The sequence below is a fragment of the Oryctolagus cuniculus genome, chromosome 7 (assembly GCF_964237555.1).
Source record: "Oryctolagus cuniculus chromosome 7, mOryCun1.1, whole genome shotgun sequence".
Lineage (NCBI taxonomy): Eukaryota > Metazoa > Chordata > Mammalia > Lagomorpha > Leporidae > Oryctolagus > Oryctolagus cuniculus.
In genome coordinates, this window is record NC_091438.1 from 152,798,899 (window position 1) to 152,866,250 (window position 67,352).

The 67,352-nt window shown below is 62.5% G+C and overlaps 2 protein-coding genes and 1 non-coding gene across 4 annotated transcripts in view; 1 reads left to right on the top strand and 2 right to left on the bottom strand.

Annotated features, from left to right (window-relative positions):
* Positions 1-29,334: 29,334 nt before the first annotated feature.
* On the bottom strand, positions 29,335-29,436 carry LOC127490004 (small nucleolar RNA U13). The gene has a single exon (XR_007917856.2). It is a non-coding gene; the product is annotated as a small nucleolar RNA U13 (small nucleolar RNA).
* Positions 29,437-35,735: 6,299 nt separating this feature from the next.
* RCC2 (regulator of chromosome condensation 2) lies at positions 35,736-55,696 on the top strand. Of its 2 annotated transcripts, XM_051841999.2 has the most exons (14): positions 35,736-35,760; positions 36,991-37,104; positions 37,766-38,055; positions 41,712-41,805; positions 44,468-44,611; positions 46,116-46,247; positions 46,536-46,624; positions 48,166-48,280; positions 50,381-50,547; positions 51,134-51,314; positions 52,431-52,536; positions 52,978-53,050; positions 53,387-53,464; positions 53,923-55,696. In XM_051841999.2, the coding sequence occupies exons 3-14, from the start codon at positions 37,774-37,776 to the stop codon at positions 54,025-54,027; spliced, it is 1,566 nt and encodes a 521-aa protein (XP_051697959.1). In that variant the 5' UTR covers positions 35,736-35,760; positions 36,991-37,104; positions 37,766-37,773; the 3' UTR covers positions 54,028-55,696. The 2 variants fall into 2 exon arrangements, with proteins under 2 accessions (XP_051697959.1, XP_069933142.1); XM_070077041.1 differs by lacking the exons at positions 35,736-35,760; positions 36,991-37,104 and adding an exon at positions 37,393-37,411.
* A 2,568-nt stretch (positions 55,697-58,264) lies between these two features.
* The window catches only part of PADI6 (peptidyl arginine deiminase 6), a 17,540-nt gene continuing 8,452 nt past the window's right edge, over positions 58,265-67,352 (bottom strand). The window contains exons 7-16 of the mRNA XM_008251559.4: positions 66,245-66,423; positions 65,970-66,073; positions 65,214-65,325; positions 63,670-63,777; positions 63,316-63,470; positions 62,657-62,813; positions 62,414-62,537; positions 61,116-61,186; positions 59,502-59,663; positions 58,265-58,691 (exon numbers count right to left, since the gene is read on the bottom strand). Of these exons, the coding sequence (XP_008249781.2) occupies positions 58,458-58,691; positions 59,502-59,663; positions 61,116-61,186; positions 62,414-62,537; positions 62,657-62,813; positions 63,316-63,470; positions 63,670-63,777; positions 65,214-65,325; positions 65,970-66,073; positions 66,245-66,423 (1,406 nt within the window). The 3' untranslated portion in view covers positions 58,265-58,457. The remainder of the gene's footprint in view (positions 58,692-59,501; positions 59,664-61,115; positions 61,187-62,413; positions 62,538-62,656; positions 62,814-63,315; positions 63,471-63,669; positions 63,778-65,213; positions 65,326-65,969; positions 66,074-66,244; positions 66,424-67,352) is intronic.

Genomic DNA, 67,352 nt, shown 5'->3' on the forward strand with positions numbered 1-67,352 from the left:
AGGGCTGTGGAGAGGCTTCTAGAAAGAGCCAGCGCTGTGGCATAGCGGGTGAAGCCATCTGGGGCGTGAACCAGCGGATGGAAGACCTCTCTCTGCCTCTGCCTCTCTGTAACTCTGCCTTTCAAATAAATAAAATTAATTAATTAATTAAAGATTTATTTATTTGTTTATTTGAAAGGCAGAGTTACAGAGCGGCAGAGGGAGAGACACAAAGAGGGATCTTCCATTCACTGGTTCACTCCCAAAAAGGCTGGGACGGCTGGAGCTGGGCCAGGCTGGAGCCAGGAGCCAGGAGCTTCTTCTGGGTTCCCCACGCGTGTGCAGGGGCCCAGGCACAAGCACCAGCACGTGGGCCATCCTCTGCTGCTTTCCCAGGTGCATTAGCAGAGAGCTGGATCGGAAGTGGAGCAGCCGGGTCTCGAACCGGCACCCATATGGGATGCCGGCACTGCAGGCAGCAGCGTTACCCACTATGCCACAGCACCAGCCCCCAGATACATAGATCCTAAAAAAATAAAAATAAACAAAGCTAAAGAAGTTCTCTTGAAGCCCTCAGTCTGGTGCGGGAGGACAGGGAGAGCTCAGGGGACCAGGGCCGCTGTCACCACGGCTGTGCAGCGGCGGCTCCCTCTCCCAAAGTGGTGCAGGCCTTTAGACCCCAAAGTCTTCGTGTGGGTGAGTGGGCCTGGCTGGCGGGCCGCAGGGAGCGGGGGTCCCAGGAGGGCGGGTTATAAAGGTGGAGTGAGGCCCCGGCTGGCCCTCTCTCTGCGTCCTGGCTCCCGAGGGTCCCCACTGCCGTCCACCGCCCTCACCCGAGACCCGACCCCAGGGCCGCCCCATCCTGGACTTGAACTTCCACACCGTCCACTGAAACAAGCCGGCTGCCTCCCACATTTCACGGCAGGGGGAGAACCTGGCCCAGGCCCAGGCGCCTGAGCCCTGTGCTCCCGGCTGGCCCAGGCCACCCCGGAGCTTCCCAGTGGACGCCGTCACCACAGCCCCGCGCCGACTCCCGAGTGCAGCAGACAGGAGTCCCAGTCAGCCGGCTCTGGCCCTTGAGAGCCCCAGGTCAGCCCCCGCGACAAGACCGAGCTTGGAGCCCAGGCTTGGTCACCCACCCGGGGGAGCCAGGCCGGTCCCCCAGTTCCCTGAGCCTCAGCCTCCGATCAGCGAGGGAAATGAGATTCCTCTCGCGGGATTCTCGCGAGGACGAGGACGCCAGGGCGAGGACACAGGCGCAGCAGGTGCTCGGCGCTGCTGCCGCCAGGGCTCCTGGGGGCAGTTCTGCTTCCTCCCTGCCGGAAACCACCGCTACGGGAGGGTGTGAGGGCCTCAGCAGGTGCAAGGCGTGGCCTCTCGGTGCAGTCAAGAAACACAATGAGGCCAGAGCCATGGCGCCGTGGGTTAAGCTGCGGCCTGAGACATCGGCATCCCTTTTGAACACTGGTTCGAGTCCCGGCTGCTCTGCTTCTGATCCAGCTCCCTGCTAATGTACCTGGGAAAGCAGCAGACAATGGCCCGAGCGCTTGGGCCCCTGCTGGGGGCCGCTGTCACGGAGAGAGTGTAGAAGCCTGTAGGGTGCAGGCCCGTGGCACAAGTCTCCCGGCAGGGCTGAGCCCACACGTCACGCTCCTGTCTGCGAGCGCCACCCTCGGAGGACAGGGAAGCTGTGGGGTCACCTGCAAGGCACCAGCCCATCACACTCGCGGCCTCGCCGGTTCCTCCCGGCACCGTGGAAGTGGCCTTGTCACCCCAAGTCACACAGACAGGGACACGCAGGGCCCGAGGTGTCCACACCTGCAAGACCACGTGCCCCAGGGGCTGCCTGGGGGCAGAGGATGGGGCCCGGGGGCGGGGCTTAGGACGAGCCTGTGGCCCTGGCAGGCCTCCACTCCGGGCGGCCACGTACGCGCAGCCCCTGGGGCTGTCCCTCCGAGCACGGCCTTGCCCAGGCGGCCAGCTGCCAGCTTCCAGGAAGTCAGCTCTGAGAGGGACAGCAGGGCGACTGGTGGTGACGCTGTGGGTCCCCTCCAGGCCACGGACTCCGAGCCCCCTCCTGCTCGCGCGCCGAGTCCCGGCCGTGGGTGCTGGGAGTCTGATGCCCGGTGGCCCCGAGCTTGGATCTGCTGAGTGCAGGCGGCCAAGCAGGTGTGCGAGCGGGCGCTGCACCTCTGCTGCTCATCCTCAGGCTTTGAGGGCCCGAGCTGGAAGAGGCAGACGCACGGGCTCCTGCCCGTGGTGGGAAGTGCGGGGCCGTGTTGCAGCTGCAGAACACAACCGGATCTAGAATGAGGTCACTGAAGAAGGTGGAGAGGGCCAGGGCCGGCGCTGTGTTGCTGTGGGCTAAGCCGCCGCCTGCAGTGCCAGCATCCCATATGGGCGCTGGTTCAAGTCCCAGCTACTCCTCTTCTGACCCAGCTCTCTCTTATGGCCTGGGAAAGCAGAAGACGGCCCAAGTCCTTGGGCCCCTGCACCCATGTGGGAGACCCGGAAGAAGCTCCTGGCTCCTGGTTTTGGACTGGCTCCGCTCTGGTCATTGTGATCATTTGGGGAGTGAACCAGTGGATGGAAGACCTCTCTCTCTCTCTCTCTCTCTCTCTCTCTCTCTTACTCTGCCTCTAAAGTAAATAAATAAATCTTTAAAAAAATAATTAACTGCAGCCAGAGTCAATCACACACGCAGACACCAGGTAGGGAATGTGGGGGTGAAGGGAAGTGTCTCCCCGCCCTCTGCCCTGTGAACGCTCCTGGGATTGAGCGAGGGAGAGCGAGCACACAGGAGCCAGGAGCCAGGACCACGGCCTGCCCATCGTGCTTGTCCACCTGCTGCCGGGGACCCCCTAGTTTCTCATGCCCTGCTGCGGTTACGGGGACACAGTGGCTCCTCAGGAGTTTGTCTTCACGGGGCCGGCGTCCGGCGCAGGGGCTAAGGCTCTGGGTAAGATGCCCCTGCATCCCACACTGGCCTGGATTTGAGTCCCAGCTCCTGCACGCACGTCCAGCTTCCTGCTACTGGGCACCCGGGAGAGAGCAGGTGATGGGTCCCTGCCTCCCAAATAGGCGAGCCGGGTTGTGTCTCCGGTTCCTGGCTTTGCCGCAGCCCAGCCCCGGGCGTGCGGGTATTTGGAGGAGTGAACCAGCAAACAGGAGCTCTGTTCTGTCTGTCTGTCTGTCTGTCCGTCACTGGCACTCTGTAAATGTTGCAATGTGGACGAGGTCCCAGGTGCGGCTGCCCCGGCATGTCCTCTCTGAGCGAGGCGGCAGGGTTCCAAGGTGGGAGAGAGGGCGGCTGTGTCCCCTCCTGTGACCTGCTCTTAACACAGGGAAGGCAGATTCAGGGCCGAGGGGCCCTGATGGAGCCTGCTCAGCTCACACCTGCTCCGCCACCCTTGGGGCATTGTTCTCTGAGCCCCAACATAGCCTCCGCCGTCTCCCCCAGGAGCCCCACGAGGAGCCGGCTTCAGGGAGTTTACTTCACGTCCACCCTCCCCCGGCTTCCAGGAAGCAGAGTCAGGACACAAGGTCCAGCTGTGGCTCCAACAGGTCAGCTTTGCCCCCGGCTCGGAACTCCACGGGATGGAGCCCACCCCAAGAGGGAGCGAGGAGACGGTCTTATGGTCCCTGTGGAGTGGATGGAAAACGAGAGAGAGGCTGTCCACATGGCCCCCAGCCTAGCCGCTCCCCACCTGCAGGCCACACCCTCACAGAGAGCAGGTGGGGTGGCCCTGGAGACACCCCGGACTCCCACATCCGCCCACAAGCTGCAGCCAAGTCCAGAGACACCACCAGGTGGCGCTGTGTGGAGCCTCAGGCCCAGAGCCTCCACCAGGTTTCCCAAGGACAAGTGGACTCCCATCGTCCCCACAGCACCCGCACCCAGAATATCCCCCTTGTCTCCCAGGAGCAATAGCTCTGGGGGCGCCTAGGCACTTAAGGTGGAGCAGCTGGGACTCTGGACCTGAAATTAGCTACAATGTAACAGGGAAACCATGCTTGGTCATTACCACCTATTAAATGGGGGGAGGGGGGCGTTGCAGAGTGGTTTCGGCACAGCTTAGGACGCCCGCATCCCACAGAGTGCCTGGTTCCAGGCCCGGCTCCACTCCAGTTTCCTGCTAATGTGCACCTGGGAGGCAGCAGGTGATGGTTCAAGAATCAGCCTCGTCACCCACGCGGGAGACCTGGATGGAGCTCTGGGCTCCAGCTGCAGCCTGGTGTAGCCCCGGCTGCTGCAGGCGTTGGGGGTGGGGGGTGAATCAGCAGACAGAAGCCATCTCTCTGAGTCTTATAAATCAATCAATTTTAAAATAAAAATAATAAAGGAGATGATAGCCCAACGTGGCCCACGTGCTCGGCACCATTCTCCAGGTGTTGTGCACAGTCGCTCATCTCATGCTCCCACCAGCCCTACGTAGTTACAGTCTTGTAACTTTACCCCTGGGCCACCGGCTGGCAAAGACGAGGGAGGCCTCCCCGCTGTGACAGTACCCACGCCCCCCAAGGCTGACCGCACCAGGGCAGAATCCTGGTGCTGAGGCGCCCTCTGCTGGCAGGAGTGAGAAGTCCACAGGAGGAGCTCTGCTTGCCTCCAGCCTAGAACTTCACCTTGGTACTGCGGATGCTGGGACAGAGGAGTTAAACCTAGGCAGGTTGGGGAGGGTGGCGGAGGGAGGGCAGCGGGGCCGAGCCGGTCCAGGCCAAGCCACAGCTTCCCAGGAGCCCGAGCACGCAGAGGTGGCAGGAGATGGAACGCAGGCGCTGACCAAGCCCCCCAGGATTTGCTCACCTTTGAGCCCCTCTGGTCGAAGCCGTCCTGGGGGCGCTGCTGTCTCATTCAGAACCCAGCTCCTGCTGCACCCGCTCGTCTCCAGAACAGGTGAGCTCCCGCAGCACCGGCGGTGGCTTTGAGAGGCTGAGAGGCCACACGGCTTCCTGGGTTCCTAAGAACCAGGGCCCAGTGGTGGTGCTGTGTTGCGTGGTGGGCCGTTCACCTGCTCTCTCATGGAACCCCCACTCGGGCCCTGGCATTCCCATTCCACAGATGAGAAGAGTGAGGCTCAGTGAGTCACATGGCAAGAGTGGAGCCCTGCCAGGTTTCAGGACCAGGCCTGGCCCCCCCGCCTCCCCAGCCTGTGCTTGGCCACTGGCTGGCTGACCTTGACATCTCTTCCCTGTCCTGTTCTTGGTTTTTCCTGTCCTTAAAATCCTGGGAAAGCAAAAAGATCTTTTTTTAAGATTTATTATTCATTTTATGTGAAAGGCAGAGTTACAGAGAGAGAAGGAAAGACAGAGAGGAGTCTTCCACCTGCTGGTTCCCTCCCCAGATGGCGTCAACTGCCAGGGCTGGGCCGGATGGGAGCCAGGAGCCAGGAGCTTCTTCCAGATCTCCCTCGCAGGTGCAGGGGCCCAAGGACCTGGGCCATTATCTGCTGCTTTCCCAGGCCACAGCAGAGAGCTGGATCGGAAGAAGAGCAGCCGGGACTTGAACCTGGCGCCCATATGGGATGCTGGCGCCGCAGATGGAGGATTAACCAAGTGAGCCACGGCGCCGGCCCCCCAACAAAGAGATCTTAAACCCACTTCTGGCTCTGAAAATAAGACAGCCGTGCCGCCGGGCCCACTCAACAACGGTGCCTGGGGCGGGGAAAGGGACAGGTGGCCCGGCTCACGGGAACACGCCAGGGCCTGGTGGCAATGCCACAGGGACAAACAGGCCGGGCCGAGCGGCAGGTGGTGGAAACCAGGGCTCCAAGGGAAGGCATCTGGGCAGGGGGGAGGGAAAGGGAACAGCTCCGAGGCCCAGGTTAGCCCAACGCAGGACGGCACGGAGCCCGGAGCCCGGGGCAGAGCGAGCGAGGGGGCGGGGGAATTGAGACAGACTGGGAAATGCTGCAGGCATCCCACCTGCAGCGTGCGCACAAGGACATTGGGAACCCCGAGAGGGAGAAGACCAACAGCAAAGCAGGCGAGGCTCTCATAGAAAAGCAGGTGCTGTCCCCGGGCAGGGTGTGGCGCCTCTAACCAGGGGCGCAGCGTTCCAGGCTGGGGGCAGGCGGCGGGGAGCCGGCCAGTTCCCATCTCCACTCCCAGAACTATCCGGAACATGCAGGACAGCCTTGAAGGGGTGAGGAGGGAGGGCTCCCCGGGATCCGGCCGGAACCCCGACTGCTGGCCGTCCCTCCGGCTGCTTGTCCTGGCTCACCGTGGTGTGGCTGGGCCCGGCAGCCGCCAGGTGCCTGGTGAGAAATCAGAGCCTGGGGGAGACGGGAGTAGGGAGGGAGACGGGAGTAGGGAGAGGAGTTTGTGGAAACGCATTCCCCCTGGTCTGGGGTTTTGATCCTGAGGCTTGAAGGCGCTGATTGGTGCTGCAGGCCGGGATACTCCATGATGGACACTTGTGATTGACACCTGGGCGGGGCATCCCCTTGGGCTTATCAGGATGAACCGCAAAGTGGGCGGTCCCAGCAGAGAGCCTTGTCCCGGGTCTCACCCCGGGAGGGGGGGTCCTGTGCTTTCTGCAAACTGGGGAGAGTCCCCAGCACCCCATTCCCAGGAGAGGGCTTGCGAGGGACTGCGCGTGCCCCGTGCTGGGAGCCTGCTTGCTTTCACCCAAGATTTCTCTGTGTACTGGAAAGGCAGAGGGAGAGAGGCAGCGCCCGAGAGCGAGCTTCGTCCCCTGGGTCACGACTCTGTCCTAGTCCACAGGCGTCACCTGGCCCTCGGGTCTCACCTGCTGCCACCTGATACCCCTCCCAGGTCCATTCGCAGGAAGCCAGACCAGAAGCAAACGTAGCTGGGACACAACCCAGCCGCTCTGGTCCCGGATGCGGGCTTAACTCCACCCCCGAACCACAGCACCTGCCTCTAGCCCTCTTTCTTGAAAAAACCACTGGATGTGCGCATGTATGTATGTATATGCATATGTGTGTACATGTATGTGTGTTCAAGACTTATTTATTTATTTGAAAGACAGAGTTACAGAGAGAGGTAGAGACAGAGAGAAAGGTCTTCCATCCGCTGGTTCACTCCCCAGATGGCCACAACAGCTGGAGCTGCGCCAATCTGAAGCCAGGAGCCAGGAGCTTCCTCCAGGTCTCCCACACAGGTGCAGGGGCCCAAGGACTTGGACCATCCTCCACTGCTTTCCCAGGCCACAGCAGAGAGCTGGATCAGAAGAGGAGCAGCCGGGACTTGAACAGGCACCACCCTATGGGATGCTGGCTCTTCAGGTGGTGTCTCACCGGCCTGTGTGTGTGTGTGTGTGTCTGTATGCACATGTATGTGTGTGTATGTATGTGTATGTATTGTGCACCTGTGTGAGTGTTGAATGTCCCCAAGTGCTTTGAGAAAACATCAAAGTGTCTAAGAACACTTGAACCAGCCCAGGATGAAGCACCCCACCGCGTGGCCTCCCAGTCTCCTCTGGCCCTGGGCTGCTGTGCTTTCTGGAAGGCAGGCTCCGTCCTGGCTCCCGGTGCAGCCTGCGCCGCGGGGTGGCCGGACTTCCCACTGGCGCCATGCGTCCACAGTGCTCCGCGGCACGAGGCCCTCAGCGCCCCTGCAGCAATCACGCCCGGCGGCCGCGTCCCCAGCGAGCCCAGAGAAGGTGCACTCCCTGCCAGGCCATCGCAGGCCACCTCCCATCCCTGCGGCCCAGAGAAGTTCAGTGACTCGCCCGAGGACACACAGCCACGAGAGCTGGCCGGGACCCAGTCCTACATCCGCCTCCTGGTCCCCTGCCTGGATAAGAGCTTCCCTTTCGACCCACGCATCACTCACGCGCTGTCACTTCTCACCCGCAGCTGTGCCCAGAACCCTGCCCGACCCCAGCACAGTTTGTAACAGGGACAAGGAAGCTGGAGCCTGTGTGGACATGCACGCGGAGCCGTACCATCTGTGGTCTGCTCCGCGCTACAGTCGGCCTGGCAAGCGGGCAGGCTTGGGTGCAGGGTCAGGACCCCAGTGTCCCACACCAGACTACGTGGCCTAGATTCCCAGCTCCAGCTTCCTGCCTAGGGGGCAGCAGTGCCGGCTCAAGGACTTGGGTCCCTGCTACCACGTGGGAGACCTGGGTGTAGTTCCCGGCGCCTGGTCCAGCCCTGGATGCTACAGATATCTGGGGAGTGAACCAGTGAATGGGAGCGTCTCTCACTCCCTGCCTCAAAAATAGAAGTTTCAGCGCCGGCATTGTGTCACAACATTGCTGCCTGCAGTGCCAGCATCCCATATGGGTGCTGGTTCGAGTCCCGGCTGCTCCACTTCCAATCCAGCTCCCCGCTAATGCACTTGGGAAAGCAGTGGAGGATGGCCCAAGTGCTTGGACCTTTGCACCCACATGGGAGACCCAGAGGAAGCTCCTGGCTCCGGGCTTCAGCCTGCCCCAGCTGTGGTGGCCAATTGGGGAGTGAACCAGCAGGTGGAAGATCTCTCTCTCTCTCTCTCTCTCTCTCTAACTATTTGAAGAACACTGAGAAAGAGAGAGAAATCTGTCATCTGCTGGTTCACTCCCGAAGTGCCCACGACAGCCAGGGCTGGGTCAGACAGCAGCCAGGAGCTCTGCAAGGCTCTTCACATGGGTGGCAGGGACCAAGTCCTTGACCAACCTCGGGGCACGCGCTGGCAGGGAGCCGGGACTCCGCCCAGCCGCTCCGATGGGGAACACAGATGTCCCAGAAGGCACCTTCACTGCCGAGCCAAATGCCTGCCCCTACTTGCCACCTTCTGGAAAGATTGATTGATTGTAAGTCAGCATAGGAGGGAGAGAGAGAGAGAGAGAATCTATTTGCTGGTTCACTTCCAAGTGGCTGCAATGGCCATAGAAGAGCCAGGCTGAAGCCAGGAGCCAGGAGCCCCATCCGGGTCTCCCATGCGGGTGCAGGGACCCAAGCACTTGGGCCATCTTGCGCTGCTTTCCCAGGTGCATTAGCAGGGAGCGGGATCAGAAGCGGAGCAGCTGGGACATGAACCAGCACCCGTATGGGATGCCAGAGTCGCAGGTGGCGGCTTTGCCTGCTACACCACAGCTCTGCCCCCCCCACCCCCCGTCATGTCTAAGGGTCCAGTGCAGTGTCTTTCCTTTAGTAGTGTGGAGTCTCACAGCCAGGTTCACACACACACACACACACACACACACTCCTGAATCAACCAGACTCCGGCCCTCTACTGGGCTGGTTTTGAGTGTCACGCCTGCCTGTGTCACTACCCATGTCCCCGCAGAGGGCGGTCACCTGTCCTCACCTGCCCGCAGCTCGGTGGGAAACTCCCTGAGGCCGCAGGCTGCTGGGCTCCGCCCCGGGGCCAGGCGGGGACAGCTGAGCTGTCTGTCCAGTGGCTCCGGTCTGTCCAGGTCTGGATTCCTCGGATGCCAGGGTGAGCAGGACAGGAAGTTTCTGGATCTCCGTGAGGGCGTGGCTTACCCGCCTGTGCAGATCTGTCAGGGCCTAACAGCCGTGTCTTCCCTGCGTGTAAACACTAGGGGGCGGCATGGGGCACAGCAGGTTACCCTGGGGCTTGGGACGCCGCATCCCGAATCTGAGTGCCTGGGACCGGGTCCTGCCAATGCGCCTGGGGGGCAGCAGGTGTACTCAGGTCCCTGCCCCTGCGTGGGGGACACAGGTGGGGCTCCTGGCTCCTGGCTTTGACTTGGCCGAGTTCTGGCTATTGCGGGGTCTGGGGAGGGAACCAGCGGACGGAAGCTCGGTCTCTCTGGCTCTCTCTCTCCTCTCCCTGTCACTCTACTTTTCAATTAATTAAAAATAAATTGGGACCGGCGCTGTGTCGTAGCACGTAAAGCCACCGCCTGCAGTGCTGGCATCCATTGGGTGCCAATTCGCGTCCCGGCTGCTCCACTTCCAGTCCAGCTCTCTGCTATGGCCTGGAAAAGCAGTAGAAGATTGCCCAAGTGCTTGGGTCCCTGCACCCATGTGGGTGACGGGACCTGGAAGAAGCTCCTGGCTCCTGGCTTTGGCTTGACCCAGTCCTGGCCATTGCGGCCATCTGGGGAGTGAACCAGCGGATGGAAGATCTCTCTCTCTGTCTCTCCCTCTCTCTGTCTGTAACTCTACCTCTCAAATAAAGAAAGAAATCTTTTCTAAAAAGAATCAACAAAGGGAGTAAACAGAAGCCAGAGAAAGTTCACCGTGGAAAGGAGCGGGGTGGGCGACCAAAGGGTTAACTCCGCCAGCGCCTGCAGGAGCAGGGAGGGGGGAGAGCTCTCTCCACGGGGAATTTAAAAGCCTGGTAATGAGGGAACAGACAGAAAATGCACACGTGGGAACCAGTCCTGAAGAGCAGTGTGGCCAAACTCCCAAGTACTTGTGAACCGCTGGCACTCAGGCACAGCTGAGGCTCCCCGAGGCAGAGGGTCCCTGTGCCGTTCTCCTTAGAGGCTGGGGGCTGCCAGGGTGGAGGAGGGGTCCCCAAGTGCCCCTGTCCTGGCTGCTGCCGGCATCACAGGGGGCTGGATTCAAAACCCAGATCCCCCTGGGCCCGGACCTATTGAAATCGCCAATGTATCCGTGTCCGTGGACTTGAGAAGTGAGGCTCAGAGGTCAAGGGTCAGGGGTCAGGGGGAGCAGTCCTGAGATGAGGAGGTGCTGGATTCCTCTGGCAGTTGCTGCAGGGGGCAGCTTGGGGAGGGGACCTGCCCTCCCTGTTACTCCACGTCGCCAGCTGTGGGTGGGGGTGATGGTGGTGTCACAGTGCCACAAGGAGTCATCAGGATAAATCCGCTGTACACACAGAGCTGTGCTAGGCCCCGCCAAGCACACAGTACCTTCTACGCAGGGGCTGGCATCGGCATCGTGGCACAGCCGGTTAGGCCGCCCCTGCAACACCTGCATGCCCTGGCAGGGCACTGGTTCGAGTCCCGGCTGTTCCACTTCCCATCCAGCTCCCTGCGAGTGCGCCTGGAAAGCAGAGGAGGATGGCCCAACTACTGGAGCCCCTGCACCCACGAGGGAGACCCAGATGGAGCCCTGGACATGTGCCTTTGGCCCGGCCCAGATCTGGCTGTTGGGGCCGTCTGTGGGGTGAACGGCAGATGGAAGATGGCTTTCTCTCTGCTTGTCCCTCTCTCTCTGTCACTCTGCCTTCCAGATAAGTAAAAATTTCAATAAATAATCATTCTACCTATAACAGTAATATAGCTATTACCATTATCCAGGCCAATTGTATGAGCCAAAGCTAAGCAGTCGCCTCTCAGCCTCCCTCTCCCGGAGGTGACAGGGCCCACCTCCCAGGAGCCAACGAAGCAGCGAAGCAGCGTGTTAAGTACCCAGAACTCGCTAGGTTGGATGAGCTCTCCAAACGCAGGGCCTTGTTTGCCGGCTTCCTCGCAGGGCCTCGGTGGGGCCTGTGTTTAGCGTTTTGATTCCCTGAGGGCAGAGACCACGCGGCTGCATTCCAAGGGCCCAGACCCCAGGCTGGGAGTCAGCAGGTGCACCTCCTGCTCACCGCTCACCGCACCAGGGCAGGATCAGCCCCGATGGAATCTGGTTGGGGTTAGGTTGCAGCAGATTAAGGCCACCCCAGGGAAAACATTACCCAGCTGGTTCTACCGGCCGGTCGGGCGAGGGAGCAGCACCTGACATGGTGGGCGCCCGTGGCAGAGCTGGGTGCGGGGCTGGGTCGTCGGTTGGGTCTTGGGTGAATCTGGGTCCCGGCCACTCCGAGCTCCCCAGAGGCCACGGCAGTTGAACTGGAGCACTAGGCTCTGACGAAGGGCTGCTAGGGTGGAGACAAGCGCTGTACAGAGCGGGGGCCCTGGTGGCACCCGGCACATGGCACACGGCACACGGCAGGGGCTGCCCGGGACCCAGGTCACGGACTTGGCTTCACGAAAGAATTCAGGAGCTGGAGGCTGGGGACGAGTGAGCAGCAAGTGCCCTCCCAAGAAAGCGAAGATGCCCACTCCACTGGGCGCGGGTCCGATAATGGAGGGGGCGGAGCATTCTCATAGGGGGCGGAGCATTCTAATGAAGGAGGGACCCCCCCCCAGTTCTGGAAGCAGTTGGAGAGCTCCCCAGTGGCGGCATTTCCCGGGCTGCTGCACTCCAGTGAGCGTCGGATGAGCTGCGGGCCGGCCTCGGTCAGTCTCGGCCCCTAAACCGGGGTGAGCCAGGTCCGGGCGAGGGGGTGGGGCGGGGCGGGGGTGGTCTGGTACCTTCAGAGCAAGTTTCCTGCTGTCCTGAGATTAGGGGCACTGCCTCCCCCCCCCCCGCCCCAGGTGACTTTTCCTCCCTGGTTCTCCACTTTTCCATCCAGGAACCTCTGTTTTGTTTCCATATTTTCACAGTTAATTACCTACTTCTCATTTAATTCGAAAGGCAGAGAGCCAGAAAAAGAGAGGCTCCAGAGCTCCGCCGAGCTGAAGCCAGGAGCCGCATCCGGGTCTCCCCCGTGCTCGGCAGGGCCCACGTCCTCCAGCCATCGTCTGCAGGCACGCAGCGAGTCATTCGCGGGGAGCTGGAGCCAGAAACAGAGCCGGGACTGAGCCCCAGCACTCGGACGAAAGCCGGGGGTGACCTCAGCAGAGCGGTAACCGTGCCCCAAACGCCCACCCCTCTTTTGTTTACATTTTTCCAGGGGACTTCGAGACACATCGCGAGAAAGGTGGGACCCGGGTCTGTGCACGGCCGGTCGCTGTCAAACTGGACCAAGAGCCGAGAGCCGCAGCTTCAGCCCCTGAGCCACGGGCAGCCCGAGCCGGGGCCCCCGTGGCGGGCGTCTCACGGGGCGCGATCCTACCTGCAGACGTGCAAAAGCTGTCACCAATACCTTGGGCTCTCAAGGGACACAAGTAGGATGCAACCCTGACTCAAAAAACTCCCAGACACTCAGAATAAGTCGGGATCTACTCCAACACTGGGCCCTGCAACTTAACAATCTCTCCTCTCTCCCGGGCAGTGTCGGGCCAGCATAGCGCTGATAGGAATCCCGTCGGAGCTAAGGAAGAACATCGCGATGAACCCGACCGTGAACTCCGGTCGGGGATGTCGTCGTGGGGCTGTGTCGCGGCGCAGCGGGTGAGGCCGCTGCTAGGGACACCCCCATCCCGTACTGGGGTGCCGGGGACTGAGCCCCACGCCCGCTCCAGATGCAGCCTCCTGCCAATGTTCTGCCGCACGTGGAGCCTCTGGCTTCTGGCTTAGGCCTGGCACAACCCCTGGCTATTCTAGCCATTTGGGGAGTGAACCAGTGGTTGGAAGAGTTCTCTCTCTCTCTCCCACTCCCCCCACCCCGTCATTCTGCCTTTCAAAACAATCAATTTAAAAAAAAACTTAAAAAAAAGGCATTTTATCTGAGCGTTAGCACTTGAAGCCCTGCGCCACCTTTAAAAGGTGACCCGCAGTCACGGGGGCAGGTGCTGCGGTGGTGCGGAGTGAGCCACCCTTGGGGACCTCGCAGGCAGGTTTGCGTCCTGGCTGCTCCAGTTCTGATCCAGCTCCCTGCTGGTGCCCCTGGGAAGCAGCAGGTGTGGGCTCAAGTACCTCCGCCACGTGGGAGACCCGGATGGAGCTCCTGGCTCCTGGCTTCGGCCTGGCCCAGCCCTGGCTTTTGTGGCCATTTGGGGAGTGACCCAGCACATGGGAGATCTCTCCTTCTCTGTAACCTTTCTTTCCTTCTTTCTTTTTAAAGATTCATTTATTTATTTGAAAGGCAGAGTTATGGAGAGGCAGAGAGAGAGAGAGAGAGAGAGAGAGAAATCTTCCATCCGCTGGTTTACTCCTCAAATGGCCACAAAAACCAGGGCTGGGCCAGGCCAAAGCCAGGAGCCAGGAGCTTCTTCCAGGTCTCCCACGTGGGTGCAGGGGCCCAAGGACTTGGGCCATCCTCCACTGCTTTCCCAGGCCACAGCAGAGAGCTGGATTGGAAGTGGAGCAGCCGGGTCCCAAGCCGGCGCCCACATGGGATGCCGGCACTGCAGGCAGAGGCTTAGCCCACTATCCTAGAGCGGTGGCCTCCAAAATATTTTTTGGGAGAAACAGACAGCTAGAGCTTCTCTCCTGTGGATCATGCCCCACCCCCCGCCCCGTGCCAACAATATCCAGGACAGGCCCGGGTCTGAAGCCAGGGCCTGGGAACTAGTGTAGGGCTCCCCGGGGTGGGGGGGTGGGGGGTGGGAATCTGCGCTGGCAGGAAGCTGGAGTTGAGAGCTGCAGCTGGGAGCTAACTCAGGTGCTCCAATGTGGAGCACAAGCACCTGGCCTGCTGAGCTCAGCCTCCACCTCCCCATAACAGCGTTGACAAAGAACTAACGGGAGCAATTACCCTGCCAGGTCCCACGTGCGCTAATCCAGAGTGGCAGAGAGATAGAGACGCAGAAGTGTGCACGCAAGTCTCGAGTACGGAAATAGGCGCCGATGGTGTTGTGACGGAGGCGTCAATGCAATGGAATAGGAAAGTTATCGTGGGATCCCGGGTTGGCCCGAGAAAGACAACCAGCGGGCAATGAGTGCTTGCCGGTTGCAAGGGGTTGTCTTGTGGGGAGACAAGTCCTAGGGGATGCAGTTTGAGAGTGGAGACGGAGCAGAGCCACCCGAGGAGAGCCAGTGGTGTGAGCTTGGTGCAGGAGGGGCGAGTGGGCTGAAGTCTGAAGGCAGGGACGAGCCACGCCCCAGCCCAGGGGTGGTCAGGCGGGGCGGGGTGGGGGTCCCCTCTTGCTCAGCCTTTGTGTTCTGATCAGGCCCTCACCTGATGGAGGCGGCCCAGCAGGTGCGGGTTAAGGACAGGTGCAGCCCAGCAGGTGCGGGAAGAGGACCGCTTCTCCTCTCTTCTTGGCTTTCCAGCTGCAGCCCCGCAAATCAGACTCACAGAAGACGGCTGGATAAGCAAGAAGCAAACCCGGGTCTCTCTTTTAAAAATGTACTAGAGAGCGAGAGAGACAGAGAGAGAGCAAGCCGGGAACAGGGACCTCAGTCTGGGTCTCCTACCTGGGTGGGGGGAACTCAGCCACTGGAGCCATCGCTGCTGCCGCCCGCCCGGAGTCCCCGTGAGCAGGAGGCTGGAGTCGGGAGCCAGAGCCCGGAACCAAGTCCAAACACTTCTAAGTGGGAGGTGGAGTCCTGGCTGGCATCCTGACCTCTGGCCACCCCCACCCCACCCCCCACCCCTGCTTTATTTCTAAAAGACAGAGACACTCTCATCTGGTTTAGTTCCAAATCTCTGCACCAGCTGGGGTGGGGCCTGGGAGCTGGGAAACTTAGTTGAGGTCTTCTAAGCAGGTGGCAGGAACCACTCAAGCCCTAGCTGGATGCTGCTGTCAGGAGGCGGAGCTGGGACTTGAACCCCGAGCCTGTGATGCAGGACACTGACGTCTTAGCTGCCGAAACAACCGCCTGCTCCCAGGGGATTACATAGCTCCCACAGGCCCAGGCTGGTGGGAGGGGCTCACAGGAGCCGTGGGCCCCCCAGCATCTCACAGAACAAGAGACCTGCAGGAAGTGGAGGAGGCGGGGCTCAGGCTTTTATGAGTGGCGGACTGTGGGAAGGCAAACTTATCAGGAAACCCACGGAGGACAAGGGCTGCCTTAGCAGGTTCTTTTTTTTTTTTTTTAATGTATTTATTTGAAAGGCAGAAATACAGAGAAGCAGAGAAAGAGAGGTCTTCTGTCCACTGGTTCACTCCCCAGATGGCTGCAATGGCCGGAGCTGCGCCAATCGGGAGCCAGGAGCCAGGAGCTTCTTCCAGGTCTCCCACGCGGGTGCAGGGGCCTAAGCACCTGGGCCATCCTCCATTGCTTTCCCAGGCCACAGCAGAGAGCTGGATCGGGAGTGGAGCAGCCGGGACTAGAACCGGCACCCATATGGGATGCTGGCACTGCAGACGGAAGCTTAGCCCATTAGGCCACAGCACCGGCCCCAGCAGGTTCTTTATGTAGGTTCTCTGCAGCCCTCGCTTGTCCAGTAGGGGTCTGGAGGCACTGATAGAAAATATTTCTGTTTGCTGGAGAAATCCCTTTTTCTCCGCGGCCTTCGGCTCAGGACAGTCCTTAGGATAGGACAGCTCACTCCGGGGTGGCCTGCTCTGAACGCCTCCACGGTGTAGTCTAGCAACCCTCAGACTCGCCCAGAAAATACCAGACCACAGGGCACCCAGCGGCCGCCACAGGTGTAGCTCCGTGCACCAGAGGATGCCGGGACAACCACGTGGAGATGAAATGAACCCTGACTCCTTTCTCACAGTTTACAGAAGGAAAAAAAAAAGGACTGGAAATGCACCATTGATCCAAGGATGAAAGAACAAAAGCTGGGGCAGGGCTGTGGCGCAGCAGGTTAACGCCCTGGCCTGCAGTGCCAGCATCCCATATGGGCGCTGGTTCTAGTCCCGGCTGCTCTTCTTCCGATCCCGCTCTCTGTTATGGCCTGGGAAAGCAGTGGAAGATGGCCCAAGTGCTTGGGCCCCTGCACCCACGTGGGAGGCCTGGAAGAAGCTCCTGGCTCCTGGCTTTTGATCAGCTCTGACTACTACAGACATTTGGGGAGTGAACCAGCGGATGGAAGACTTTTCTCTCTCTTCCTCTTTCTCTCTGTAACTCTGCCTTTCAAATAAATAAAAATAAAATAAAAGGAATTTTTGTAGCTCTACAACAAGAAGAAAATAAAAAAAAACCGCTTAGATCCTTCACTAACACATACAGATGCGCAATATTGACAATCAGCAAGGAAAGACAAATTGAATCACAATGATTGAAATAAAATCACAATCCCTGGAACTCAGTCCAGGTCTCCCAGGTGGGTGGCAGGAACCCGGCGGCTGGAGCCACCCCTGGAGCCACCCCGCCGCCTCCCGAGGGCTGCATGGACAGGAAGTGGGAGCCGGGAGTCGGTGCTCGGGTATGGGAGGCAGGCATCTTAACCAGTGTCTCAGCTGCTGCCCCTGCCAATTTCTTATAAAATTCAACATGTATTTGCTGCAGAACTCAGCCATCTCACTCCTAGATATGAGCAGCATTGAGGGCATGTGGCTATGCGTGCGTTTGAGATGGATTTATATGGCAGGTGATGGCATGGTGGTTCCAAACTGGGCGCTTATGGTTTTCCAAATGTCCATCACGAGAGGAACAGACAAACTAGTAAATCCAGACCTAGCAGAAAACACCTCAGATCAGAATGCGCTACTCTCAATACAGGAGCTAGGAGACTGAAAGACACCGCTCCAAAATGCCCGGAGGCGTAAGTGGTCCAGCTCCCTGCTAACGTGCCTGGGAGGGCAGTGGAGGATGGCCCACGGATGTGGGCCCCTGCACCTGTTACCGGAGAAACTGCAGGGTTCTTGTCTTCGCACAAGAAAGAATTCAGGCGTGAGACAGAGAGTAGTGGGAGGTAAAATAGCAAGGTTTATTAGGGAAGGGACAAACGTAAGAACGGATGGGCAAGCCAGCGCCGCGGCTCACTAGGCTAATCCTCCGCCTTGTGGTGCCCGCACACCGGGTTCTAGTCCCGGTCGGGGCGCTGGATTCTGTCCCGGTTGCCCCTCTTCCAGGCCAGCTCTCTGCTGTGGCCAGGGAGTGCAGTGGAGGATGGCCCAAGTGTTTGGGCCCTGCACCCCATGGGAGACCAGGAGAAGCACCTGGCTCCTGCCATTGGATCAGCGCAGTGCGCCGGCCGCGGCGGCCATTGGAGGGTGAACCAATGGCAAAAGGAAGACCTTTCTCTCTGTCTCTCTCTCTTCTCACTGTCCACTCTGCCTGTCAGAAACTAAAAAAACAAAACAAAACAAAACAAAACGGATGGGCACCTCTCCAGACAGAACCTGAGAGACTGGGGTGGGGGTGGAGGTTACATGGTTGAGTGGAGTACGCCTGGCTCAGCAGAGAGGCAGAGAGAGGGCTGAGCACGCAGTCCGGTTGAGGCGGGGGGGGGGGGGGGGGGGGGTGTGTGTGTTAAGGAGATGGGTCTTGCTCCCCCACCTCTGTTCCCCTTGGAACAAAGGGCTTTTTGGATGTAAATAGAAAAACTTCTCTCTTGAAGGTCTGAAACAAAGGACTTTATGGATGCAAATATTATCAGACAGGAGGAAGGGAGCAGGGTGTTTGAGATGCAGATACTGGGCTGCACCTGGGAGATTGTGGAAGACTGTCAGGCAGAAGGGGCGGGGACCCCCCACCTGGCAGGTTATCAGGTAGAAGGGGGCAGGGCAGGGCAGGATGTGAATACCAGGCTGCCCCTGAAACACCATCTGGATGACTTTGAGATGCAGCATGTGCTGGACATAGATGTCTTCTCTTGGCCTCTATGTCACACACACAAAAGCTCATAACTGACTTCCTACCTAACACACCCACGTGGGAGACCCCCATGGAGTTCCCGACGGCGGGCTTCAGCCTGGCCCAGTCCTGGCCATTGCAGCCATCGGATGGGTGGAAGCACTCTTTCTCTCCCTGTCTCTGTAACTCTGCCTTTCAAATAAATGAAATAAATCTAAGGAAGCACATTGGGGTGCCTGGGTTCACACCCCAGCTCCACGTCCAATCCAGTCCAATCCAGCTTCCTGCCACCGTGCAGCCTGGGAGGCTCCTGGCCTCGGCCTGGCCCCGCCCAGCCTGCTGACTGCATTTGCAGAGTGAACCAGCCCAGAGAAGATCGCCCTCACTGTCTCTCTCTCTTTCCCTGCCTTTCAAATAATAATAATAATAAGTGATTAAAAACTGCAAACAAGAAGAAATGGGGCAGGCCTTCAGCACCGTGGTTAAGATCTCCGTATCCCATGTGAACGTTTCTGGGTTCGACACCCGGCTCCAGCTCCCTGCCCGGCAGCCCCTGGGAGGCAGCTGCAATGGCTTGGGTGACAGCTCCAGCTGCTGGATGGAGTCCCCAGCTCCTGTCTTCGACCTTGGCCTTGGCCATTGAGAGCATTTGGAAAGTTAACCCCGGGGCGGCAGCTCGCTCGATCACTCTCTCCCCCTCCCTCTGTCTTCCAAATAAAAAAAATACTTTCTAAAAAAGGAAAGCCCTGAGTGTGTGTGTGCGCGTGCACGCGCGCACCCTAGCAGTACTTGTGAGCCGGCACTGTCCGGGGTGATCACTGCTCTGCCCTGCCAGTGTCCCCGGCCCACTTTCCCGCGGGGTGGGTGAGCTGGGCGTGAAATTCACACACGGAGAAAGGTAGGAGAGGCTGTGGGGCCAGCGCGTGACACAGAGGCTCTCATCCCATGCCTGATGTCTCATCTCAGTTAAGGTCTCGGGGTTGGGAATGCATTTTCCCATCTTACAGGGAGGGGGGCGAGGCACACAGGAGTTCCACAGCTCAGGGGCTGGCCTAACGCTGCCGTGGGTTAAGCCGCTGCCTGCGATGCCAGGACTCTGGTTCGTGTCCTGGCGGTTCCACTTTAGATCCAGCTCCCTGCCGGTGCGCCTGGGAAAGCAGGGGAAGGTGTTCCAAGTGCTAGGGCCCCACGCAGCCTTGTGGGAGACCTGGGTGAAGTTTCTGGCTCTTGGTTTTGGTCTGGCCCAGCACTGGCTGTTGCGGCCATTTTGGAGTGAACCAGTGGACGGAAGATCTCCCTCTCTCTCTCTGTAACAGCCTTTCAAATAAAGTTTAAAAGAAAGAATACGAAGGGGCCGGTGCTGTGGCGTAGTAGGTTAAGCATCCGCCTGCACCATATGGGCGCTGGTGAGTTCCAGCTGCTCCACTCTCTGTTAATGCGTCTGGGAAAGCAGCGGAAGTCAGCCCAAGTCCTTGGGCCCCTGCACCCACCTAGGAGACCCACAAGGCTCCTGGGTTTGGATTGGCCCAGCTCCAGCCGTTGTAACCATCTGGGGAGTGAACCAGCAGATGGAAGACCACTCTCTCTCTCTCTGTTATATCTTAATGTTAGCCATCGCAAAGCACACTGGACACCGGGGTAAGGGAAAGGGTTTATTGGGGAACACCCTACAGACCGGAGTGAAGGGGCGGCGAAGGAAAAAAGGGGAAAGAGAGTATAAGAGAAACAGAGAGCAGAGGAGCTAGCAAGGAGAGAAGAGAGAGCAAAGAGAAGAGAGGAGAGCAGGCCAAGAGACCAGAGGAGGAGGCTAGAGAGAGGAACCGAAAGAGAGCAGGAGAGAGAAGGGCCAAGAGAGAAGAGCCAAGAGACCAGAGGGGGAGGCTGGAGAGAGGAACCGAGAGAGAGCAGGAGAGAAGGACCAGAGAGGGCACGTGTTCAGGAACAGGCCCTTTTAAAACTTTGCCTGAGGGCGGGCAGGGAAGCAGGAGCAGCCAATCCCATTAGGATGGGGGTGGAGCCTGGCTCAGGTAGCTGGGCCATTCGGCCACCTGGCTACAACTGCGCCAGTTCCCTAACACTCTCTAACTCTGCCTCTCAAGTAAATAAATCTTTAGAAAAAAGAGAGGAGAAGGGGTAGGGGAAGTGGGGCGGGGGAGGGGAAGAGAAGGCTTTCGGAAGCTCAGAGTGGCTGGGGAATGGGGAACTGGGCAGTGAGCCGCCGCGGACACCCCTGAGTTTGCGATCTTCTGGGGGAAACGGAGTCCCCAGGGCCGGGGAGTCGAGGAGGCGCAGGAGGAGGTGGTTCCGGAGAGCAGGTGCGCCACAGACGGCTTTCTCACCAGCCACGCCCACAGCTGCTTCACTACTGCCTGGGAGAGGCGGGGGGGGGGTGGGGAGGGGGTCTGGGAGGAAGTGTCCACCGAGGCAGCGGAAGGGATCCTGGGACGCGCAGCCCTCCCCGGTCCTGTCTCTACCCTGAGCAACGCCCCCGCCCGGCCGATCCCACCACCCCCGTTCCTCCCAGCTTCACGGGAAGGCGGCAGGGTGTGTCCCCGCCCATCGCTGCGCCTGAGGCAGGTGTCGGCACAGCTCCGCCCCCCCCCCCCCCCCCCGCATGCAAGCCCCAGTGCAAGGAGGGCAGTGAATTCCCCAGCCGCCGTTCCTAAGCTCCTCTGAATCCACCTGCCTGTCCCTTCCCGACCCGGAGGATCCTTGTGTCGGGTCCTGGACAAGCCCAGGTTGTAACCAGGATGGCCCCGGTGGGCTCCAGCGGAGCTGTGGGCGGCACACGGGAGAACACGCCGGCTTCTCCTCTCCTTGACCTTGCTTTTGTAGGTCTGGTTTCCCAGGCCCGCCCAGGCACTGAGCCGGCACACCTCACACCCCCTCTCCGCCCAGCCCCCTGGCTCTGAGCTCTCCCCAGGGTCAGAGCACCCCAGCCGGGGCCTTTCCTCCTCTGCACAGTGGGGGTTTTCAAGAGCGCCCATGCGAGACCAGCGCTGTGGCCTAGTGGGATAAGCCTCCATCTGCGGCGCCAGCATCCCATAGGGGCACCAGTTCAAATCCCAGCTGCTCCTCTTCCGATCCAGCTCCCTGCTAATCCCTGGGAAAGCAGTAGAAGATGGCCCAAGTGCTGGGGCCCCTGCACCCACGTGGGAGACCCAGAAGCTCCTGGCTCCCGGCTTCATCCTGGCCCAGCCCTGGCTGTTTTAGCCATTTGGGGGGGGGGGGGGGCGGTGAACCAGCAGATGGAAGATCTCTCTGTCTCTCCCTCTCTTTGTCTCTCTGTAACTCTGCTTTTCAAATAAATAAATCTTAAAAAAAAAAAAAAAAAAAGTGTTTTCCGCGCATGCGTGATGCGGTTTGGAAGCCGGCGTGCAGTCAGAGCCCGGGGAGCAAGGCTGTTTCGGGTCCAGGTTTGCGTTTCAAGGCCGTCCCTGGGACTGGGGGTTTCCAGGCTCAGCGCAGCGGCTTCCCTCGGGAGCTGTGTCCCCACCCGGGCCGTGCCTGTCACCTGCCGTGGGCGGAGCCCCGAGGCCGGCCCTGCCGGTGGAGGTCTTGCCCAGCACCGCGCGGCCGGGCAGGCGGCTGGAGGTGCAGGCGCCCGCTGAGGTCACGCCAGGAGAAGCAGGTTTGAGCTTGGTGGAGCTTCAAAGGCCCTTCCCCGCCTCTCTCACGCCGTTGCCCACGCAGCCCTCGGGTGCCAGGGCCCCGCGTGCCCTTCAGAGCTGAGCGGGGCGGGGCCGCTCCCGGGAACCCCCTGCCTGGCCGGGAACCGCAGGGAGGAGGAGCGGAGCTGGCACTGCCCCCACCCCCACCCCGGTGAGCTGTGCGGCCCCAAGGGAACACGAGGCTCTGGCACCCCCGGGCCTGGCCTGAATCTCGCTCTGCCACTTTCTTTTTAAAAATGATTAGGTAATTAGAAAGGTGGGGGTCGGGAGACAGCCACAGAGAGGTCTTCCACCCGCTGGTTCACTCCCCAGATGGCTGCACCAGCTGGAGCTCGGCCAGGCCAAAGCCAGGGCCAGGAAGCGCACGCGGGTCTCCCCCGTGGGTGGCTGTGGGCAGCTTCCGCCCCCTGCCTGGGTGCATTCGCAGGGAGCTGGATGGGAAGTGGAGAAGCTGGTACGGAGGCCTAACCCGCCGTGCCTCTGCCGCTGTCTCCGCATGTGACCTCTGACCTCTGAGTGCTCAGGCTGTCATGGAAATGACATGACAGGTAACGTGTGAGGCACCTGGGAGGGGGTGCACGCACCTGAACACAGAGGACGGTGGGAGAAGTCTTAGGCGGGGTAGGGGGTGGCGCTGTGGTGCAGCGGGTTAACGCGCCCGCATCCCATATGGGCCCAGTTCAAGACCTGGCTGCTCCACTTCCGACCCAGCTCTGCTGTGGCCTGGGAAAGCAGGAGAAGGTGACCCAAGTCCTTGGGCCCCTGCACCTGCGTGGGAGACCCGGAAGAAGCTCCTGGCTCCTGGCTTTGGATCAGCGCAGCTCCAGCCGTTGCAGCCAGTTGGGGAGTGAACCAGCGGATGGAAGACCTCTCTCTCTCTCTCTCTCTCTCTCTCTCTCTCTCTCTCTCTCTGCCTCTCCTTCTCTCTGTGTAACTCTGACTTGCAAATCAATAAATAAATCTTTAAAAAAAAAAAAAAAAGGAAAGTCTTGGGCAGAGCGCAGTGGAGTGTGTGGTTGTGCTTGCTGACTCTGTAACCCATCGGGTCTGTGTTCAAATCCAGCCTTTCTAGCTGTTCCACCTTGGACTAATTGCTCCACTTCTCTGGGCTTCTGGGCTCCAGTTTCCCCTTCTGTGAACTGAGTTTGGTGACAACAGTCACCGGTAGTAAGGGCTGCAGTGAGCACCAAATGCAAGAATGCACGGAAATCACAGGGCTTGTTCTGTCATCGTCCTTTGGGAAGCCTAGGAAAGGGCTTTGAAGGGTGAATAGGAGTTTGATGGATGGTGGGCATAGGTTCTAGACACAGAAGCTTGCTGTGGGTGGGGTTTTGAGTGTGTATCTGGGACAGGGAACATTAACATTGATAGATCCCTGCGTGTTATTTTATTTTTATTTATTTATTTTTTTTGGTTAGGCCAAGAGCAGGGGGGGGTCTGGCCTCCCGGTGGGTCTGGGGTCTGTGGGCCCCTTCAGATGCAGGTGGAATGTCGGTCACAAGAGAATGGCCAGCTGTGGCCGGAAAGCCTGTCTCCAGGCCAGCCGGCATCTCCCCCACTGACAGCGTCCTGTGCTGCCTGTGTGACCGCGCCGCCCTAACTCACGCCTTCAAGTTAATTGCAATCTCCCACCCAGCGCTAGCAGAGGAGGGGCTGCCGAGCCCCTATGGAGACAGTCTCCAGGCGACCCCCGCTCTCTCCATGAGCCCCAAGCCAATCAACTTACGTATGTGAAACCTCCTGTCCCGTGGGCACCCCCGGTAGGATGACCCAATAAACAGAGGGTAACAGGTCCCTTCTGTCGGGTCACTCCCCACGAGCCTGTGTCGGCCTGGGCCGGGCAGAGACCAGATGTGGGAGCCTGGAACTCTGTCCGGGGCGCCTCTGTGGGTGGCAGGAGCCGAGCCCCTGCCTGCCAGGACCCTCATCGGGCAGGCACTCCATGTGGGTGTGGGCGTCTTACCCAGGGGCTTCACCCGAGGCCACACCCACCCGGCCGCTCCTCTGTCTGAGGACTCAGCCATTCATCACAGGTTCCCTCCTCCGTGTCTTAGTCCAAGGGGCCTCCAGCCAAGCCTGCGGGCTCGGGGCTTTGTCACCCTGGACGCTTCTGCCCTCGCCCGCGTGTATTCACGGAGCAGCCACTGCCTCCTGGGCGCCGCGCTGAGACCTGGGCACGCGCCATGCCAGCCGGAGCCCTCCCTCCCAAAGCTTCCGGGACAGGAGGGGGCCCCGGCCTCTCTGTGCCCTGGTTCCCCTCCGTGTGAGCTGTGACCTGCCCAGAGGCCACGGAGCCCCAGAGGGACGGCAGAGGGCCTTGCAAGCTCCAGGCTTCCTGCCGACCTGAGCTGGGACCTGCGTGTGCATGGATTTCAGTCTGAAACGCCAGAGTTGGAGCAATGACCTCGGGACAGCGGGAGGAGACGTCGCCAAGGAGTAATGGAGGCACCCGGGCGGGCCCTTGCTGGCATGAGATTCCTCCCCCGTGCCCTGGGGGTCATCGCTCTCCTTGTAGCCTCTGAAGCGTCTTCACCGCCACCCACGGTGGTGCCAGAGCCGGTGAGGGCGGGTGCAGGCAGCTGGGGAGATGCACCTTCCGAAGCCCCCAGTCTCCCCAGTCCTCAAGGTCGCCTTCCTCTTGCCCTTGATCTCTGCCCCCTTCCCCACTTGGCGGGCTCCTAACTGCTCTGTCTGCCTTGCCCAGGCCCGTGGCCCCCTCAGGGACGTGTTTGGTCCCACGCCTGAGCCTCACATCACAGGACCCCTCCTTCTGCCAGGGAGGCTCCCCTGGGGAGGAGGCCCCCGGAGGGGGAGGGAAGCTGACATGCGCCTCTCCCCTGGGGATTCCTGCCCAAGACAAGGGGGCTGGGCTCCTGCTCCACGCGGGCAGGGGTCTAGAAAGGCTGGGAGGAGCAGCCGCATCTCCCACGGGCCCCCTGGCTTTCACACTATTTCAGCAGGAGGAGGCTTCTTCCCTGTGAAATCCAGTGGGGGAGGGGCAGCCGGCCTGGGGCTAAACCTCAATTCCACCTGTTCGAGTCCCGGCCACTCCATTTCTGATCCCGTTCCTTGCCAGGGCCTCTGGGGAAGACGCAGAAGGTGGCCCCTGGACTCTGGCCCTACCACCTACGGGGAGACCAGGGTGGGGGGCCCAGCTCCTGGCTTCTGACCACTGTGGACATTTGGGGAGTGAACCAGGATATGCAAGAGCGCGCGCTCTCTCTCTCTTTCTCTTGCTCTACTTTGCAACCCAGCAGTCACACCCCCTGAGTAATTATCCCAGAGCAAAAAAACGGAAATTCACAAAAAACCTTTCTTTTTTTTCTTTTTTTTTTGACAGACAGAGTGGACAGTGAGAGAGAGAGACAGAGAGAAAGGTCTTCCTTTGCCGTCGGTTCACCCTCCAATGGCCACCGCGGCTGGCGTGCTGCGGCCGGCGCACCGTGCTGATCCGATGGCAGGAGCCGGGTACTTATCCTTATCCTGGTCTCCCATGGGGTGCAGGGCCAAGCACCTGGGCCATCCTCCACTGCACTCCCTGGCCACAGCAGAGAGCTGGCCTGGAAGAGGGGGCAACCGGGACAGAATCCGGCACCCTGACCGGGACTAGAACCCAGTGTGCCGGCGCACAGGCGGCACAAGGTGGAGGATTAGCCTAGTGAGCCGCGGCGCCGGCCAAAACCTTTCTTTTTTAAAATATTTTATTTATTTATTTAAAAGGCAGAGTTACAGAGAGGCAGAGGCAGAGAGAGAGAGAGAGGTCTTCCATCTGCTGGTTCACTCCCCAGATGGCTGCAGTGGCCGGAGCTGCACCGATCTGAAACCAGGAGCCAGGAGCTTCCTCCGGGTCTCCCACGTGGGTGCAGGGGCCCGAGGACTTGGGCCATCTTCCACTGCTTTCCCAGGCCACAGCAGAGAGCTGGATCGGAAGTGGAGCAGCTGGGACCAGAACCGGTGCCCATATGGGATGCCGATGCTTCAGGCCAGGGTGTTAACCTGCGTCGGCCCCCATAAATATTTTTTAAAGTAAAAAATCAAAATAAAATCCCTAGGTCAGAGATCACCCCGAGTGAAGCTCAGATCCCAGCCCCACCGTTAGGGCGCGGTGTGGCCTCCGGCCCTGCCTCCCCTCTCTACACTTCATCTCCCTCCGTACACAGAGCGGCCTCCGGGGTTTGTAGGTTGGCTGGGATCAGGTGCGCTTGCCGGGAAAGCGCCTGGCACCTGGAGGGTCCTGGCAATGTTCACCATTTCTTGAAGGAGCACTCTGACCAGGCCGCGTGGCTGCGGGGGGCAGTGGAGCGGATGGGGCAGCTCCCTGGGAGGCCAGGAAGGGGCCCTGCTCCGCTCTGCACCTCCACAGCCGGGTCCCTTTGTCCAGAGCCGTGCAGCGCCTGGTGCCCCGGGAGATTCAAACTCAGGCCTCCCGGTCCTGTCTGCTCCCCTCTCCAAGGCCCCCCAACCCTGACGGTGCACCCGAGCGTGCCCTGTTGAGGCCAACTTCACTAACAGAAGTCACTCGCTCTCCAGTGCTCAGTCCGTGCTAGGTGCTGGGTTCGAGTCCTGACTCCTCCTACCAGTCCCACCAGATGAGCCCCATGATCTGTCAGCCTGACTTCGCTCACAAGATAAGAAGCTTGGACCCAGGAACTCCGTCCGGGCCTCCCATGTGGTGGCAGGGACCCGAGTCCTCGGGGGTCACCTGCTGCCTGCCAGGGGGTGCGTCAGCAGGGAGCTGGAATCAGCAGAGCTGGGACTGGAACTTGGCCGCGGCTCCATGGTAGAGTGCACTGTCACCAGGAGAGCGAGGCTCAGAAAAGCTGTTTAACTTGCCCAAGGTCACACAGCAATCAGCGAGGTGGGATGTGACCCCCAGGGCTTCCAGAGTGTGGGTTCTCGGGGTCCCCAGCAGGCTGCCTCTCGCCCAGGGCACCCACGCTTTGCAGCTCCACAGAAGGGGCCCGCGTGGGGTCTCAGGGTCGTCACCTGTGCTCACCCTTGCTCATGGATTCTTCTGGAAGCCCGACCTGGCATCCCCGCTCCCTGTTGGGACACAAAGCTCCAGGCATCGACAGACAGCGTGGAAGGAGTGCTCTGTGCCAAATTCCTTCCTGGCCCCCCAGGCAAGGGAGGGGGACCCCAGCCCGGCCCAAGGCTCGGGTCATTGAAGGGGGTTTGGTAATAAAGGTGCTCTTCTTGCAAATGCCTGCATAATAACTTATTTAAACTACCCTGAAGATAGAATAACGAGTGGCTTAGAGGCAGTGCGGGGGGGGGGGGGGGGGACCCTGCCGCGGCCCAGAGCGAGTCCACCTCCCGGGCTGTAGTCCTGTTCCCCAAAGCAGGGCACCCAATTCCAGCCAGAACATGATGCTTCGCAGGGCAGGCCCGTGGCCGCAGAGCCGACCGCCTGCTTGGCCCTCTGTGTCCACGAGGGCCGCGTCCGAAGTCTCTTTGCTCCTCATTCCTGAAGCGAGGCGGTGCACCAGGCGGTCACTAGCGTTGCCGGCCCATCAGGCGTGACCGTGACGCAGGGGTGCTCGCCGAGGGCCTGGGAGGTTCCCCACGAATGTGTTGCGCCATCTTTACAAGGACCTTGGCGCCCGTGGGTATGGTGCCTGCGAGGAGCCCTGACACTGCAGTCCACGCGTGGACACCGCCCACCGGGCGTGCATGGGTATACGCGAGTGAGCGGCAGCCCCCCCCCCCCCGCGCAGGCGCTGTGAGTGTCGGCCGGGCTCGCACCTCCCCCCTCCCCCACCCCGGCGAGGATCTTCCTTCGGGCAAGCCCCTGCCTGTGGCCCGCTAGTCCCCCTGCACTCCCAGTCACACAGCCAGAGCCAGGAGGCTGTGCAGCGACCAGGTCCGGATCTGCAAGGTTCGGCGTGTCCCATGAAGCCTGCTTGCTTGGCTCCTGCCCGACTCCCCTTCACCACGGCCGCTTCTAGGTGGCCAGAGTTCTGGGCGCCTCCTAGACTGGGGAGTATCAGAGTCCTGTCCCGAAAGCCAGCGCTCCGTGGATCACGTTCCCGGCAGCCGCAGCGTCTACACAGCACCTGATGGACTCTCTCACTTTACTTTTAGCAAGCGCTTGTTTTAAATGAATCCCTTTAACAAAGGAAACTGTATCGTTATTAATCACAGATTGGATCGCTGGTATTTCATATAGACATGCATGTCTAACACATGTGTAACAATCGGAATGGTTAAAGTCTTCGTCTGTGTGCTAGCTGACATCACCTCCCAAATGCACAGCCCGCAGTGCAGGTCCCGGGAGCAAGTTCATGGTGCCCGGGCATGGAGGACATCCACGGAGCACGTCTATCACCCACATCCGTGTACATCTGTGGCGCGTGCCAAAGCGGTGTGGCCGGAGTGCACGCGCACAGTGCCTCCGTGAAGCCTCTGAGTGGCGTGTGTCCACGGAGCAGGTGCGCAGATCAGCTCCCAGCTGTGGGCACCGCGCAGGCCCCCGGGGCACGTGCGTTCCCTTCACCTTGCAGTGAGGGTCCCAGGATCCGAGAGGGCTGCTCACAGAGAAGCCTGACATTGCTGCACACGGCAAACACTGTGTGGGTTTCAGATTCAGGGAGCCCCACTCGCCACCTTGGAACGTGGCGTGGAGCAGCGTGGAGCCTCAGAACCCTCGAGTCTTGCTTTGCTCTCCTCTCGGCCTGCCTGTTAGGAAGGCGACAGCTATACCTGCACAGAGCACATCTCACAGGCAGGCTTGAGGTCCTTCTCCGTCACTCTGCCCCTCCCCCACCCCTCCTCAGGGCCTTTGCACACGCTGACTCGCTCTCCCCCCAGATCTCTGCCTGGTACAGTGCCCGGCACAGCAAGGGCTCCGTAAGTATCAGTTAAAAAAAAAAAAAATCAATGAATAAACCAATCGCATCAACAGAAACAGAACTTGGATCTCCTGCCCTCTGCTCTGTTGCTAATTTTAGTTTTTAATATTTATTTGTTTCTTTGAAAAGCACAGTTACAGAGGTGAGAAAGAGGGAGAGACATAGAGAGAGAGATTTTTCATCCATGGGTTCACTCCCCAAATGGCCAGCAAAACCAGGGCTGGGCCAGGCCGAAGCCAGGAGCCTGGTGCTCCATGCAGGTCTCCTACTTGTGTGGCAGGGACCCAAGCACGTGGGCCTCTCGCACGGCTCTCCCAGGTGCACAGGCAGGGAGTTGAGCAGCCGGGGCTTGAATCAGCGCCCACGTGGGCGCCGGCATTGCAGGCAGAGCCCAGCGCACTGCGCCACAGCTCTGGCCCCTCTGTTGCTAGTTCTGCTGTTCTGGCATTGAGCAAATATAGTGTACAGTATTTCTCATTGCTGCCACTGCCTTTATAATGAAAACTAAATGGGAGGGAATTAGAAAAATCGCCACAAACTGGCAGACATTTTATTACGTGCATGGATTTTGGAGGCTGATGGTTCCTTTTCCCCCTACATTCTCATCAGACAGGTGACATGCCAACATCTACCAGGATTGGAGGGGACACATCTCACACAGTGGGGTGCAAAGCCAATCATAACACTTAAATACATAAAAAGGAGTATGGGGGCCGGTGCTGTGGTGTAGCCAGTAAAGCCGCCACCTGCAGTGCTGGCATCCCATATGGGCGCTGGTTCAAGTCCCGGCTGCTCCATTTCCAATCCAGCTCTCTGCTATGGCCTGGGAAAGCACTAGAAGATGGCCCAAGTCCTTGGGCCCCTGCACCTGCATGGGAGACCCGGAAGAAGCTCCCAGCTCCTGGCTTCAGATCAGCACAGCTCTGGCCATGGCAGCCACCTGAGGAGTGAACCAGTGGATGGAAGACTTCTCTTTCTATGTCTCTCTGTAACTCTGACTTTCAATTAAAAGATCTTAGAGAAATTAAAAATATAAGAAAAGAATCGTTCTACATCTAAAATCTGAAGTCTTTAAATAAAAAAAGGAGTTGGAAGCTGGTGTGCATTTGCTGTTGTTTTATTTATTTATTTGAAAAAGCATCAGAGAGGGAGAAAGAGCTTTTCCCTCCGCTGGTTCAGTCCCCAAATGCCTGCCACAGCTGGGGCTGGGCCAGGCTGCAGCCAGGAGCCAGGAGCTCCAACCCGGTCTCCGGGCCTCCCACGTGGGCGGCAGCGTGAAAGCACTTGGACCATCGGCTGCCGCTTTCCCAGGTGCCCTGGCAGGGAGCTGGATCGGAAGTGGAGCAGCCGGGACGAGAACTGGCACCCACGTGGAGCACCACGGCTTTACAACATGGGCCCCTCATTTTTTTTAATTTTTAGAAAGATTTATGTATGAGAAGGCAGAGTTACAGAGACAGGAGTGGAGGGAAGAGAGAGAGAGAGAGAGAGAGAGAGAGAGAGAGAGATCTTGAATCTGCTACTTCACTCCCGGATGGTGATGACAGCCAAGCTGGGCCAAAGTCAGGAGCCAGGCTCTCCATCCAGGTCTCCCATGTGAGTGTAGGGTCCCAAGCACTTGGACCATCTTCCACTGCCTTCCCAGGTCATAGCAGAAAGCCGGATTGGAAGTGGAGCAGTCGGGTCTCAAACTGGCGCCCATATGGGATGCCGGCACTACAGGCGGCGGCTTTACCTGCTGTGCCACAACACCGGCCCCTACCATAGAGTTTAACAACCACATCTGTGGCATTCATGGTATTAGGTACTAAAATCTAGAAATGATTTTTAAAACGATTTTTTAAAAAAAGAGTGTTTTTGTTTTTGTTTTTTTTCATTTTGTTTGAAAGGCAGAGAGGAAGAGAGAGACAGAGAGCTCCCACCCCTGGATCACTCCCCAGAGGCTCACAACCGCTGAGACTGGGCCAGGCTGAAGCCAGGAGCTGGGACCCAACCACCTACAGCAACACCTGCTGCCGCCTGGTGTGGGCATCAGCAGGGAGCCAGCAGCGGAGCTGGGCGCCGCACCTAGACTCTCGGATGGGGGACGCTGCTCGGCCAAACGCCTGCCCCTAAATTCCCTCTCCCTGCGCCCCTCGGCCTGTGGTCCTTTGTTACAGAAGCCCGAGGAAACAGAGACCCAACAAGAGGATCCCCACGGCAGGGACGCCATGGTGAAGAAACGGGCTTTTCCCAGGTCCGCGCGGGCCCAGCCTGGCACACAGAAGGGATCGCTGGGCGCCGAGTGCTCGGGTCTCTTTAAGGACTCCTGCTCCCTCTGGCTGGCTCACGCCCCTGGGTGACCGTGGAAACCACAGCCCAGGGACCTGACACCACGGGGACTCCCTGCGGGATCTATTTCTTCAGTTTCCAAAGGGTTGTTAAGGCTTTGCAGGACACGGGGTGGCCCGAGGTGTGGTGGCTCCCAGCCGCCAGGGCCACCGGATCCCTTACACAGGCTGCTCTCCTCCTTGCCTTGTCGCTAAGCTTCCAGGCCAGTGACGCAGTTCTGCAGCTGGGCCGGAGCTGTGGCTTCCCTCGTCCACCCCAGTTCTCATGGTCCTCCTCCTCTTCCCCTTCCTCCTTCCCCCTCCTCCTCCTCCTTCCCCTTGTTCTGCCCTCCTTCTGCTGCTTCTAAGATTTCATTTGTTTATTTGAGAGGTAGAGTTACAGAGAGAGAGAGAGAGAGAGAGAGAGAGAGAGAGAGGTCTTCCATCCACTGGTTCAATCCCCAAACAGCCACAACAGCCAGAGCTGGGCTGATCTAAAGCCAGGAGCCAGGAGCTTCCTTCGGGTCTCCCACGTGGGTGCAGGGGCCCAAGGACTTGGGCCATCTTCTCCTGCTTTTCCAGGTACATTAGCAGGGAGCTGGATCGGAAGAGGAGCAGCTGGGACTTGAACTAGCGCCCACATGGGAGGCAGATGGAGGCTTAGCCCATTACACCATGGCACCAGCCCCCTTCTCGTGGTTCTTGACCTCACCAAAATGTGACCTGGATGCACGTGAGGGATGCCACACGCTTGTGTCTCTGTCTCCCATCTCCAAACCATGCACCCACACCGCCCTCTGCCAGGGAGAAGCCACCTGCCTCCATGGCTTTTACCTGCAAGCTCGCGTGGGGGAGATGACTCAGAACACGAGGAGTTACTGATCACAGATCAGTGCGACACACTGTGTTCTGTCGTAAGCCGGAGGCGCAACGTGGACACAAGCACTAGTGCAGAAGTGGGGGTGCTGCCGGCCGCAAACGCGTGGCCATAGATGACATTGACTTCCATCCTGCTTTTCTTGGGTCTGAACAATTAGATTCGATTCCCAAATGTGCCGGTTTTCATTTCAGTTTCCTTCTGGTCTCTCCTGTGTTAAACGAGCAGGAGTGGAAGCAGCTGGGGACAGACCATGAAGTGCTGTGCACTCCTTGTATACACCCCAGCATGTGCGCCACTGCCCCCAGCCCCATATACACCCCAGCACGTGAGCCCACTGCCCCCAGCCCCACACACACCCCAGCAAGTGTGCCGCTGCCCCCAGCCCCAAATACACCCCAGCACGTGAGCCCGCTGCCCCCAGCCCCATATACACCCCAGCATGTGCGCCCGCTGCCCCCAGCCCCATATACGCCCTAGCATGTGCGCCCGCTGCCCCCAGTCCCATATATACCCCAGCATGTGCGGCACTGCCCCCAGCCCCATATACACCCCAGCATGTGCGCCCGCTGCCCCCAGCCCCATATACGCCCTAGCATGTGCGCCCACTGCCCCCAGTCCCATATATACCCCAGCATGTGCGACACTGCCCCCAGCCCCATATACACCCCAGCATGTGCGACACTGCCCCCAGCCCCATATACACCCCAGCACATGCGCCCGCTGCCCCCAGCCCCATATACACCCCAGCATGTGCGACACTGCCCCCAGCCCCACATACACCCCAGCACGTGCGCCCGCTGCCCCCAGCCCCACACACACCCCAGCACGTGCGCCCGCTGCCCCCAGCCCAATACACCCCAGCACGTGAGCCTGCTGCCCCCAGCCCCATATACACCCCAGCACGTGCGCCTGCTGCCCCCAGCCCTAGCCCCTGTCCTAGCCCCAGCATGAGAGCGGTGCCAGGTGACCAAGCACAGGGCAGGGGCTCAGTAGATGTCACTTAGATCTTCTCAGACCTTCCGTCCCTTCTTGGCAGGTGAGGCTTGCATTTCCTCAGTGACACATCTGGGAACAAACAGCGGGGTTTCCTTGAGAAGAGGGGGGACTTCAAGCAGCTCCTCACCCTTTCAGGTCCCTAAAAACCACCCGAGAGATCTTGGAAAAAACACGCAAAACAAAAACAACACATTTGGTACAGTGGGTCAGACGTCTCTTCCATCCCACACCAGAGGGCCTGGGTTCAAATCCCGGCTTTAGTCCTCACTCAGCTTCCTGGCAATGCACACCCCACGCCCCCCAACCCCACCGGGAGGCAGCAGGTGATGGCTCGAGTACTCTGGTCCCTGCCGCTTGTGTGGGAGACCCAGGTTTAGTTCTGGGCTCTTGGTTTTGGTCTGGCCTATCCCCAGCTATTGTGGGTGTTTGGGGAACGCACCAGCAGGTGGGATATTTCTCTCTCTCTCTCTCTGGCATTCAAATAAATACAAATGAAGAGTTAATTTTTTTAAATAAAAAAAAAGTGCTACAAAAAGTAGTTTCTGATTGAGTAAGTTGGGGCTGAGCCCGAGAGTGTGCATTCCTAACTCCCCCGGGATGTACCTGCTGCTGGCCCCAACCACAGCAAGGACTTCCAGCGCCGGTCTGGGGGCCGGGGCCTTCCCGGCTCTCCCACCAGCCCGCTGTGTGTCACCAGCAGTCTCAGAGCCTCTCTGGGCTACACTGCTTCCTCTGGGTATTAGGTCAGCACAGACACACACACACACACACACACCTGCAGTAACTAGAGAGGAGTAAACCACAAACCAGGCCCAGCACCATGCACGCTCTCCAGGCTGGGGTGCTACAGGTCCTACTGCAATATTCAAGGGCCCTTTGGTTCTAAAATTTCATGTCTCACTGGCAGAAACGGGACTTCCGTTTCCCAGGATACACCTCGCGAGCACCGTAACAGGGACTCCTCCACCAACTGCCAGTCTCAGATTCAGGGCGGATGAAATCCAGAAGCACATTTTTTGAAAAGATCTATTTATTTATTTTAAAGCGGTTATTCCAGTAATCATCTTTTATTTATTTTTAAGATTTATTTTATTTATTTGAAAGACAGAGTTGCAGAGAGGTAGAGACAGAAAGAAATATCTTCCATCCCCTGGCCCCAACGGCCGGAGCTGCGCCAATCTGAAGCCAGGAGCCAGGAGCTTCCTCTGGGTCTCCCATGTGGGTGCAGGGGCCCAAGGACTTGGGCCATCCTACATTCCCAGGTCATAGCAGGGAGCTGGATCGTAAGAGGAGCAGCCCGGACTCAAACCTGTACCTACATGGGACGCTGGCACTGCAGGTGGTCATTTTACCTGCTACGCCACAGCGCCGGCCTCCTTTTATTTTTTATTTACCTGAAAGGCAGAGTTACACAGAGAGAGGGAGATCTTCCATCCGCTGGTTCATTCCCCAAATGACTGAAATGGCAGGGGCTGCGCCTGGCTGAAGCCAGGAACCAGGAGCTTCTTCTGGGTCTCTCACGTGGGTGCAGGGGCTCAAGGACTTGGGTCATTTTCCAATGCTTCCCCAGGTGCATTAGCAAGGAGCTGGATCAGAAGTGGAGCAACCAGGACTCGAACCTGCGCCCATATGGGATGCTGGCGTCACAGGCAGCACCTTCACGACACAACCCCTCTGCCTCAGATATGCTTTACACTTGGAGCACACCTCAAGTTGCACCAGTCCTGTTTTTAAAAATTAATTAATTAATTAATTAATTAATGTAATTTTAAAGACAGTTACAGAGTTACAGAGGTAGAGGGAGGGGGAGAGAGAGAGAGAGAGGTCTTCCATCCATTGGTTCACTCCCCAAATGCCCGCAACAGCCAGACCTGAGCCGATGTGAAGCCAGGAGCCAGGAGCTTCTTCCAGGTCTCCCACGTGGGTGCAGGGCCCAAGCACTCGGGCCATCCTCCACTGCTTTCCCAGGCCACAGCAGAGAGCTGGATCAGAAGTGGAGCAGCCAGGACTCAAACCTGTGCCCATATGGGATGCCGGCATTGCAGGCCGGGGCTCTAACCTGCTAGTCCTGTTTTCAAGTGCTCAGTAGCCACAGGTGGGTACCCTGCTGGACATCCCGGATGGAAGGGATATCATCCTCGCCAAACTAAGCTGGACCTGCAGACTTTGGAATCCAGTGCCCACTGGTCAGCAGCATCATTCCCAGGACGAGTGGTTTCATTTTCATGTACAGAAAATTCATCCTGTACGAAGAGACCTGGCTTGCCATGGCCGAGTTAGATAGGAGTATGCCAACGACCAGAGAGGCCCTCCAGCAGGTGCTTGGAGCCCACATTTCCTCGGATCCGCGCTTGAAAACAGCCAACACGGCGCCCAGCACGGGGGCCTGCAAGTGCCGGACTCTCCATTCCCGGGCAGGACCACTCCGCCTCCCGGAAGTTGCCCCGGAGTCAGGCTAGCGCATTTCAGAGGAGGACGTGTGGCTTCCATCTCCTCTGCTCGGCGCACCTTGCCGGGTAGCATTTGTTACATAAGTGGCAGTGCGCCACGCCTAACTGACGGATGCCTGCTGCACACCCATTTCAGCTGGGAGTCACCCGGCTGTGTCCCCGGGGGAAGAGCAGCGCATACATTAAAAAAAAAAAAAAATCCTTTTGTCACCGGGCGGGCGAGTGGGGCCGGTTCGGGGGAGGGCGGGTACTGTAGCCGCTTCTCCGGCTGCAGCGCAACCTCGTCAGAACCAGTTTTCGGGGGCGCCACACCTAGGATCAGATATGTGATATTAGCGTCTCATTGCATCAGTGTCTCTGACGCACGTGTCTTTTACGCGGGCAAGGAAGCACGGTAATGGGGCAGGGGGGAAAACGGAGGAGGGCGGGCTGGCACCTAAAGGCACCGCACCAGGCGGCTGCGCTCCTAATGGGCCACACAGGGTGCCGGGCACGGAACCGCCCCGGGCCGACAAGCAGCGGCAAGCCACTTCCTGAAGGGGCCGGGATGCCTGATCTGGGCGGGATTCTTTGGTGGTGGTGGTGGGGGGGGGTGGCTCTCCCTAACTTTCCACCAGCAAGCACCAGGGTTTGGCGTCCCCGGTCTCTCCTTCCCGGCAGTCTCGGAGGAGTGCCCGTTTGATTTCCCGTTTCCAAAGTTCCTCTCCCGCGCGCGCCCTGGGCGGATCGGACGCCCCCGAGCCCCCGCCGGTCTTCCTCCCCCAGCCCTGCTTCCGGATTCGATGGCTGGCTGCGTGCAGTACTCGCGCACGTCTTAGGCTCTGTCTTCCCCAAAAAGGCATCTTCTCCGGCGGGAGCCAGGAAGCCGGGGAAGAGGCCGGGTGGGGCCCCAGGGGAGGTGGGGGCAGCCGCGCAGCTGGGAGTCGGCAAAGCTTCCTCTCTTCTCCGGGGGATCCCGCGAGTCCCGACCCTGACCCAGCCCCCACGTGGCTCCCCGGCCTAGCTGGGTGCGCTGGCGCGCGCTCCCCCACCCCTCTCCTCCCCAGGTAGGACCCCACCGGGCTGCCATTCTGCGCTCACCCCTTGGCCGGTGAGTCGTGCTCATCCCGCGAGCGGACGCCCGTCCTGGTCCCGCGCTCACAGCCCGGGACCTAAGCGCGGTGCGGCTCGCAGGTCCCGCGAACTCGGTTAAAAACCCGCCCCCACCCATGACGAATGTCCACCTTACCAGCTTCCAGGGCGCCCGCGGCCCTGCCGTCACCTGCCCGTCCGTTCGCCCGTGCGTGTCACCCCACGGCGTCGCAGCACCTTGCGGGACACACGCACGGGCGAACGGAACGCAGCCTCGCTCGGCGCGGGAGGGAATTACTCAAACCGCTTTCCTCCTCCGCTCCGAGCGCTCAATTAGGGCGCGTCCCTTGCTGGCCGCGGCGAGCCGGCGGGTGTCCCGAGGTGACCCGTGCGGGGTGCGCGCGGGGGGCGGGCGGCGCGGGGCCGGAGCCGGGGTCCCGGCGCGCGGTCCGCCGGCCGGCAGGGGGCGCGCGCGCCCCGCGCCCCGCGCCGCCCGCCCCGCCGCGCGCTCGCTTGCGGCCGGCCGCACATGTGTTTCTGTTTTGTGTTGTAGCGTTTGTCCTGGAAGCTCGTATTTACATCGAAGTCTGTCCGGCGAGGGGCCGCGGGCTGCCACCGGGCCTGCGACCCGCCTCGTCGCCGCCGCTCGTCCTCGCGTCCCCAGCAGGTAGGCGCCGCGGGCCCGCGCCGCGCAGTTTGCGGGGTCTGGGAAAGTTTTTTTTTTTTTTTCCGGATTTTTTTTTTTAAGAGAAAAGGTAAAAAAAAAAAAAAAAAAAAAAGGCAACCTGGGGGAGGGGGAGTGGGGGTGAATGAATAAAAAGGGGAAGCCAGGCGGGCCCACGTGGTCTGACGGAGACAGACAGAGAACCCATTGTTCAAAATCGATAAAAAAAAAAAAAAAAAGGCCGCGAGGGCGAGCGCGCGGGGGCCGGGCCGGGGGCCGCGCGAGTGGTCGCCCCCGTCTGCGCGAGCAGGTGCCTGGGCCCGCGGCCGCCGTGCGCGGAATCGGGGTCTCGGGGGCGCCCCCCGAGCGCGGGCTTTGGGGAGGGGGCGCGGGGGGGGGACAAAAGCAGCAGGTGGGGCGGCGCGAGCGCCCCGCGGCCGCCTCGCACCCGAGCCCGGGGTCGGGGGTGCTTTGTGGGCCCGCGCCGAACTTGAGGACGGGCCGGGGTGGGGGTGGGGGTCTCGGGGGCGCCGCGGCCTCCCCGCGGCCGCCGCAGGCCGGGGTGGGGGCGGGGGTCTCCCGGGGGCCGCCGGGCAGGGCCGGGAGGAAGTGGGGCCGGCGCTCGGCCGTAACCGGCGCGGCCCGCGGCCCCGTCTCCCCGCAGCCGCGACCATGCCCAGGAAGAAGGCGGCGGCCGCCTGGGAGGAGCCGAGCTCGGGCAACGGCACGGCGCGCGGCGGGCCCCGGCGGCGCGGCGGCGCGGCGGGCAGGAAGCGCGAGCGGCCCGAGCCCTGCAGCAGCAGCAGCGGCGGCGGCAGCAGCGGCGACGAGGACGGCCTGGAGCTGGACGGGGCGCCCGGCGCGGCCAAGCGCGCGGCGCGGCCGGCGGCGGCGGGCAAGGCGGGCGGCGCGGCCGCGGTCATCACGGAGCCCGAGCACACCAAGGAGCGCGTGGTGAGTGCGGGGCGGGCGCGGGCGGGGGGCGCGCGCCCCGGGCTCCCGGGCGGGCGGGCGGGCGGGCGGGGGAGGGGCGGCCCGCGCGCGCGGGGGTCGTGGCCCCGCCCCCGGCGCCGCCGAGCGGCTCCCGCCCGCCCCGCCCCCGCCCCGGGGCGTCCGCGCGGGGCCCGGGCCGGGGGCGGCGGCGCTCGTCTGCGCCCGGGCCCGCCGCCCCGATCGCCCCCGGCGCGCGGCGGGGAGCGGGGAGCGGCGCAGACCGCCGGGGCTTTGAGGTTCCCGCCGCCGCGGCTCCGGCGCCCCGGGGGGGCGGGGCCTGCCGGCCGCCGCGCATGCCCCGTGCGGCCCTGCGCCGCCGCCGCCGCGCGCCGGGCGCGAGGGCGCATGCTCCGGAGCGCCCTCCCGCGAGGTCGGGGGAGCCCCCGGCGGCGAGGCGCTCGGGCTTTGTCTGCCTGGTGCGCCGCGGGGCTGGGGGGTGCTCGGCCGGGGCGTCCGTCCCGGCCCAGCGCGGCTGGCTCCGTGAGGGCAGTGGCCTGCTCGGGGACCTGCCCGCAGACCCCTGCCGACCCCGCGCCCTCCCCAGCACAGAGTGTTTGCGAGTTTGCTGTAGCGTGTGTTTGGGGAGGAGTAGGGGGTCCCGGCTTCCACTGGGTCGTCAGAGGAGGCCCCGGAGAACTCGGGGTGCAGAGTCGGCTCCCCAGCAGCCGTTGAAGGGTTAACTGTTCGGGCGGTCTTTTTGCAGCCCCTTCCCCGCTAGGAGAAGAGGCCGGCGTGCAGGGTTTCAGGCACCTCCCCGGGAGGGGGCTGGCCGGTCAGCTGGCGGACGAAGGTGTGCCCGCCAGGTCTCCAGGGTGGCCAGGGGCGTGCGGCGTGTTCTGAGACTGCGTCTTCCGGAGCTCTGAGCCCTGTTCTATGTGGATCCCAGAGCGTGCGGTGATCCGGGTCACAGAACCATGCGCGTGCATTTCCGTCAGCAGGAGTTAAACTGCGCTGCAGTGGAGCAGGTTGGGGTCCAGCCAGCGATAGAACATCCGTACCCCAAGTTGGTTTGGTTTTGTTCTGTTTTTGAAAGAAATCTCATCCGCTGGTTCACTCCCCAGTCCGCCACAACGCAGGGGCTGGGCCCGGCCGGGCTGGGCGCTGCAGCTCCATCCGGGTCCCCCACGTGGGTGGCAGGGCCCGGCTGCTTTCCCGGCTGCACGAGCTTGGCGCTGGGTCGGAAGCAGCCGAGACTAGAATGCTAGTGCAGGATGCCGGTGCTGCAGGTGGCGGCTCCACCTGCTGTGCCGCAGCAGGGCCCCCCTTCCCGGGTGGCTCAGGCCTGGGCCGTGCAGCCTGCCCTCTTCCGTGGGCCTGGGCCAGCCTCCTGCTGCTTGTTGCTGGCCCCCGGTTCCTGGGACCCCTGTCTGCCGAGCATGAGCTGGCCTGGCCGTGGTGCCGGCTGCCTCTGTCTGCCGAGCATGAGCTGGCCTGGCCGTGGTGCCGGCTGCAGGGAGAGGGGGGCTCCCAGCCTGCGGCCTCACTTGCTCCAGAGCCACCCGTGTTGGCCGGGGAGTCTTAGCCCACAGAGGGCAGGGTTGCTGGGAGTGATGGACGGACCCGCTCGCTCTGAGGGCCTGGGGGCTGGGCGTAGCGAGGTCTTGTCAGCACCAGAGTTGGCTGAGCCCTCCTCCCTTGGGAAGCGGGGGCCTCGGCGGAACCCTAGAAAACCCGAGAGCCCTGAGGCCGTAGGCCGTCATGGCTCCTCCAGGCATGGCTGCTAAGGTTCCGTGGGCCCTGGGACAAATCTGTGTGATCCGAGGACCAGTGCCGCGCGCTGCTTGGCTGAGTGGTCTGCGGGACGGGTCTCGTCACCGGCTCTGTCCCCGCCGTCCTCTGAACGGACAGACGCCAGAGGCGGCCTGCATCCGGGCCGCGGCCGCCCGGCAGGCAGCGAGGGACGCGGAGTGCAGCCATCCTCCTGGAGGCTGTTCTTGGGGCTTCTCTGCTTCGCGGCCGCGCTGCAGGCTCCGAGTTCACCCGGAAACGCAAGCCCGAGGCCGTCGGTGAGGGCAGGATCGCTCTCCATCCGCCTGGGAACGCTGGGCGGTCTCCCACTGAGGCTGTGCTGGGAGTCAGGCATTTTACTGTGAGTTACTTAAATCTTCGTCGCGCACGACGCGGAGGGAAGTCCAGGTGAGCAGCGTGGAGAACGGAGCAGTAGTCGCCTCCGTCGAAGCGGAGCCCAGAGCTTGGACGAGGTGGGAGTCGGCGCCACCCCTGGAGCGCGCTCCGTTTGCCCAGGGTCTCCCAGGGTCTCCGCGCCACCTTTGATCAGCAAGCTTGGGTTTTCGTGCCGGTGCCCGGCTGGCTGGAGCAGGCTCACCCAGGAAACCTCAGGAAGTCCCCCTCGGCTCCAGGCGATGACGGGCTCAGGCCACCTGGACACAAAGCCCTGTGTGTGGTGGCACCAAGGTCGGACCGTGGTGACCGCATCTCCGCGTTGGATGGTTTGACCTCAGCAGCGAGTGCCGGGCACAGGCGCCCTGGACCCTGTCTGAGCGAGGGTGGTGGAGTGGCCTTTCATTCCAGGCCCTTCTCGGCCCCCGCCCCCGGGGCCTTGGCGCTGCCTGCTGGCTTTGAGTCTGGAAGCGAGCCCAGGGGGTTCTCGCAGGGGGACCTGCACGGAACCCACCAGCTGCCAGCCTGCAGAGCGTGGCAGTCGCGTCTGCCAGCTATGCAAAGAAGGAGATAACCCGGGGAAACTTGGCTCAAAGCGAGTAACCGGAGGCGGGGGCAGGGCGGGGACGGCTGCCCTCCGATGCCCGGCCTTCTCTAAATAGTTAATGTGGCCGAGTCCATGGCTGCTCTGTGGCCTGTGATGCAGGTCTGGGCCCTCAGCGTTCCCCGAGAATGGGTTCAGTGATGGCGAAGACATGGAGTCTCGAGAATGCATGAACTGCGGTGGGCCAGAGTGGCCCGCCTGGCCATGGCGCGGGGACTAGGGCTAGGGTGGCCGGGCCTGCAGCTGGCCTGTCGCCTGTCAGACGATCCTGTAAGTAGAAGGCACCCTGGTTCCTTTTCATGTCCTGGAACGATGGTGTGAGGTGTGGAAGCAGAAGAGGTTTGCACTCCCTGGCCAGCGCGGGCCTGAGCCCCGAGGAGGAGCGTGTCTAGGGTGGTGCCCACGGCCGCCTTGCCCTCGGCACAGATTCCCACTGGCAGAGCCGGTGGCCCCGAGGACGCGTGAGCCCGTGCAAGGCCACCTGTGCAGGCTGTCCCTCGCTCCCTTGTCCTCCACTCGCGTGGGGAAGCTGACCGCCAGCCTCTGGTGGGCTGCCTGCTCCCCCGCGGAAAGGCTCCTGGCGTGGCGGGAGCGGGTTGCAGCGCTGGCAGCTGGAATGGCCGTGCAGGGACGATGGGGGCTCCTCGGGTTTGACGGCCACAGGGGGATACCCGAGCCTCCCGGGAAGGGGACCTAGCCCACGGGCGAGTGAGCTTCAGCACCGCCCTGCGTCACAGGCTCGTGGGGTTTCCTGTGTTGACTTGTGGGGGGGATCGGGCCGAGCTCCCAGCTAGAGTCCCCGACAATGGGTGGCTCTGCCCAGATGCCCCTGGACCGCCTCGGGAAGCTAGAAGCAGCCTTAACCTAATTCTTTTCCCTCCTCTCTCTCCAGAAACTTGAAGGGTCAAAGTGCAAAGGGCAGCTTTTGATTTTTGGGGCAACCAACTGGGACCTGATTGGTCGGAAAGAAGTGCCTAAGCAGCAAGGTACGAGAACCGTTTCCGAACCCCCAAATGCTCCTGCCTGTGGGGGTCCCGGGCGTCCTGGTGCCCCCGGCAGCAGGGCTGTGGGACCACGCGCCTGCCCGCAGTGGCCGGGCAGCTTCCTGTGACAGCTGGATTTGAGCCCGGGTCTTGCGCGGGTCTCCCTGGGTGTTCTGCCTTTAAAAAACCAGTTGCGTTAAGTGAGACAGAAAAACAATTCGCGTCTTCAAGTAAACACTGACCCCTTTTCTCATCTGTCCTGCTGTTTCTCGGTGATGACGAGGAGCTGGGCCTGTGAGGTGACACCAGGAGTCGTAGGCGGGGCGGGGCGGATGGCGCGGGGTCCCTGTGCCTTTGCTGTGCTGACGGCGACAGTCTGGGGGTGGGGAGGCAGCGGAGAGGGCCCGAGAGGTGCTTGCTCGTCCCCAGTTGTCCTCAGAGACGTGACGGCTGGCACCGCGCCCTGTTTTATGGCTTCTGCATTTTGTTTGGAAGGAGTCCCAGGGTGGCTTCACTCTGAACAGAGCATTTGCACGCTGTACGCCCTGGCGCCTTCCAGCAGGGGCGCGGAGACGCTGTCCGTCCCAGGAGCACCGCGGCCCTGGCAGAGAGGCGGGTGCGAGCCGCAGGTGGCCTCTCTTGGGCCTCGGGACAGCAGCCGGTGCCCTGGCCGGCACTGTGTGTCGGAGGCCTCTGCTGGCCTCCGCCGGCCTCCGCCTGGCTCCGCAGAGCATCGGTTTGTTCTTTTGAAGAAGTCGAATGAATGGCAGAAGGACAGAGAGGACAAGAGATGAGAGAGACCTTCCATCTGCTGCCCCTTCCCGAGTGGCCGCGACAGCCGGGGCTGATCCGGACAGGAGCCAGGAGCTTCTTCCTGGTCTCCCACGTGGGTGCAGGGGCCCAAGCGCTCGGACCATCTTCTGCTTTCCCAGGCCATAGCAGAGAGCTGGATTGGAAGTGGAGCAGCCGGGGACACGAACCAGCGCCCATATGGGATGCTGGCACCATCGGCAGATGCCTAACCTACTATACCACAGCACTGGCCCCAGTTTTTACTTTTTCAATAAAGGTATTTTTAAATACCCTAGGCCCTTGGTGACCTCTGCTGGCGTAAGTAGAGGGAACGGAGGGAGGGCCGCTGCCCAGTGGTGCCTGCACCACCCAGTCTCTGTCCTCGAAGCAGAGCGTTGCTCAGAGCGCCCGCTGGACCCGGCTCAGCAGTAGCGATGGCAGCGTGAGTGTCTCATTAGCTGACAAAATGCCTCGGCGAGCCCCGCACCAGCCCGGTGACCTGGAGGCCGTGGGAGTTCATCCCCCGGCCGGCCCCGACCGCTGGGGTGTGATCTGCCGCTGTGCTGTCCCCGAGCCACAGCAGGGAGCACCTGCCCACCTGTGCGCTCTTCCCCGGGGCCCGGTGGGCTGGAAGATGGCGAAGCGTGGCCACAGCATGGGGTCCCCGAGACCACGTGTCTGCCACGCCCCAGTCCCCGTTACCGCAGCTGCCATCTTACGTGATGGCTGTGCCTTCGTTTCTCTTGAAAAGTTTTTTTTTTTTTTTTTTCTTCCCCTGTTCGATACCTGTTTGAGAGAGTTAGGAGAGCCAGAGCGAGGGACCTTCCGTCTGCTGGTTCTCTCCCCAGATGGCTGCAGCGGAGCCAGGACGAAGCCAGGAGCTTCAGCCGGGTCTCCCATGCAGGTGCAGGGTCCAAGCACGTGGGCCGCCTTCCACTGCTCTCCTGGGCCGTTAGCAGGGAGCTGGCACAGGTGGCGGCTCCACCTGCGGCCTGAGAAACGCCTCGCGGTGGTTTTTAGTGTGCTTTCTCCCTGGGAGTTGCTGGTGTTCTTGTCTCCTTTGAGTGGAGGAGCGGGCCCGGGCCGGGCACTGCAGTGCACTGAATGAGCCGCAACCCCATGGCGGACGCCTTTCCTGAGAGCCGGCTCAGAGCCTGACCCTTGGCCATGGCCGTGGCCGTGGCCTGCGAGCCCTTCTCAGGGCTCTGTGTTGAGCTGGGTGAAGCTGACCATGGCCTTGTCCATTCTTGGGGTTTGGGGGAGTGGGTCTTTCCCCCACCGCCCCGGTGCTGAGCACTTACTGTGAGAGGCGTCCAGAGGTTCCAGGCTGCCGGAGACAATGGCCTGGCCCTTGGGTTGCTGACCGTGGCATGGGAAGCAGAGGTGCTGGGTGTCCCAGGCGCATGGGGTGGCCGTGGGTTCAAGGGCAAAGTTCAGAGTTGCACGTGGACCAGGAAGGCTTCCTTGAGGAGGGGCTGGAGGGGCCCTTGACCTGAGTGTGGAGAGGAGAGCAAGTCAGGGGGATGCGGACAGGTGGGCAAAGGCGGGGGGCAGGAAGTGGCCAAAGCTACTGGGATGCCCGAGAACGGAGGGGGAGGGGCATTGGCAGCGCAGGCCACAGACACAGTGGGGTGTTTCCTGGGGGAGGGCTGCAGGTGGCCTGCGGTGGTATCACAGAGACTAAGGGCAGACTTGAATGTGCCGGGCCAGGCCAAACTCGGGGCACCCACACCTTTGTTCTTGGATACAGAGGGTGGGAGTTGGGGGGAGGCCCTGGCTCTTCACCAGCCGTGGTTGCCGTGGGTGACATCTGGGCGGGGTCTCGGGTCCCTGCCGCCCCCAGGGAGTTGATTGCCCGTCTCCTTCTCTGCAGCTGCTTACCGGAACCTCGGTCAGAACTTGTGGGGGCCCCACAGGTATGGCTGCCTGTCGGGGGTCCGGGTGCGGACTGTGGTCTCGGGGTCGTGCGCCGCGCACAGCCTCCTCATCACCACGGAGGGGAAGCTGTGGAGCTGGGGTAAGTACCCTGCGGGCGCCGTCCCCACGGGAACTTCCTGCACGGCGCCCGAGGCCGGGCGGGGGCTGCGGGGCCTGGCGCGCTTCCTCTTAGAGCACCTCTTCAGGGCCCGGCGCTGTCTCCCACCCTGCCACCCACACGCCCGCGCTGCGCCATGGACCTCTGCTCCCGCCGCTGGCGTCACACGGCCCCTCCCCTCGGGGGCCTCTGAGCGCACGTGGGCACCCGTTTAGTCTGGCTCTGGTGCTCCCCCAGCCGCTGGTCTTTCTCTGGCACTGGTTGGCTTTCCCTAGTTTGTCTCTGCTCACCTTGGGGGCTACGGGGGCTTCCTGTCCCCGCCCCCTTCCTGTCCCCACCCGCTTCCAGGCAGGAACAAGGCGCCACCTGAGGTCGCCTGGCCTGTGTCCCCGCCCTCTGGCCGCCTCTGGCTACCTGCGGTCCCTGTGACTGTGTATCTCGGTCTGTCTGAACCAGTTTTTGCGATCTCATGAGCTGCTGTCGCGCAGTCCAAACAGACGAACATCTGTTGTCTTCGCTGCGCTTTGCTAATTTTGTAATTCTGTTGGAGCAAAGCTAACCAGTGTGTCTGGCCCAGATTCACCCTCGCAGGCTGTCGGGGGCTGCTGACGCTGCCCGGGGTTTTGTCATCTCCCGGTTGGCGAGAGGTGCGCCCCCTGCCTCGTGTCCCTGCGCCAAACGCAGCCTTTCGTGTCGGGTTCCCACTTCAGACACCTCCTTTCTGGTCTCGCCTAGCGATGGCTCTGAGGAGCCTGGTGGGCCGGGGGCGGGCAGGGGTGCATGGCCCGCAGGTGGGGCCCACAGCAGGGCTGCCTCGGGTCTGCTGAGCTCCCGGAAGCCGAGCGGTGCTGTCTGTGGCGCTAAGCCCCAGTGCCGGGGGAGGGGCTGACACCTGTGCCCATGCAGCGGGCCGGCAGAGCCAGGCAGGTGCTGCCCCCAGCTCCTCTCGGGGAGACGTGCCCTTGACCATGAGCGTGGGCAGCGCCTGCCGCAACACGGTACCAGCCCGGAAGGTGGTGTTTGGGCAGCGAGGGAGGCACCGAGGCCAGTTGACGCCTCGTGGCCAGGTGTGGCCTTGTGGCTCTGCCTGGTGTTTGGCTCCAGGTGGAAAGCGCCAGACTGCTCTGTCTGTCCAGCCCTGTCCCCGCCAATCTCCCCGAGAGCCAGTCTGGTGTGTGGCTTCCCTCCGTGGGCGAGGCCGGTCTCGGGCTCCTGCCCGCCTTTGCCCGCTTCTTCCCGCGTCTGGTGCCAGCTGTGTGTGGGCTTCACAGGGCTTGGGCTGTGCCGGGCTGGCTCAGCAGCAGGGAGGTGCGTGTTCGGGGCTGGCCTGCCCTGGTCACCAGTGTTCACTTGACTCAGAGCCCCAGGAGGGGCCTTGCTTCTCCCTGGGCAGGCACTGCTGACGGCGTTGGGTGTGAGGTGTGTCCCCCCCCGGGTGGGGGCGCTGCTCTGGCCGCCCGTTCACTTCCCTCTGGCTGGTCTGCAGGTCGAAATGAGAAGGGGCAGCTGGGACACGGTGACACCAAGAGAGTGGAAGCCCCCCGACTCATCGAGGGTCTGAGCCACGAAGTGATTGTGTCAGCAGCGTGCGGGCGGAACCACACCCTGGCCTTGACAGGTGAGGCGGGGGCGGGGCGGGAAACCAGCGGTCCCTCGGCGCTCAGGGTGGGGTCGCTGATGGACAGAAGCTCCGGGAGCCGGCGGCGGCGGCGGCGGGGCCCAGGCTGTGCACTGCCCCTCTCCGCACCCCTGGGTCCTGGTGTGTGATGGTTTCGCTCCTGCGTCACCGTCTGGGGACACTGTCACTTCCATTGTGTCTGGCAAGTGGCTGTTGGCATCACGGACACCTTCGCTTCCCGATCGTGTTGCAGACGCTGAGCGCTTGCTCTTGGTTCTTGCCTTCCAGAGACGGGTTCCGTGTTTGCCTTCGGAGAGAACAAGATGGGGCAGCTGGGCCTTGGCAACCAGACCGATGCCGTCCCGAGCCCCGCGCAGGTGACTGACCGCCCCCGCCCCCGGCTTGGGTGCCGGCCGTGGACTTGTGTCTCGCCCGACCTCGGGCTCTGTCCTTGTCCCCAGCGCAGGGAGGGCTGCGATGCGCTCAGTGGGGGTCACGTGGTGTAGTCTTCGGAACGGGTTGAGTTTGTGGTCAAGCTGGAAAGTGTCCTGGGACCACCTTCTGTTTCCGGGTTCAGGGGCTCACATTGACGAATGCCGTGGGTGTGTCGCCTGACCTTGGCTGAGGTCACCCACCAGGTGGCAGGCGCTTGTTGCTAAGACGCCGGGAGTCGGGGGAGGAGTGGGGTTCAGCTGCTCGAGGCCGGGCGTGCTCAGTGCCTGAGCGGGGCAGGGGGGGGCTCGGGTTCTGCGATCTGAGAGGACCCCTGCAGTGGCCGGGCTCATCTGGGCCTCGGGGGACTCGGGCCCGGGGTCCGCGCTCCCCGTCTCCAGCGCTGCCGAGGCCGTGGCCGTCCCGGCTCGTGGGTTGGCGCGGTTTCCCCGGTTCGTTATCAGACAGCTTCCCAGCTGCCTTGGCTGCCGCCTTCTACGCTCTGGATTTTGAATTTTTTTTTTTAAAGATTTATTCATTTGAAAGGCGGAGTTAGCGATCACTCCCCAAATGGCCGCAGCCCCTGGGGCTGGGCCAGGCCAGAGCCAGGGCCTGAGATGGCATCCGGGTCTCGCAGTGGGCGCAGGGCCAGGACTCGGGCCGTGCTCAGCTGCTTTCCCAGGCGTGTGAGCAGGGAGCCGATCGGAAGTGGAGCAGCCGGGACCGCAGCCGGCGCCCCATGGGATGCCCCACGGGATGCCCGCGTCAGACCGCAGCCTAACCCGCACCGCACTGCGCGCCCCTCTCAAGCTCTTCTTCTTTCATTTGGTTTTTGTTTTTGTTTTATCGTTTGAGAGGCAGAGACAGAGCTGCCGTGTGCTGGGCTCCTCCCCAAGTGCCCGGTGACTCTGGGTCAGCAGGAGCTGGCCGCTCCATCCGGGTCCCCCGGCGCTGGCGGAGACCCAGCTGCTTCAGCCGTCAGCCTGCTGCCTCCCGGGTGCGCACTAGCAGGAAGCTGGAGGCGGGCAGAGCCAGGACTCGAACCCAAGCACAGGCCGGCCTGTTTCTTGTTCACCTCTCCAGTAAGGGGTGAATCATGGCCCTGTGCCCTTTGGCTAGGGTCAGATAAAGACTAACTGAGAAGCCCTCGTCCGGCAGAGGGTGGGAAGGGGTTCGCTGTACCTGGTGGCCGATGACGCTGCTGACAAAGCCTTGTCATTTTAAGGGGGGCTGGCAGCTTCGGTGAGGGTGGGGGGTCAGGTGCCGATTCTGGTCCGTTTGACCCTTGCCCCCAGGCCCGTCGTGGGATTCCGCATTCGCTGAGCACTGGGTGTGGGAGGCGCCCTGCCGGGCACTGTTGGGGTACAGAGATGGCCGTGGTTACCTTTGAACACAGGCGGGGGCGTCTCCTGAGCTCTGCAGCGTTGCCCTGAGAGGCGTCTCACCTGCTGCCTGGGGTGTCTGACCGGCTGTCCTGTCTTTGCAGATAATGTACAATGGCCAGCCGATCACCAAGATGGCCTGCGGGGCCGAGTTCAGCATGATCACGGACTGCAAAGGAAACCTGTATTCCTTTGGGTGCCCCGAATACGGTCAGCTGGGTACGGAAGTCTGTTAAAGCTTTGTCAGGGTCTCGGGCCGGGTGCTCTGTAAAACCATCTCAGCTGTGAGCCGGTCAGGCCAGCGCGCTGTGTCACATGGACAGTGGCCTTTGATGAGAGGCGGAAAAATCGGCCAGGATTGGGGTGTCCCGAGCACCGCGGCCTGGGTGGAGCGCCCGCCGCCCTCCCTCCGGGCTCCATTTCCTTTCTCACCCGCCCCAGCGTCCGTCCGTCCAGTGTCCATCATCCATCCGTCCGTCCTCTGTCCCGACTGTCCCTGCTCTTCCGGGAGGCCCGGGCGGTGGCGCGTGGGCGCCCTCTGCTGGCCCCGCGGCCGTCAGCAGGCAGATGGCCCTGGTATAAATAGCACCCGCGGCGACTCCCGGCAGACCGGGGACTTGGAGGCTAAATTCGCCTCAGTCAGAGCCGCTGCGCACACCCTGGGGTGCCTGCCTTTCCATGGCCACGCCCCCACCAGCCGCCAGAAGTGGGCGTCTGCGTCCCCTGCAGACCGCGGACCCACATCTGGGCCGCAGGCCCGGGGACCCGCAGGGTCGGCTGCTCGCGGCGCGGCCTCGTCCTGGGCTTTGCGTACTTTTTGTTTTTTGTTCTCATTTATTTAAGAGAGAGCTACAGACAGGGAGAGACGGGGAGGCCTTCCATCCACTGGGTCACAGCGGCAGGAGCTGGGCCGATCGGGGGCTTCTTCCGGATCTCCCACCGAGTGCAGGGGCCCCAGCACTTGGGCCCCAGCAGAGCTGGGTGGGAAGTGGGGCAGCCGAGACTTGAACTGCTGTCCGTATGGGATGCCGGCACCACGGGGGGAGGCCTTACCCGCTACGCCACAGTGCCGGCCCCTGGGTGCTGCTCCTTTGAGGAGGGGAAGGAAGCCGGTGCCTTGGAGGCCTGGCCACCCCTGCCCGCCCTGGGTGCCTGGCCGGGGCCTCCCGAGCCGGCTGCATGCCTGAGACCTGGTGCAGAGGAGCTCAGGGTAACAGCTACTTCTAGGGAGACAGCGCGGCGCTCAGCGGTGCTGGCCTTGGCTTCAGCCTTGAAGGGGTGTGGCATCCTCAGATTCCCCCACCCCCCCCACCCCGCGAAGTGCAGACAGAGCTTCCCCTCGCTCAGCCACTCCCTAAATAAATGTCTGCAGAGGCTGGGCCAGGCAGAGGCGGGAGCGGGGAGCCGCATTGTGGCCTCCCACACGGGCGCATCTAACACACGCGCGAGCAGGAAGCTGGGTCGGAGGTGGGGCGGCCGGGACTCCAGCCTGCAGTCCCAAGAGGACTGCTGGTGGCAAGCTGTGGCTTAATGCACGGCGCCATGATGCTGGTCCCCCCCACCTTTTTTTTAATTTAAGGGAGAGGACTCTTCCCCAAACACCTGCAGTAGCCAGGGGCTGGGGTCCTAGTTCGGAACTTAGTCCAGGCACAGCCCATGTAGGTGGGAGGAGCCTAGTCATCGGGAGTCTGGAGCCCAGTCTTGGACCAAGGCACTCTGATGGGGGTGTGTGGGGGGTGATGTCTTACCCTAGACTGAAGGCCACGCCCCCCACCTGTAATGGCCAGACATGTCCCAGGGGACAGCAGGTCTGCGGTGGGGGATGGGGGTGGTCCTGGCAGATCCCTTGGGGGAAGAATGTGAGGAACCTGCCTAGGGGTCTCCTGCTGGTTGCAGCTGTGGTTCTGGGTACGTGGTGTAGACCCGCGCTCTGGAGACCGGTTGTGTGTTGTGTGGGTAGCTTGCAGGGAGGGGCCAGCCAGAGTCCAGGGTAGCTTCCCTGGTACCGCGGGCTGGTCCTAGAACCGACAGGCTGATGGGGCCATTGGAGGCACAGGCAGCCATGACGGTGGCCCCGCTGTGTCCGTCTGAGGGTGGACAGTGGGAGGAGTGCACAGCGGCGCGTCCTGGCTGTGCTGGGCCGTTTCCAAAACAGTCGCTGGTCTCGACCAGCAAACTGGGTCCGGGGCTGCACCCGTGGGGCGGGCCTCGGCGGGAGGAGGAAGGTGCCTTGGCAGCAGCCTTGGCTGTGCCCGGCGTCCCGCAGGCCCCCGGGGCTGGGGGTGCTGCTGCTGATGGCGGCTTCTGCGGTCACCGCAGGACACAACTCGGACGGGAAGTTCATTGCCCGGGCGCAGCGGATCGAGTACGATTGCGAGCTGGTGCCCCGGCGAGTGGCCATCTTCATTGAGAAGACCAAAGACGGGCAGATCCTGCCGGTGCCGAACGTGGTGGTGCGGGACGTGGCCTGTGGCGCGAACCACACGGTGAGACGCCGCCACCTCTCCTACAGACCGGCGGGGCGGGCGCGGGGCGCAGTTCTGCTCAGGGGCCACCTGCCTTCTGCCGTCCTCAGGGGCCTGTCAGGTGGCCCCAGGGTCACTCCCTGTCACTGTCCCCCATGACTTCCGCCTACTGAGTTGTCAGACGCGAAGCAAAGGCCTTGAGAAAAGATGTGTTGTAAGTGATTCCTTTGTTGAATCGAGACACGCGTCTGCCACCTGCTGGTCTGTTTGCTAATAGCCGACAGCAGCTGAGTCTGGGCCAGGCTGAAGCCAGGAGCTCCATCCGGGTCTCCCCTGTGGGCGCGGGGGCCCCAGCACTCGGGCCGTCGTCCGCTGCCTTCCCAGGCCATCAGCAGGTGGGTGGGTTGGAAGTGGAGCAGCCGGGACTCGAACTGGCGCCCGTATGGGATGCCAGCGTCACAGGGGCTGGCTCATCTGCACCACAAAGCCTCCTTTGCCATCTGCTGTGCCAGGCTCTCCACTCCAGACAGGGACTCCCCTCCTCCCATTGCCAGGCCCCCTTGCCGGAGGCCCGTGTGTGCCACCCTCGTGTCTCCTCTCCCTGCAGCTGGTGCTGGACTCCCAGAAGCGCGTCTTCTCCTGGGGCTTCGGTGGCTATGGGCGGCTGGGCCACGCGGAGCAGAAGGACGAGATGGTGCCCCGCCTGGTGAAGCTGTTCGACTTCCCCGGCCGCGGGGCCTCGCAGATCTACGCCGGCTACACCTGCTCCTTCGCCGTCAGCGAAGTGGGTCAGTGCTCGTCCCCGCCCGGCCCCGGGCTCAGTGTTTCCATGGGAACCACGTGGCCACCGTCCTGTCCCGGGGTCCTGAGCCCTCGCTCGCTTCATCCCACTGGTGGTGCTGTCGGGTTTTTTTTTTTTTTTTAATTGGAAAGGCATTGTGGCAGGAAGAGAGAGGACAAGTGGCCGCAGCGGCTGGGGCTCCGCCAGGCTGAATCAGGGTCCCGAGGACTGGGGCCATCCCTCTCTGCTCTCGCGAGCGCATCAGCAGGGAGCTGGGTCGGAAGCAGAGCAGCCAGGATTCCAGCCGGCACTCCGTGGGCTGGGGGCGTCACAGGCCCAGCTGAGCCCACTGTACCCCGCGGGCACTCTGATGTGGGGTGGGGGTTCACAGGCCCAGCTGAGCCTGCTGTACCCCGCGGGCACTCTGTGGGCTGGGGGCGTCACAGGCCCAGCTGAGCCCGCTGTACCCCGCGGGCACTCTGTGGGCTGGGGGCGTCACAGGCCCAGCTGAGCCCGCTGTACCCCACTGCCACTCTGATGTGGGCTGGGGGCGTCACAGGCCCAGCTGAGCCCGCTGTACCCCACTGCCACTCTGATGTGGGCTGGGGGCGTCACAGGCCCAGCTGAGCCCGCTGTACCCCACTGCCACTCTGATGTGGGCTGGGGGCGTCACAGGCCCAGCTGAGCCCGCTGTACCCCACTGCCACTCTGATGTGGGCTGGGGGCGTCACAGGCCCACCTGAGCCTGCTGTACCCCGCGGGCACTCTGTGGGCTGGGGGCGTCACAGGCCCAGCTGAGCCCGCTGTACCCCACTGCCACTCTGATGTGGGCTGGGGGCGTCACGGGCCCAGCTGAGCCCGCTGTACCCCACTGCCACTCGATGTGGGCTGGGGGCGTCACAGGCCCAGCTGAGTCCGCTGTACCCCACTGCCACTCTGATGTGGGCTGGGGGTGTCACAGGCCCGGCCCAGCCCGCTGCACCCCGGCAGCAGCCCAATCCCCAGTGGCTACGCACGGCGCCCACTCGTGCCACTCCCGTGCCTCCCACGCAGGCGCTGCCAGAGGCTGGGCTTCAGCTCCTGGGGCGCGGGTCACGGTGGGATCACGTTTGCCTCCCCGCAGGCGGGCTGTTTTTCTGGGGCGCCACCAACACCTCCCGCGAGTCCACCATGTACCCGAAGGCAGTCCAGGACCTGTGTGGCTGGAGGATCCGCAGCCTGGCCTGTGGGTAGGTGAGGGACGCACAGGGGAGGGCGCCTGGCCTGTGACCGCGGGACTCCGGGTGGGGGCGCAGGGGAGCGGACGGCCGGGGTGTCACTGGGAAGGCCTCTGGAGAGGGCGAGCGGGGCTGGGGGTGCGGGCTGGCCGCCGGTTCAGACTCCCAGCTGGGCACATGGCGGGGAGAGGTGGAGACCCCTAAGCGTGGAGGAGGACAGCCGTGTGGCTGCCACACTCGGTGGGTGCCTTAGTCCACGGCCGGGGTGGAGGGGGCCTCGTGGCTCTGAGAGCCCTCAGACCCCGGGCAGGGAGGCGGTGGGGCCCCTCAGTCACCTGTGCTCCATGGAAACGCGTCTCCGTGGGGTGGGAGGGCAGCGAGGCCTGGCCCTGCGGGGGGGGTGGGGGGTGGGAGATGCCGGGGTGTCCGCGATGATGGCCTCTGCCCCCCCAGGAAGAGCAGCATCATCGTGGCCGCGGACGAGAGCACCATCAGCTGGGGGCCGTCGCCCACCTTTGGGGAGCTGGTGAGCCCCGGGAGGCGGGGCTGTGGGGCCACAGGGGTGGGGGTGTGAGCTCGGCAGCTCCCTGCAGGCAGCCCGGAGGGGTCAAGTCAGGTGCTCTGGGACCACGCCCCCCGGGAAGGGGCCAGGCCCTCCACTGGGCCTGCTGCTGCAGGGGTGTGGGGAGCGGGGTGAGCGCCAGCACCGTGGTGTCTGTCACCCCGAGGTCCTCACCGGTGCCAGGAGCCTGCTGGGCTCCCGAGCTCGCCTGGGGGTGAACGCTGGCGCTCACCGGCCGGCCGCCCAGAGGCGTGGCCCCGTGGGTCCCCGTTTCGGTGAGCGCCTCCTCTGCCTTCGCAGGGCTATGGGGACCACAAGCCCAAGTCGTCCACCGCGGCCCAGGAGGTGAAGACGCTGGACGGCATCTTCTCAGAACAGGTGAGGGCGCCTGCGATCCAGCAGCTGCTCGGCCGGCTTCCCGCCGCCTCGCCAAGGCACTGATGGGTCACGCCCTCAGCAAGAGGGAAGTGCAGAGGGGTCCCGGCCAGCCTGTCCTCGCGACATACACCAGGGTCCCGCCAGGGCGCTGGGTTCCCCCAGCTGCTGTTCCAGCCGCAGCCTGGACGGCCTGTGGTGGGGGTGGGGGTGTGGATCACAATGACCCTGGCTGTTTTCAGTAAGGGGGCTGACGCACTGTTTTAAAGATTTATTTCATGTATTTGAAGGCAGAGTTAGAAGGAAAGCCAGATCTACCCCAGATGGCCCCACCGGTGCGGGCTGGGCCAGGCGGGAGCTGAGCGTAGCCCCGTCCCTGGGCCACGGGCTCAGCCACCCCAAGCTCCAGGACGCCCTCACAGGGAAGTGCACCCTTGGACCCGGCCTGCCTTGTCCCGCAGGTGGCCATGGGCTACTCACACTCCTTGGTGATCGCGAGAGACGAGGCCGAGACGGAGAAGGAGAAGCTGAGGAAGCTGCCCGAGTACAACCCCCGGACCCTCTGAGGGGCGGCGCCCCCTCGCGGCAGCGGTCACTCCACGTGCACTGGGACGGGAAGACCGGACGAGCGACGGGAAAGCGAGAGTCGGCGCAGGTGCATTATTGTTAGGCTCCCCGAGGTTCCGTTTTCTAAGCGATCCCACGTTGACGACCTTTTTCTGTAGGCTTTCCCAAGTGGTCCCCCTCATGTCGAATTAAAACACCTGCACCTGCTCCCATCTACCTGCCACTCCCGCGGCGGGGCAGCCACTGCAGTCTGGGCTTTCATTTCGCTAGTTTGTTTTGTAAGTTTCTTCTTCTCTCCCAGCTGTAATTAGCATTGTGACCTGCGGGGGAGACCGACTGCCCTTCTCCCAGAACGGCTGTCCCTTGTCCCCAACGGCTCCGGGCCCTGGTGGTCGCTCGGCTCCCTCCCCTGGGCTACCTGTCAGTCCCCCAGCGTCCCAGCATCGGCCGGGTCCCCCTGGCGGGGGCTCGGGGTCTGTGTGTAGCCATTTTTATCTACTTTAGCTGTAAAAGAGGTCCAAATGCAAATCAGGCGACTGTGGGCAGAGGCGGGGGTGCGTGTCCGCGGGGGTCCTGCCGGGCGGCCCCCGGTGCAGCCAGGGCCTCGGCGTCACCCACGATCGCTGAAGAGACGCCGAGCGGCCCCAGCTCCTCTGCCGCCAGCCCCGGCGCCGCGTGCTTCCTCCGCGTCCCCGCCCCCGGCTGGAGCCACCCTCCTCGGGGTCTCTGCTCTGCCGGCTCGCGCTCTGTGGTCCCGCGTGCTTGCCTCTGGTACCAAATAGTCGGGCTGACGGACGGGGCCCTCCACTCCTGCGTGTCCGCGGACAGCGCGGCCGCACCCTCTCCCTCCCCTGACCAAGTGCCCCGGGCCCGTCGCCGGTGTCACGTGCCCCGCGCCACGTGAGTGACGAGGTGCCTTTCCCGGAACCCTCCTCTCGGGCTCCTGGTTTGCCGAGGGTCCGGACTGGTTTGGGTGCTTTAACTAGAGTTTTAGTTGCGTGGTGCTTGGGGGGCCGGGGTAGGACTTTGGCGTGAGACTGGGGTGGCTGGGACAGTTAACACTGCTCTTTGGAAAACTGTTTGGCTTTTTGCTATTGTTACCACTTGTCGCTGTCTCGATGTTACAAATGCCAAAAATGATCTAGGTCATCATTGCTTTTCTCCCTGTCTTCCCACCCCAGTCCCTCCTGCAGGGGCTGCCCCCGTGGGGCGCTGACGCGAGGGGGCTCAGCACTGCCGTCCCGGCCCCGCAGCCCCCGGGCTCCCGCTCAGCTAACCTGACGCGTCCACGTGGCCCCGACGGGTTGCCCGGATGGTCTTCCCCGGCCTGGGGCTCGGGCGGCTGCTCTTTGTCCCGCTGCAGCCTCTGCCCCAGCGCACAGCGTTGCAGGGGCCGAGCTGGGCTTGGAGCTCGGAGCGGGCGAGACAAACCTGCAGCTGCCGCCGCCTTCCCTGGCAGCGCCCCGCTCCTCCTCCGCGCTCCCGGGGAGAGGCACCGGGGCCCCTGCCGCTTCTGACCAGTCTTCCAGATCGGGGGGAAGGGCAGCCGAGGCGAGGGCGGGACTTGGTCGAAGGTGCCTGGTTTAGTGCTGTAATTGTCTTATTTTTTTTTATATATATATTTCTCGGAGTAAACATTTTAAATAAACTGCATCATTGTTTACTCGGGCTTGGCTCTCGCGTTTCCCTGGTGGTGGAACCCAGCACGGGCACCTGCTGTGTTCAAGCGGAACGTGGGCCCCGGCACCCACAGAAAGGGCTGTCGGCAGGGGACCGCTGCAGGGAGCGCCCGGGCCTGGACCGTGCTGGGGAGTGGGTGGCAGGGGCCGCCAGTGCCTCAGCTGCCTGGCTTGGAAGGTGCCACGGGGTGGGGACATCCGGGACTGACAGGAGTTGGGGGCCGAGGCACGTGCCGGGGGCTTGGAAAGGTTTCGGGGAAAGTGGGATGAAAAGGCCCACATGCTTTGGTGTAAAATCTTGGAAATCTCTGCAGGAACTTTTTGAAGACCCTGTGTTCATACCTGGTCCAGCTCCACCCGGTGTTTGGCGTTGGCTGCTCCTTGTGTGCAGTGTGGCCAAGCAGCCACCAGGGGGCAGCAGGCACCAGTGCTGGGTTCACAGGGCAGGAGCCGGTCCCTTCCCACAGCATGGCTCCCAGGCTTCTCCTGGGCCCCACTGCAGGGTTCCAGACTGGGGCATCGTATAGGTCGTGGCCACCTGCAGCCAGCGGTGTCTGGCACAGGTCCTGGACATCACCGGGTGCTGATGGCATTGGCTGCCGTGCGCTGGGGTCCCTGCCTTTGTCACCCCTGCCCTGGGGCCCCCAGGTGGGCGGTGTCCACAGGATGGGTGGCAGCCGGGGGGTGGGGGGTCCTGTCCCAGCCCCCTGCCATGTTGTAAGGACGGGGACCTGAAGGCCACAGGTCCATGGTACCAGGAGCGCGGCGGCACCAGGAGGGCCTCCCGTCCCTCAGCAGCCAGGGCCCAGGGAAGGTGGGAGGAGGCAGCAGCAGTCTCATTAGATGTTCGAGAGGCAGGGAGAGTGACAGACCCCAGTCCCACCTGCTGGGTCACTCCAAGTGCCCAGAATGGCTCCGGCTGGACTGGGCCGGAGCCAGGAACCCGGCTGCCTGGGCCACCACTGCTGCCTCCCAGGTGTGCCCTGGAGGGCGCTGGGATCCAGAGAGCTAGGCCGTGAGCAAGGCACTCCCATCGGGAATGTTGGGAGTCCCGAGGGGCACCTTAACTAAGCCTACCACCCTTGGTCCATCAAGAACTGGAGGGGGCCGTGGTGGGAACACGTGGGAGGCCTGGGGTCTGCGGAGCCCCAGCTGCCCGCCCCCACCCTGGGCCCCCAGGCACCTGCATCCCCAGCAGTGTGCTCGGCCTTGGCGGAGCTGGCTTCCCAGGGCCGCGTGCTCAGCCCAGCAGGAGGCACCCACGGGGCGTGGGCAGCACGGGGGAGCCTCCTGGGCACTCGGGAGCAGCAGCGTCCCGAGCCCTGGCCGCTGCCTTATGCCCTCGCGCTGCGGGGACGCACAGAGCTGTCGGACTCCTGACGGCTGCCCCACCTTGGCACTGGCCACTAGACGCCCACAACCTGGGGGGTGCGGCCCGGACGGCTTCCACAACCCCCAGTCCACCACAGGTGTGTGCTGACGGGCATCCAGCAGGTGCCCAGGGGTAACGCTTCCTGGATGAGGGCGGAATGGGGCTCCCTAGCGGCCCTGGTGGAGGTAGGAGGGGAGGGAACGGCCACCATTGGTGGGTTCCCCCCTTGGATCCAGAACCCACCCCCTACTGCAAGAACCCACGCAGGAACTGCAGGACGCCATCCGCTGACCTGTCCCCTCGCGTTGGGTCCCGAGGCCTGTTCTGTGTCAGCCCAGCCAGTGCGGACCCTGAACCCCGAGGCTCCCCACACACAGTGGCAGAGGCTGCCTGTAAAGCGCTGGGGCCGGGGCCCACGTGCGAGACCCGGGGCAGCTCATCCAGAACAGGCCGCCATCCCCACCCCGTCCCCGCCCTGTCTGCCGTGACCCACCCAAGAGCAGTGGGCAGAGCTCCGTCTTGGGGTCCCAGCTCTGCGGTCCTAGCTGTGTGACCCTGGGTGAACCACACCTGACTGAGGGCGGGGAAGGCTGAGAGAGCGGGTGGCACAGGATTCAGCGTCCAATGGCCACCCCACACCGAGGACACTGATGCCCCCATTCTGGCACCCTGGGAAGACCCGAGCCCATTCTATAGCTGTAACACAGGCCGGCCCCGGGCCCAGCTCCGCCTCCAACTTGCTGAGGAATGGGGACCAGGCAGCCAGTGGCCTTCTCGGGCCCACCTTGCCCACTGGAGGGTGCCCCTAACACAGGCAACTGGCCAGAAGCAGTCAGGCGGCTCTGAGCCCTGGACTGGGCGCTTCAGCCCCCGTGAGCATCAGCCCAGGGTTGTCCTTGCTGAGGCCAGCCGCCCACCGGGCCTGGCCCCTCCAGCTGGCCCCAGATGCCAGGGTGGCCCTCTCCGACCTGGGCTGTCCCATCCGGCTCCAGTCAGAAGCATTTGGAAGATTGCATCCGTCCACTCCCCCCTCTGAAGATGGGGGGGGGGGTTGCAGGCAGGGGGGAGGGGAAGGGGCAGGAAGAAGGGGTGGCACCTCCACCCAAGCTGGCCCTCACCAAGGACCACCCGCACACACTCGCCCCTGCCCCAAAACAGAGGCCACCAAGCCAAAGTGCATTGGGAAGCACGAGCTTTATTTGCTCTTTGGTGAACACTTGGGTGGGGGACAGCTCGTCCCACCCCCTCCCCGTGCCCCCAAGGGGTGGAGCGGGTGGTGTTTGGTATATGGCTGCACCCGAGGGGGCGGGGCGAGCAAGGCACAGAAGGGGCCCCGGAACCAAGCGGTGGGGGGAGGTGGGCGCTGGTGCCGGCCACTCTAGGGCGTCATGTTCCACCACTTGAAGGCAAAGGGCACGCGGCGGATGTTGGCGCAGGCGCAGAAGTCGCCCACCTGGGTCAGGTAGCAGTCGAAGTCGTCGATGAAGCTGCACTTGAAGCCCAGGGGCTCCAGCAGGCGGCACAGCTCCTGCTCCAGGCAGCAGCTGCCCTTGATCTGGGGCCCAAAAGGCTTGGGGACCCCCAGGTTCTTGTCCATCACAATCATCTGCAGCTGTCGGGAGAGTGGCTGGGGTCTGGACAGGATCATGGCCTCGAGACCCCCCCCCCCCCAAGCAAGGGGTGACTGGGGCCAAGAGACCCGCCCCCCTCCCAAGCAAGGGGTGCCCGGGGCCAAGAGACCCGCCCCCCTCCCAAGCAAGGGGTGCCCGGGGCCAAGAGACCCGCCCCCCTCCCAAGCAAGGGGTGCCCGGGGCCAAGTGTAGGGCACACCCCGCTTCTGCTGAGACAGCCGCTGGCGTCCTCTCCTGCCTGTGCTCATGCAGACATCACTAATCAACCTCAGAACCTGATGTGTGTTTATCTTCCAGGAGCTCCCACTGTTTTCCTGCCTGGCTTTGGCGACTTTCCCCAGCTGCCGGCTGACTTCCCTGTACCTTTCCCAGCTCGGCTCTTCCCTTCCTCAGAGGCACTTCTCTGGCTGTTATGCCTACCCTCCTCTTCCCCGCCCTGGCCCAGGGGCTCTGCCAGCTCCCATCCCAGGCCCAGGGGACGCCCCTGGGAGACTGGAGGGTGCAGGGCCTGTGTCCCCAGGACCTCAGGATTCACCTGTTTGGGGGCCATGAATAAAAGTGAGAGCTTGGGCTTGGAGTAGAAGGGGCCTCCCGCTCTCGCCTGCCAGCTCTGCACTGCCCACCTTCCGTCTACACTCTCTGTAGAGATGATGCTACACCTCCAAGCTGCTGCGCTGAGCCTGGGCACGGGGGCAGGAAGCCCCTGCCCTCTGGGGACTGGCCCAGGTCTCACCGCCAGCAGCCCCCCCGCACCTCGTGCTGGGGCGTCCGGCCCGCCCCACACCCCTCACCAGGTCGGGGAAGTACGGCCTCGCCAGGGGCTTCCGGCTCTGCTGCTCGGACGGCACGTTGCTCAGCTGCTCCAGGCAGAAGAGCTGAGGCACCTCGACGATGTCCTCTTCCGCCAGGCCCAGCTCCGACTTCAGGATGGTGCGGTTCAGGCGGAGGCACTTCTGGGGCGGGGCCGGCAGAGGGGGAAGGTGGGTGTGGCCTGGCGCAGCCCTCACCACGCACCAGGAGCCCTGTGTGCTGCCAGCCGCCGCCGCCGCAGGCAGCTCCCGTTCCCCAGGGAGGGATGCCTGGGAGGCTCGGGCCCCGTGACTCAGGTCCACGGCTTGGGCCCCAGCGCCTAGTCCCGAGCCCACGGTGCCACGGGCCCTTCCAGCCATCCACCCCGCCCAGAGTGGGGACCTGGACGGTGGCAGGGGCAGACGCGCCTTCAGGCTCAGGCCCGCAGCTCTCCCTCCTTCCCGAGGAAGGCACATGAACAGCACCATCTGGCCGCTGTCCCAGGGAGGTGCTGGGCGGCGAGGCTTCAGCCGATCTGAGGGGGTCTCCATGCAGGGCAGTCCCCTGCGCCCCACACCTAGGCAGTCCTGCGCGAGGATAGGCTCCGAGACCCTCGTTCCCACACCGGCTGCACGCACCCCGCGGGGCCAGCTGGCCTGCTTTGCAGAGGTCAGGGCCCTGTGCACCGTGGCACAGGACACTCAGGACCCAGGGAGCCAGCAGCTTTGCCCAGTGCCACCTTGGGCCAGAAACGGCCCCGCCCCGGGCCTCAGCCTCCCCTTCCAGCAGCTGGAGCAGCTGTGGGCTCGCGGCTCCTCACAGCCAGGGAGTGAGTCACATGCCACGGATTGGAGGGCCCGATGGCCCCGGGCCCCCAGCTCGGGACTGTCATGCCGTGTTGGGGCGGCGCTGGTCTTTCTGGGTCGGATACTATGGTGCTCAGAGGTGGCAGGAGGCAGGCAGGGTGTGAGCCGAGCCACTTCTGGCAAACACCAGGCTTGAGTGACAGAGCGGCCAGAGCGTGACCCTGGGAGTCACACGCCGCTCCCCAGCTGGATGGCAGAGGTCAGGGACTTGGCCCCGAGCTGCACCGCCTTCCTACAGGGATGGGTTTTACCAGACAGGGTTGTTCCCGGACTTGAATGACGCCTTGGCACAGCAGGTGCTCAGTTAGGCACTTGTCTAGGCTGCCAGGGCGTTTGACTGGGGCGAAGAGCCAGGGGGACTCATCCCAAGGTGCATGAAGCTGGCTGAACAAGCAGGAGCCGCTGAAGGCCCCTGTGCCGCGTACCAGCCCCTGTCCCACCCTGGGCGTCCAGATCTGGCCCCCTGGCCATGTTGGATTGGCTCCTTGGAAAGGGGTCACCACATAGGCTATTTCTTCCAAGAGTGAGGTGCACCTGCTGGTCTGGGCTCCTCTGGTCTCCCCAGGGTGGCACCGGTCAGTGCCAGCCTCAGGTCTGGTTCATATCAGGGTGTGGAGGAAAGGGTGGCTGGCAGCTGTCCCCCCCCCCCGCCCCGTTTCTAGCAGCAGTGGGTCAGAACCTCCCCGTAGGACCCACAGTGCCCGCCCCTTCTTGGGCAAAGTCCCCCGCAGCCACGGCTGCAGCCCCTACCTCCACGTAGTCGTTCTGCTTCCTCAGGCTCTCGTCGGCGAGCAGCTGATTGATGGTGCGGGCCTCCCTTCCTGGGGGGGGGGGGGCGGGGGGGGCGGGGAGGCGGAGGCTGCAGGGCTGGGCAACACAAGGGACCTCGCACAAGTTGGGGAAGGCGGAATTGCACAGAAGTGTGGGAGCGAGCATTGGACCTGAGGTTACGTCTGAGTGCTGGGTGCCCAGCTCGGCTCCTGAACCCGATTTCCTCGAGGCACACCCCAAGAGGTAACTGGGTTCCTGCCATTCACGTGGGGAGACCTGGGTTGAGGTCCCAGCTCCTGGCTTCAGCCCAGCCTAACCTCGGTTATTGTAGGCATTTGGGGAAAGAACCAAGGGACAGGAGCTGTCTGAGTTTTTGGGCCAGTGACCACATGAGTTGCTTGGTTGGTCTCCAGCTGCCTGCCCCCCACCCCACCCCCTCACATCTGGGGGCTGCTCAGAGTCTACACCAGGAAGCCCAGGCAGGATTTTATTGCCAGCGGCCACCTTGTCCCCGGTTTGGGGCAGGCAGCCCAGGGCCCCTTGGCAGAGCGACTTTGTCGTCTACTCAGCTGGAGCCCCCTATGCATTACTGGGCCTGTACGACCTCACGACCATGACCTTGACTGGGCTACGCTACTCTAGGACCCTCTGCTCCAGTCTCGGGGCGGGGGGGGGCAGGGAGGCCCAGTTCAGGCCCCAGCTCCAAGCAGACACATGGCCGAGGGTGTGCTGCGTGCCAAAGAGACCACCGTCTCCCTCCCATCAGGTCGTGATCAGAAGATCGCTGACCCCAGCCCCAAGGCCCCAGCAGGGTTGGAGCAGGTGGGCTCCTGTTCCCAGGGGGCTGAAACTGCTGGTCCTCACAGCACAGCTGGGGTGTCGAGGGTCCAGGGAGCGCCCCAACATCTCAGCCCCTTTCTGGGGAGAGGGGTCTCCTCTGTGCGTTCCCACGGCATTCAGATCAGAACTGCTGTGGTCCCAGCCGTGCAGTCCCAGGGGCCGAGTGCTTAACCCCACATTGCCTGGGCAAATCTAGACCCTAGCACTCACAGTGCCCACATGCCCATCAAGTCACTGGCACATACTTCAGGGACTTCTGGTCTACCTGTGCTGACCAGTCTTGGAGCAGAACCAGGGGTTTGAAAGCAGAAGCTCCAGACGCTGTTAGGCTGCCCTGGGCTCCTGCTACCAAGCAGGACCGAGGAGAGCATGACCGTCTACAGGGACCCCCACAGAAGGGACCTGGCCCTTCCCCCCCGGAGGGACCCCTTGCTCACCATTAGAGAGGAGCTGGTCCCCTCTAACACCCTCAAATAGCACCGCATCCCCGTAGCCTTCCTTCTGCTTCTCCTTGAAGAGGTTGTAGCAGGAGCTGGGGCTGGCCAGGAGCAGCAGGAAGCCCTAGGGGACAAACACCGAGGGTCAGAGGTCAGGTCCCTTCGCCCCTAGAAGATTCTGGAAGTCCCCAGCAGAAGGTGCGGGCGACATGGCAGATGTGCCCTCCAGCTGCCCACGCACACCTTCTTGCTCCTACTCTTGTCGTCCGTGGGGACGAAACACATGAACTCGTCCACGTGGCCCGACATCAGCCAGTCCGAGAAGAGTTCCACGGGCGCCTGGACCTGCTGGGCATAGAGGAAGTCCCGGAGGCTCTTGCTCATGGCCCGGCCCTCCACGCTGGAAGGAAATGGAAGAGCCGTGATCCAGCAGGGTCCCGGTCAGCTGCCTGCCTACTGCAGAGGGTCAGGCTGCCACCTGGGGCCCGGCTGCCCTGACCTTTGGGTAGAAGTGGCCGGTCAAGGGCTGGTTGGCCAAGAATCCCTTTCTCGGACCCAAATCAAGACTGAGCCTAGTGATCCCTGACAGACAGGCCCACAAGACCCAGGCGTCTCCTGGTCTTAGACCTACAGTCATGGTGAAGGTCAACCACGCATGTTATAGACACACCACCTGCAGGGGGCGCTAGGACCAGCCGAAGTCCCATAACCAAAGAAACTTTAGTCTCCTGCATGGATTAGACTAAGGAGCCCTCCTATCTCACGGGGTAAGAGACGCCCCAGAGCAAACCCCCTGCTGAGCTTCACGGGGGGGGGGGGGTTGGGGGAGGGGGAATAGGGTGGAGCCAGGTGAACCCCAGGGTCCTCCCCCGCAGTTTGAGGGGTCTGGCCCCTTGCCTCACCTGGGGTAGAAGCTGCTGCCAATGAGGACCCTGCCGAGGGGGTACTCCTTCTCCTGCACCTGGACGGGCGGGGACACCATCAGGTTCCCGATGGAATCCATACTGGCCACCCTGTGGTCCTCGGTGTGCTGGATCACGTAGCCAACGCCAGGGCTCTGGAAGGAGACCCGGCCCTGAGGAAGGAGGGAGGGAGGGGCCGGAAGCCCCCACCTGCCACCTAATGCCGACTCCCAGGGAGCACCCCACCCCCACCACAGGGCACCCGCACCCTCTCCCTCGGGGCCCATCACTCTGGCCAGGCACCAGGCCGATGAGGTCGGACCACACCCGGATCAGCCCAACCGAGCCCCACACCAGCGAGTATTTCATGGGGAAGTCTTCCAGCTTGGTGGCCCTGGGGGTGTCGAGGATCAAGGAAACCGTCTTGTGCGGAGCCTGGGTGTAGCAGAAGGCCATCTCGTCCTGGGGGAGGAGAGAGAACGGACAGTGAGGTCCCCTCACCCCAGCCGCCTTCCTGCCCGGGTCCGGCCCGCCAGCCGCACAGCTGCCCAGGAAGGGGAGCGACGAGAACCCCCACTTCCCGCCAGCTCCTGCTCGGCCCTCCAAACCCAGCTTCTCAGAGGCCTCCTCTGGACCCTTCCGTAAGCAGGTTCCTTCTCTCCATGTCTGCGCCCAGTGTGCCAACGTCTCGCTGGCTTTATCTCAAAAATACCCACGCCAAGTCAACTCATCCCGGGTGCCGCCCGAGAAGTCACTGCCAGGCCTTCCAACCGAACTTCTGTTCTTGCCCGCTTCCGAGATCCACTCCCTACCCCTGAGCCAGAGGGGTCTGTTAAAAAGTTAAGTCACAGAGCCGATGCTGTGGCGTAGTGGGTAAAACCCCTGCCTGCAGCGCCAGCATCCCATATGGGCGCCAGTTCGAGTCCTGGCTGCTCCACTTCCGATCCAGCTCTCTGCTGTGGCCTGGGAAAGCAGTGGAAGATGGCCCAAGTGCTTGGGCCCTGCACCCGCGTGGGAGACCTGGAAGAAGTTCTTAGCTTAAGATCGGCTTAGCCCCAGCTGTTACGGCCATTTGGGGGAGTGAACCAGCCATGGAAGAAGTCAGTCTGTCTCTACCTCTCTAACTTTCAGATAAACAAAACTTTAAAGAAAAAAATTAAGTCACGACCTCTCCCTCCCCTGGCTCATACCTTTCTGTGTCGCCCTGATTTGCTGTGGATTTCTAGTCCTTACCTGGCCTTACAACGTCCCTAGTGCTCAACGTAGCACTGCCTGCCCCTCCTTCTGGGACCCGGCCACACTGGCCCTTCCAGGCCCGGAATCCCCTGGTAGACGCCCACATCACCATCCAAGTCAGCCTCTGCTCCGCCCCCTCCCCACCCCTGCCCCAATCCCGGCAGGAAGACCCCCCACCCATCCTCACTTCACTGAAGGTTTCCCCGACGCCCCACCCTGCCCAGCTGGCTCGAGTCACTCACACATGCCCCTAACCCTAACCCTAACCCCACCCCCCCAGCCTTAGACCGCTAACCTCACACAGCAGGTGCGGAACCTGTCCCCCTCTTCTCACGTGCGCTCAGCACACAATTGCACGAGTATTTGTGAAGACAGGACAACACCCCAGACCCCAAGGCTAGGCTGGGCTCTAGCCCTCCCGCTGTGCCGGGGTCAGGCACGACCCCGCAGCGGTGGCCGGGTCCTGGCAGCCCAGAGCTGCAGGCATCAGGACCAGGGCCCTTCCAGATCGGGCAGGAGGGTGGAGTCCATTTTCATCCCTTGTGGCTATGGCTCAGGCGAGTCCTTCCCCCCCTCCCCCCCTGTGGCACTCAGGTTTGCGCGAGAGCCCCATGTATAGGACGCGTCCGGTCCCCCGGCCCCCGCCCACAGGTGGGTGTTACCTGGAGCCACCTGCCCAGGCGGTTGGGGTCCTCGTAGACAGAGGCCAGCTGGCTGTTGCTCTTCTCGCTCAGCTCGGTCACCATGTTCACAAAACCCTGGAGCTGCAGCTCTCTGCCCAGAGAGAGGAGTTGGCCGTGACCGCCACGTCCCGGGGTGGGGGGGGCACTTCCTGACCCCCAGCTCAGAGCCTGTTGTCCAGCGCCACTCCACTCAGTTGAAGAAATGCCAGCGACAGCCCCTGCCCTGGCCGCCCGGCACCTTCAGTCACTCTGCACCTGCGCTGTGACCCGTGGCCCAGCTCTGCTGTGTCAGCGGACCCAAAGGTACTGGCTCCTCTTCCGTCCTCATGGGTGGTATCCCGCCCCCCCCTCTGAGCAGCCAAGCAGCTGGGGTTCCTGGAGGTGGCCAGCAGAGGGCGTGTTTGCACACAGCCAGCGGCAGGCATGGGCTCAGGGATCTCAGCACCCCCTCCCCCCACAGCACCAGGCTGGGGCTCAGAACAGATATCCTGGGGCCAGCGCTCTGGCGCAGTGGGTTAAAGCCCAGGCCTGCAGCGCCGGCATCCCATATGGGGTCATGGCCCGCCTTGCTCTTCTCCCTCCCTGGTGCTGGGGTCCCCAGGCTCCTGACCATCCTAGGGCAGGCCTGGCAGTCCAGCTGGGGAAGTTCCAGGTTCCCTAGAGGTGTGGTCTGGACCCACCGGCCCCATGTAGACAGAGGAGGGAGCCCGGCGCAGGTGCCCAAGGGTCTCTCACCTGCACAGGTACACCTCGAGGGGCATCTGGGTGCTGGGGGTGAAGATGCAAGGAGCTACGCGGAACACGACCGTGTCCTTGTACACCGGGGTCTCTGGAATCGACTGTGACAGAAGACGAGGTCTCGCTGTGACCTGGCTTCCTGGCTCCCTCCCCCAGGGCCCCACCCACCTCTGGAAGCCATAGCTCCACCCACAGAGCTGCAGCCCCCCCATCCCGCACTCAACGTGGGAGATGGCCTGGGCCCAGGGCTCCTCGGCGACCTGGGGACGTACCGGGTCTTCGGACTCCTCCACCAAGGAGGCCGAGTAGGAAATGAGGCCCGAGAAGCTGGCAGACGGGAACTCTGTAGCTTCAAGGTAGAAGGTCTCCTTCAAGGGGTTCTCGATGGAGGTGAAGGTGTAGGAGTGCCGGCCAGGCCCCAGCACCAGCTCGAAGGCACTGGAGCTGTCTTCTAGGAGAGGAGAGAGAAGGGCCGGGCCAGCTGCGGGAAGCGCCTGGTGCCAGCCAGCACACCTGCCGGCTAGGGCACGTGGGCACCAGGAGCGCAGGGACCGGGTGGACTCACTCCCTCCATTTGTGGCATTTAGGGCCCCGGAAACAATCAGCCATTTGTTCAGGCAAGGGCCAGTTACTGTCCAGCACCCTCCAGAGGCCTGTCACCCATCAGGAGTAGGGACACAGGCGCAAGCACCCATCCCCGGGGCCTCGGCTCAGGGGGAAGTTAGGGGAGGAGATGGCTCTACTCTCGGACCTCAGACCACGAGGACAGCTCTTGGGAGGATTTCTTAACAAAGGCGGGCTTGACAGCCGCACCTGCAGGGGCCACCTGCTGACGGGGTGGGCCTCCGTGGACACCAAGGGTACTCGCGATCATCTGTGCTGAGTTCACTCATCGACTGCAGAAGCCTCACTGAGGCCGGGGGAGCCGACCCCAGTCAGCTAGATCAGGGATCAGCCTGACCCAAGGCCACCTCCCGTGTCCCTCCTGGGCCGCTCAGGCCTCCCCTGTGACCACCGGTGTCCTCCTCGCCGGTCTGACATGGCAGTGCAGCTCTGATGACGGCTGCTCCCGCGGGACCCCTCGGCTGGGTTCACCCTGACCTTGAGGCCCCCAGGGATGGTCACTGTGCCTCTGTCTCTGGTGTGCAGCATGCACGAGTCAGCCGCCTCGAGCCCCAGGGCCGCTGTGGCCACAGCCATCCCCTGGGCGCCACCCTGGTCCCCTCGTGCTGTGGCTGTGAGGGGTAGGGATCTTCCCTGGCCTTTCCTGGACTCCTAGAAGGCCTCGGGAGCCCCCAGGCCCTTTGAAGCTCACCCCTGCCCCTCCTCGCTCCAACTGCCCGCAGCCTCCCGGTTCTCCACAGCCGGGTCCTGCTCCAG

Bases quoted from the DNA above. Each gene is read 5' to 3' on its own strand.
- RCC2 (XM_051841999.2), top strand. From the start codon at position 37,774: ATGCCCAGGAAGAAGGCGGCGGCCGCCTGGGAGGAGCCGAGCTCGGGC. The intron at 46,248-46,535 runs GTGAGGCGGGGG...CTTGCCTTCCAG, and splicing joins CCACACCCTGGCCTTGACAG to AGACGGGTTCCGTGTTTGCC. The intron at 46,625-48,165 runs GTGACTGACCGC...CTGTCTTTGCAG, and splicing joins CCGTCCCGAGCCCCGCGCAG to ATAATGTACAATGGCCAGCC.